The sequence below is a fragment of the Odocoileus virginianus genome, unplaced genomic scaffold, assembly GCF_023699985.2.
Source record: "Odocoileus virginianus isolate 20LAN1187 ecotype Illinois unplaced genomic scaffold, Ovbor_1.2 Unplaced_Contig_21, whole genome shotgun sequence".
Classification (NCBI taxonomy): Eukaryota; Metazoa; Chordata; class Mammalia; order Artiodactyla; family Cervidae; genus Odocoileus; species Odocoileus virginianus.
Window position 1 is genome coordinate 39,701 of NW_027224338.1, and position 60,948 is coordinate 100,648.

Here is a 60,948-nt window from a genome sequence, read left to right on the forward strand (position 1 = left end):
CAAGCAGACCTGGGTCCAAATCATGGTTCTGTCATTTATTTACCTGCTGTGTGACCTCGGACACATTACTTGCCCTCTCTGATCTTCAATTGGTTCATCTAAAATAGGAATAATAAAAGTAGTTACCAATAGGGTGTTTTTAGGATTAATGGAGAAATGAGGTGTCTCCACTTATTAGGGGTATATACCTAAAATAGTTTCATTTTATTTATTTCATATTTCCCAGTAAATATCCCTCAATTGCAGTGTGCTCCTGATACAGGCATAAGACCACATTCCACTGAGGTGTGAATCTCTTTCCCCCCATAACAAGGTAGTTTTTGGCAAGACCACAGGTCCCGATCTTATCTATCATTTTGGGACAATTCCTGGGCTTGCAGACAAATGCCATATATATCCTACTCCTCAAGATCAGGAAATTGAGGCTTTGGCCCCTTTTCTACCTGGCAGTGTCCTAGAGCTCCATCTCTCCTGATGTCCCTTCCTGTGTGGCCCAGCCGCATCAGGCAAAGTGCCAACATGGGACCTTTGCAGCTTTCAGAGGAAGGATAGACATCAGTCTCCATTTTAGTAAGATGGTGGGTTACTTCTGATGACTCTTGTTTTTATGAGCATATCTCTTAGAGTTTCCCATCTCTTGGCTTAGGGAATGGAAACATTTCACAGCCCCCAAGTAGACCTCTTCTATCAACTGGGCCCTGGGGCATCAAGTTGGTTTTCCCACAGTGATGTGGGCTGGTAGCAGGTGCTAGTAGTTGCTGGTCCTCTGAACTTAGAATGTGGGATATTGAGTGTCTTTTGCTTTAAGTTTTAGGTCCTTAGCTATGATTCCAAGAGAATAGGCAAGCTACAGAGACAGAAATCAGATTAGTGGTTGCCAGGGGCTCAGGGTAGGAGTTAGGGGATTGACTGTGAAGGGATTTGCAGAAACTCTGGGGAGTGATGGAGAGATTCCACATCTTATTCTGGTGGTGATTGTGTGATAAAATCCATTGAACTGTGCACCTCAAAAGGGTGAATTTTACTAACAGGGAACAGGAGAAAAATCCCTTTGGGCAACTAAGAGTGTCAAATCACACGGTAAGGGGCCTAGCGCCTGGCACAGAGTTCAGTACCATGTAGCCACTGTTCCTGGCAAGGGCCAGAGCTGTTCTGGAGCCCCACCAGCAGTGCTACAGTCACCAGGCTGAGTCCAATAACCCCTTCACTACCTCTCCTGGGCTATCCTATCATCTATGGCTGCTACTATGGCACCAGTAATACCCACACTGGTGAGGTTTCTATGTCTGTGGGCCTTGGGTGAAGGGAGAGCTTGCTTCAGCATTCCTGATCTGAGTCCCTGAAGGGGTAGAGCCTGAGTGGAGGCAGAGAATTCCTCAGAGGGGACCGAGTTCCTGAGCAGTAAGAAACCTTTCCAGGACCTCCCAGGAGACTGGCTGGGCTGGTCCTTTGGGCTTTCATCTCAGCACGGCCTTTCCTGATGGCCCTGCAGAGAGAGACCTCAACCTGCACCAGACTCACTGACTCTCCTTCCCAGGAGGCCTGCTCTGGGCCCAGAGGAGACTGTGATATTTTGCTGACTCAGGAGACCAAATGATAAGGCCTTACTTATGAAAGATGCCTCCCTGTTTCCATCAGCAACTTTAAAATATTTTATTTAAGCATTTCAAGCTCTTGAGGCTTGACAGTTTAAACAAGGAGGCCTTGCCCAGGCTTTCAAATAGCAATCATAGGGTAAATGAACGACCATCTGGGGCAGGCAGGGGGTGTCTGTGAAATCAGATGTCAACTGGGGTCACCCTGTCATTTGAGATTCCCATAGAATTAGCTTAAAGCCCATTCATAGGAGCCTCTGTATAAGTCTGCATATCTGGAGGAGAACCTGCTTTTTTTTTTAAATCACATACCTCTGACTGAGTTCTTGCTTGGGCTGAAGCAGCTCAGTAAACAGAGGTTCCCACCATCTCACCCCCACTGATGATGTTCCCCACGCTGGAGACTGGAGAGTGGGGAGTGTTGAAATGAATAGTCCAGCCCTGGCTGCAATTTGCATCACCTGGGGAGCTTTAAAACTCCCAGGGCCAAGGCTGCAACCCATGCCGATTACATCAGAATCTCTGGGGGTGGAACCCAGGCGTCAATCTTTTTAAAGCCTGTGTTGTGCAGCCAAAGTTGAGAAACAGTGCTTTGCAAGTTCAGTCAGACCTAGGTTTAGTCCTGGCCCTGCCACTTATGGGCTCGTGGACCTTGAATAAATTACCTAAGCTTTCTGAATCTCAACCTCAATTTCTTCATCTCTAAAAGGGGTATGAAGAGTCCATGAGTCAATCTCGATAAAGCCTGGTGCCTCGCAGAGACTAAGTACCTAATAAACAGAAGTTGTTGATGTATTTTTTTAATGACAATCTATTGCTATTATTCTGGAGAAGGAAAAGGCAATGCACTCCAGTATTCTTGCCTGGAGAATCCATGGACAGAGAAGCCTGGTGGGCTATAGTCCCATGAGGTCGCAAAGAGTCAGACACAACTGAGCAACTAACACACACATTGCTGTTATTAATGGTGGATAAGAGCAATTTAACACCCTTAAAACCTCTAGCTTGTGCTCTGAATAGAGGAATAAGAGAAGATAAATTCTAGCCACAGATATTCATTGTGATTCTAACCCATGTTAAGCTTCTAGGGGATGAAGTGATGGTGTGATCTGTTTTTCAGAGACTCACAGATCTAGTTGTGGGGAGAATACATGTGTAGCCAAAGAAGGAGGAAGTTGACATTAACTTTACGTTAGATGATAAGTAAATTCAGACTCCATGCTGGAATAGCCAGCAGAGATTTCACTGAGAAGTATGTGGCTCTGAAATATGGGTAGGATTAGGGGGAGCATCTCTTGGAGAGGAAATGGCTGAGTGGTTGGAATAAAGATGGATGGACTGGTTTGAGAGAAGCAGATGGTTTGTTATGGAAAGCACTGGGGGATAAATTTGGAGAGGCAGATTTGAGAACTTGAAACCCAGGTGAAGGGCTGTGGACTTGATCCTGTAGTTTCTTAAGGAGTGTGTGTGGTATGATGGAATCCTCTGAACACTGAATGAAAAACTCTGTATGTGGTGGAGGAGGGGGTCAAGGATGGTAATGAATCACATCCCTCCCTTAATGGGATCTGAGCCAAAAGAAATATACATGTGAATCAGAATCAACATAGGAGTTTTGTTAATAATAAAGCTGTGTTGGAGAATGTAGCATGATCTTAAGGCAAAAATGGACTTCTTAATCCTTCCTCTAAAATCAGACAAAATTAGCCATTTAGTCATAAGCAGGAGAAGCCCTGACCTGGTTGCAGAAGTAGGAAGCACAGAGCATATCTGCCACTTGTACAGAGAAACGGAGCAAGAGGTCATGTCATTTATTTTCAGTACCTTGAACATATTAACCTCTGACCAGAATTGGAAAAAATGGAAATCAGGCCATCATAAAATGGAAAATTTATAATTGCAGGAAGTTTATTGACTCTCTAGGAGTACATGGACCCCAGAAAAAAAATCCCTGATGTAGGCAGTGCTAATTCACAGGGTTTTTTAGTAAAGAAATGAAGTAACATTTATTCATCATAGCCTTAAATTGGAAGAAACCAGAATGCCCATCAACTTTTAAATGGTTAAAAAAAAAAACATGGTACATCCATACCATCGTGGAATACTACTAAGCAGTAAGAAGGGATAAAAAATTGATATAGAACTATCTGAATGAATCTCCAGAGAATGAAGATGAGTGAGAAAAGACAATCTCAAAAGGTAACATTGTATGATTCTATTTACATAATATTTCTGAAATGACAAAACTATAGAGATGCAGAATAGAAGTGTGGTTGTCAAGGCTTAAGGGTGTTGGAGGAGGGAGGGAAATGGCTGTGGCTCTAAAAGGGTAGCACAAGGGATCTTTGTAATCTAACTGTTCTATATTTTGACTATGGTGGTCATCACATGCATCTATACATATGTGACAACTTTGCATAAAATTAAATACACACACACAACAGGAATGCATATAAAACTGTTGAAAACTGAATAATGTCAGTGGATTGTATCAATGTTAATTTCCTAGTTGTGACAGTATTCTGTAGGTAAGATGTGACCATTGGGAGAACTGGTAAAGGATGTATGGGATTCTCTGTTATATTTCTTAAAACATGTAAATCTACAATTAACTCAAAGTGACAGGTCTTTTTAAAAAACAAGTTTCACAGAGCATTGAGTGTAGTATACTCTGAAATCCTGCCCTCAAAAAGATACATATCTATATATTTGTGCTTACATATGCATAAAAGTTTTCTAGAAGGCCACACAGGATACAGTTAAGAGTAGTGGTTTTGTAGGCCCTTGGTTAATAAGGAGACCTAGTTTTCACTGTACATCCTTTTATACTCTAAGTTATTTTAATAATGTACATATTTTCTTTTTAATTTTAAAGGAAAATTTGTTGAAGTGAATAAATTTTTATAGTCACTGGAATCAGACATGCCACGTTATCATCAGTACTGGTATTTGATTTGTCTTCTTTTGCTGCACTTTGCAGAGTGACTCTGATCTTTGCATCATTGGATGAGACTTTGATGGCCTGTGGAATATTACAGAAGTTGGGACCCATCTCTGATGGATATTTTTACAGTAACCAATGCCCTTTATGGTTAACAGTAATAATTTTCCTCTTGTTTAAGTGGACCAAAAACTAGGTGACCCTATAGGGGATGATATTTTAAAAGATCAAAGTATATTTTTAATTGAAGAAAAAGTTACAGAACAACATTATTTTTAAAAGCATCTATATACACAAGTTGAGAGGATGACACAGGAATGAACACTTGCATATACATAAGTGTTTCTGGGAAAAAAAAAACTGTTCTCTGTGGCTACAATTAAGGAATAGTGTGCTAATGAAAATAATGTGCCCTCAAGGGTGTCCATGTCCTAATTTCCAGAACCTGTGGATATGTTTTGGCACATGGCAAAGGGTAATTAAGGTTGTAGATGGAATTATGGTTGCTAATCAGCTGACTGTAAGATGAGGGGGTATTATCCTGGATTATTCAGGCATGCCCAGTGTAATCACAGGAGTCCTTATAAGTGAAAGAGGGAGGCAAGAGAGTAAGGTGTCAGGGTCAGAAGGACATTTGAAGATCCTTCACTTCTAGCTTTGGAAACGGAAGGAGATGCATGAACCAAGGAATGTAAGTGGCTTGGAGCAGCAGCAAAGGCAAGTGAACAGATTCTCCCCTGGAGCTTCCAGAAGGAATTGTAGCCCTGCTCTCCTTGATTTTAGCCCAGTGCGATCCATTTTGGACTTCTGACCTACAAAACTATAAGATAATAAATCTGTGGAGATTTTTTTCTTTTTTGGTTGTGCCACATGGCATGTGGGATCTCACTTACTCGACCAGGGATTGAACCTGTGCCTCCTGCAGTGAAAGTGTGGAGTCATAATCACTGGATGGACTGCCAGGGAAGTCCCTAATTTTGTGTTGTTTGAAGCCATTAAGTTTGTGGCAATAACAGATAATGTAAATAGTTCTGTAAATAATGTAATTAGCTCTGAATTTAGTATATGCTGAAATATTTTTACTTTTCAATTGACACCTTTCTTTAGGGGAAAAAGAACAAAAATTCCTTGAGTTTAAGAGCTAAGAAGTGACCCTAGATAAATGGTTTTCATCAAAACTCTGGAACCAGAAGGAGAGAGAGGCTCTGAATGGATGGGGTCCACTCAATCCTGTTAGAGCTGAAGCTTTTTCACTTGTATCTGTTATTGTTATTGGACTTTGGTGGCTGTATTAGTCAGCATTCTCCATGGAAACAGAGAGAGGGAGAGGGAGAGGGAGAAAATGAATTTGAAAAAATCTACAGTTCTCCTCTTGTGTCTTTCTTGACTATGACATAGAACACTCAAAACACTCTGATCACTCTGATACCAGGTGTGTGGCTGGTTTTTCCCTGCCGAGCAATTCTCTGTGACACCAGCTGGGTGTCCTATACTTTAACTGAATTCTGGCACTGTCTACCTGGAGAGAGCATCAAGTCCCATTGGTTAAGGGCTCAGTCCCACAAGACTTTCCATTGGACTTCTGACAGATGGGCTATAAATCTGAGTTTCTCAGAGCTCTCTCCTCAGGTTTGATTAATATACTCAAGTAGCTCAAGGAACTCACAGCAACACTGACTTATGTTTGCCAATTTATAAAAGGATATGATAAAGGATGCAGATGAACAGCCTGGTGAACAGAGACACAGGGTAAAGTCTGAGAGGGTCCTGAGTGCAGGAGTTTCTACACCCATGGAGATGAAATGTGTCACCTTCCCAGAAGATGCAATCAGAAAAGTGGGAAACAGATTTATACATTTATAGCCAACTGGTTAGAATCACAAGTGATGCTGAACAGGGCCTTATAGGGCCTGCAGGCATGGAAGCCTTTTTGTCCCCCATTTCTTGTAAACAAGACTCTGGCTTCCATAACCGTCTCTGAGTTCCAAAGGGCAGAACAGTTGTTAATCAAGAGAAGAGCAGTCACAAAACCACCTGAAGCAAGATTAAAGGTCCCAGAGTCCTCATAGCTCAGTTGGTAAAGAATCTGCCTGCAATAGCAGGAGACCCCAGTTCGATTCCTGGATCAGGAAGACCCACTGGAGAAGGGATAGGCTACCCACTCCAGTATTCTTGGGCTTCCCTGGTGGCTCAGCTGGTAAAGAATCCGCCTGCAATGTGGGAGACCTGGGTTTGATCCCTGGGTTGGGAAGATCCCCTGGAGGAGGGAACAGCTACCCACTCCAGTATTCTTGCCTGGAGAATTCCCATGGACAGAGGAGCCTGGCGGGCTACAGTCCACGGGGTTGAAAAGAGTTGAACACGACTGAGTGACTTTCACTTTTACTTTTAGAGGCTCATTAGATTAGGATACTGAGCCACATAAGACCCTGTGCATGCTAAGTCGCTTTAGTTGTGCTTGACTCTTTGCAACCCCATGGGCTGTAGCCCACCAGGCTCTCTGTCCATGGGGATTCTCCAGGCAACAATACTGAAGTGGGTTGCCATGCCCTCCTCCGGAAATCTTCCCGACCCAGGGATCGAACCTGTGTCTCTTCATGTCTCCTGCATTTGCAGGCAGGTTCTTTACCTCTGGCGCCACCTGGGAAGCCCACCTGACTATATAACCTCTCCCTATTCATCAAAGAGAAGTAAATAGCATCACCAACATGAATTTAAGCAAACTCCGGGAGATAGTGGAGGACAGAGAAGCCTGGCATGCTGCAGTCTATAGGGTCACGAAGAGTCGGACATGACTTTGCAACTGAGCAACAACAAAACCCATCAGAGAGAGAGGTGCTGTTCTTGAGGTGCTAGCCTACTGTGTTCCCCCTTTGCCTGGCAAAGTAATAAAGCCACTCTTTCTTTCTCCTCCATAACTCTGTCTCCATATTTCTGTTTGGCATTGGTGCACAGAGAGCCAAGATTTTGGCAACACAAGTGACAACCTGGACTTGGGCTTGGCACCTAAAGTCAGGTAGCAAGAGTCTTGTGGGACTGAGCCCTTAACCTGTGTGAAGGGACATTTTCTTCAGGTAGTGTCAGAATTCAGGTAAGTGTAAGACACCCAGCTGGGGTTGCAGAATTGCTTGGTAGGGGAAAACCTCCACGCATCTGGTATCAGAGTGATCAGAGTGTTTTGAGTGTTCTGTGTGATAGTAAAGACCTCTCTCTGTCTCTTCCTCATTGTGATCTGTAATACTAAATATTGATTTGGTCTTCATCCCCAGTCTCTGACACAGGGCTCCTAAAATCCTCATAAATTTCTAAGTGATAGGAGCACTAGGAGCATCTTTTGTTCTAATGGGGGATTCTGCGAGAGGAGGCTCCTCGCTGGCTCCTGGATGGAGGGGGCTTGTCCCCAGAAAGAGCAAGCTATGATTAGAAGCTTAGAATTTTCAGCCCCGCCCTCTATTCTCCAGAGAAGAGAGAGGGGCTAGAAGTAGAGCTAATAATTAATCAAACCTACAGGTGTCAGGAAGATCCCCTGGAGAAGGGAATAGCTACCCACTCCAGTATTCTTGCCTGGAGAATTCCATGGACAAAGAAGCCTGGTGGGCTATAGTCCATGGATCACAGAGTCAGACAGGACTGAGCAACTAAGACTTCTTTCACTTCTTCACGTGACAAAACCTCCATAACATTCCAGTTGTAGGAGGTTCAGGCAACTTCCAGGTTGGTGAACGCATGAGAAAGTTCTTGAGTAAATAAAGGTAAAACTAGAAAGTACAATGAATGTGAAGTAGACAGCCCAAGAGCTAAATTAGATTCTCAGGGAGACAGAGGAAGCATGCACTAGATTTCATCTTTAATGTCTGTTGTAAAAGAGAAAAATATTTTCAATGGTTTCCACAGCTATTCAGAAAATCCTTGCTTTTGCATTGTGTTGATGGGCTCTTGCAGGCAGTCTTCAGGTCTATAACTTGTTTCCAGATTTGGTGCACAGAGATCACTATGAAAAACAGCATCCCTCAAATTTGGAAGATCTCTTTGAAATTTTTGTTCTTCATATTATAGGCAAAAATTAGACTTAGTAACTGATAACATAAAGATGCCCAATAAGAAATCACTTCTCAGTGCCTTTTGCATTTGACAAGTGGTGTCTTAACCTCACTGAAGTGGGCTCAACTTCTGGATCTGATGCTTGAGATCTATTAAGACTTTGGACAAGTGACCGGTTTGAACTGTTAGATATTCAAGAATTTATAACTGTTATTATTATTACTATTACTATAAATTCCCATTTAAAATGGGGATAAGTACCTACTTCATAGGATTGTTATGGTAATTAAATGAAATAATGCACTTGGACTTTGGCATATAATAATTGCTCAGCAAATGGTAGCAGCTATTAGTAGCAGTAGCAGTGTGACATCTAATGTGGAAGTGACATTATAAAGTCATGTCAAGTCAAAATCCCCTTAAAATTATTCCTGAAAAGCCCTAAAAAATCCTCAAGTACACTACCCATGCCTTTGCGTATATCCTGTATAGCTCATTTCCTTCTGTCTCAGACTCATCCTGTGGCATCTGCTCACTGAATGGAATGGCAAGTGGCTAGCTCTTTGTCTTTCTTTTATTTTCCTCTACGTAGTGGGGAGGGAGAGATAGCATACACACACAGTAGATGGGGCATCACTGGTTTATTAGTCCTAGGAAGCTGGCTCCCTTCAGTGCTATCTCCTGGAAGCCCTACCCTTTTCTACTTTCTTGCTCTCTGAGTCAAAAGACATTAAAAGTTTTTAAAAGGTTGGCCACAAGACTCCTTTCTATAGAAACTATAGACTTCTAGAGTTGGAAAGGATCTTCAAGGGGTTGACTGGTGTATTGGGTGGCAGAATGTGCCACCAGATGTGACTCTGCTACTTACAAGCCAGATGAGCCACTTAACCCCTCTGCCTTTCCATAAGCTCACAAGTGAAATGGTGGTCTCTGCTGCCCGCCTTCCAGGGTTGCAGACAAGACTCCACGAGATAGAATTTATCCCAATAAAGATATTAATATAACTAAAATTTACTGAAGGCCAAGTTAGCTCACTGAATTCCTACAATACCCTTGAATGAGGTTGTGCCCAAGATTATCCCCCACTGCCTCATGGAGAGCCTGAAACACCAGAAGTGTATCAAAACACATTGAAAATTCTGAAGTGTTCTGCAAGCATAGGGGATGATTGGCATGAGGATGCTGAGGGATAGAAATACAAATGTGACCTTAGCAAATCACATCCCCAAATGGGGTTGAGTTTTCTTATCTGTAAAATGAGAAGGTTAAACTCTTTCAAGGTATATCCAAAACTTTAAAAGTCTAAATACAAAAGCATGAAACAAGGTCCATTGTCCACACACTCAAAGTAAAGTAACTTATTTTAAGAACAAATTTTAATAAATTCACTTGTCATGCTCTCTATAGTAGCTCCTTTCAGTTCACATGTTGAAGCCTGCATGACATTTCACCCACTGCCAAATGGTCCCTTTCTTTTATGTTTATTTGACAAGCATGAATGCTTTGAAATGTTCTGCATATTTCCTCCTTAGAGCACAATTAAATGACCAAGGAACATTCCCAGTAAAGCCTGCTTAGCACTGGATTATAATTTAATAATACATTCGTGGCTCCTTTGGTGTGCCTTACTGAAATATCCCCTGGAGGAAGAAGTGGCAACCCACTCCAGTATTCTTGCCTGGGAAATCTCATGGACAGAGGAGCCTGGCAGGCTAAGAAAGAAAGAGGGAGAAGGAAGGAAGAAGGAAAGAAAAAAGGAAAGAAGGAAGAGAGGGAGAAGGGAGGAAAGGAGGGAGGGAGAAAATCTCTGGTTTAATCCAACCTCAATATTTTTCATTCCCAGATGCTTCTTTCAGTCCTTGTTCACCTGCTTCCAGATTTTTCCACAGTTCATCCATTCATTCCACAGGTATTTATTAGGCCATACCGTGTAGCAGTCACTCACTGATCTAGGGACTGAGTTTGCAACAAAGTCCCAGCACTGGTTGCAGGCCTTGTGTACATGCACTTTGTACCTTTATTTCCCCTCAGTTTTTTTTTTTTTTTTTGGCTTAACATTATATCTTAAACATTTTTCCATGTGTCTCCCCTGAAAGAATGAGGACAGAGAATAAAATCAGCTCTGTAGGTTAGAGGGAATTTAAGTTCATAAAAGGTTTGTGCAGTGCTGCTGGGGAGATTTGAAGAGATCTAGAAACACTCTCTAGATGATATTCATACATTACATCATTTACTTTCATCTTTATGACAACTCTATGGAGTTGGAAATATTATCTTCTTCCCATCTTAGGTATAAAAAAAACTGAGGCTCAGTGAGGTTTTTACTGACTCCAGATCACATAGCTTATAAATTGCAAAGCCAGAATTGGAGTCACAGTCTGCATCACCCCAAACATTTATTTCCCTTTACTTTTGGGATGGAATGGGGCTTTCCAGTTCTTCCTTAAAGAACTTTGATTTGCTTCTGTCTTTTTCTTTTTGAGGAAGGTAGGGAGTAGAGAATCATTCTGCACCACATGCTGCGGTAGAAAATAATTCTGCACCACTTGTGGCTCAATTTCATAACTACTTCCAGGTTTGTAAGAAAATAGAAGTAGAGAGAAAGGAAGTAACAGGCAACTTAGAGGAAGTGAATGAAAACAGGAGCTCTTCCTTTCTTTTTCTCTTTTCTTGCCTCTAGTCCTGTCACTGCATCATTTTTGTTTGGGGAAACAACCAAGAAAATAATATAAACAATCTACTAACAATGGCATAAAACACAAATGACTAAGATATAGTAGCTAGACTGAATAGTCAAGGAATGCCAAAGACACACAGCTTTGTTGCATACATGCACAAGTGGTTAAAGGGAGGCCAGTGTCACCTTGAACCTTTGAGCTGTCTCAAAGGTAATAACAGCAACAAAAACAAAATTCCAATAACAGGAATCCCAGGATGGTCATGCAGCTCTTTACAGTCTTCAACTGCCTATTCAGCACTTTGTCAAATATGAGCAATGTGTGAAGACTTTCTGTTGGAAAAAAATTCCTTCAGAACCTCAATGTTGATCCTTTATTATATTACTTGAATGTTGGCCAAAAAGTTTGGGTTTTTGTAAACTGTTATGGAAAAAGCCCAAATGATCTTTTTGGCCAACCCAATAGATGGTAGCATAAAATGAGACATAAACTTATAGTAGTTAAACTATGATAAAACTGGAATGATTTTGCATATTAAATGCAAACAAAACTACAAAATCAATAAAATTCAAATCATAAACATTAATTTAATATGATGGATGATGCTGCTTTTCTGAAACTAAATCACTTTCCTCAATGTGAATACTGGTATGTGCATTATTAAAACACTTCCTCTGAAGTAACTATGATATCTGCCTTTGTTTGGAACAAATACATCATTTATGCATTAGGTCCACCTCTGTTCTTTTCTCTTGGATCCAAAAGATGTAAAAGATGACTCTGTACTATTGTGATTGTAAATGAAATGCAAATTCCGATGCTGAAATTGCATGACAGGACTTGGTTATAAAGTGGTCATCCACTTAATACAATTCTGGGAGGCATCTCAGGACCACATCTTTGGAAACACTAGCGATTAAGAGCATAAGCTTTGGAGTCCAAAAAATCTGAGTTTCTTTCCTGGCTCTGGCTTTGCCAGTTTCTAGTTTGCAAGTTATTTAACCTCTCTATTCCTTGGGTTTCCTTCTCTATAAAATGGGGATAATAATAGTACTTTAATTTTGCCAGCAGAAGAAGCAGACACCATGACCCACTTTCTAGATGTGTGTGATGTTTAAGGCTGAAACTGTAGAGAAACTTTAGAGCTCTTCTGTAACTTATTTCAGAGTTCCTCTGTAACTCAAAAATAACATAGAGTTGGGCAAGTTGAAGGAAGAAACATTTCTCTGGCCTCCCACCCTATCCTCCCAATATCTGCATGTGCTGTCCTGGGTTCATGTTTTAGAGTGGAAATGGAAAATATGATTGAGTTAAAAAGCGAAACAACTGGCAATGCCAGTTAGACATTTGAGAATAAGTTGAACTAGTGCCATAGACAGCTGTTTTTATCTGAAGCCCACCAATAAGAACATGCTCTTTTGCTTCCTGGCCTGGCAAAAATCCTTTGATTCCTGAGGCCCCCAAGGTTGAAAATAGCCTAGCCACCTGCCAATGGTTGGGATATTTTTAGGACCAGCAGGATTGGAAACAGGGCTCTGTATGCCTGGAACTTGAGTCAGGCTGCTGGGTGGGTCTCTCACCTCCACTGGGCTGCTAGGTCCTGAATTGCTGGGTCAGATCCAGCAGCCAGTCATGGAAGAGGAGAGAGAGTTTTGAGAGGAGCAGGCTGTAATAGGAAAAGGGGATGGAGTTTCTTTGTTTTCGGGGAAAGAATGCAGGGATAATGAGATGAGCAGAAGTCTTAGCTAGTGGATATTTGAACAGAGGATACAGGAAATTGTGTTAATTCTAGGACACCATAATAAGCAGAAATCACAGCACTAGACCCTTTCTTAACTAAAGTAATGTGTATCAATTTAAAATTGACCTTATTGTTTCTTACCAATATCTCAAACAAAGCCTAATACACTTGAAGTTGCAACAAAAGTATGTATGCATCAAATTATAACAGACGCATCCAAAGATTTTGCTCTCTCCACCCTCCTTATCCCCATTCCACTCGAGAGAAAAGCTAATTCTTCTTGTCTCTCTGTGGATCTCGCTCTCTCTCCTGAGCAATTTATCAAAATCATTTTTCCAAACTAACAGAACATTCCTCCTAAGCAAATACACACTTACACAGAAAGAAATGAATAGACGAGAGAGCAGGAGGACCTAACTTATTTTGGAAGATGGAAAATACTTCCCTAAGAAAATAATAGGAATAAAGCTGACTGTATACAAATGCTCAGAGAAGCTTTATTTGTAATAGTTGCAAACTATATACAGCACAAATGTCCATCAGCTGCTGAACAGAGAAACAAACTGTGATACGTACAACGGAATGCTACTCAGTAATAAAAGGGAATGGATTACTGATACACATAACAATGCAGATGAATATCAAAATTATGCTGAGTTAAACAAAAGCCAGACTCAAATAAAAAGGACATAGCACATCTTTTCTGACCACAGTGCAGTAAGATTAGATCTCAATTACAAGGAAAAAATTATTAAAAATTCAAATATATGGAGGCTAAACAACACGCTTCTGAATAACCAACAAATCATAGAAGAAATCAAAAAAGAAATCAAAATATGCATAGAAATGAATGAAAATGAAAACACAACAACCCAAACCTATGGGACACTGTAAAAGCAGTGCTAAGGGGAAGATTCATAGCATTACAGGCCTACCTCAAGAAACAAGAAAAAAGTCAAATAAATAACCTAACTCTATACCTAAAGCAACTAGAGAAGGAAGAAATGAAGAACCCCAGGGTTAGTAGAAGGAAAGAAATCTTAAAAATTAGGGCAGAAATAAATTCAAAAGAAACTAAAGAGACCATAGCAAAAATCAACAAAGCTAAAAGCTGGTTTTTTGAAAAAATAAACAAAATTGACAAACCATTAGCAAGACTCATTAAGAAACAAAAGGAGAAGAACCAAATTAACAAAATTAGAAATGAAAATGGAGAGATCACAAAAGACAACACTGAAATACAAAGGATCATAAGAGACTACTACCAGCAGCTCTATGCCAATAAAATGGACAACTTGGAAGAAATGGACAAGTTCTTAGAAAAGTATAACTTTCCAAAACTGAACCAGGAAGAAATAGAAGATCTTAACAAACCCATCACAAGCAAGGAAATCGAAACTGTAATCAGAAATCTTCCAGCAAACAAAAGCCCAGGACCAGATGGCTTCACAGCTGAATTCTACCAAAAATTTAGAGAAGAGCTAACACCTATCTTACACAAACTCTTCCAGAAAATTGCAGAAGAAGGTAAACTTCCAAACTCATTCTATGAGGCCACCATCACCCTAATTCCAAAACCAGACAAAGATGCCACAAAAAAAGAAAACTACAGGCCAATATCACTGATGAACATAGATGCAAAAATCCTTAACAAAATTCTAGCAAACAGAATCCAACAACATATTAAAAAAAATCATACACCATGACCAAGTGGGCTTTATCCCAGGAATGCAAGGATTCTTTAATATCCACAAATCAATCAATGTAATACACCATATTAACAAATTGAAAGATAAAAACCATATGATTATCTCAATAGATGCAGAAAAAGCCTTTGACAAAATTCAACATCCATTTATGATTAAAACTCTCCAGAAAGCAGGAATAGAAGGAACATACCTCAACATAATAAAAGCTATATATGACAAACCCACAGCAAGCATCACCCTCAATGGTGAAAAATTGAAAGCATTTCCCCTGAAATCAGGAACAAGACAAGGGTGCCCACTCTCACCACTACTATTCAACATAGTTTTGGAAGTGTTGGCCACAGCAATCAGGGCAGAAAAAGAAGTAAAAGGAATCCAGACAGGAAAAGAAGAAGTGAAACTCTCTCTGTTTGCAGATGACATGATCCTCTACATAGAAAACCCTAAAGACTCTACCAGAAAATTACTAGAGCTAATCAATGAATACAGTCAAGTTGCAGGATATAAAATTAACACACAGAAATCTCTTGCATTCCTATACACTAACAATGAGAAAACAGAAAGAGAAATTAAGGAAACAATACCATTCACCATTGCAACAAAAAGAATAAAATACTTAGGAGTATATCTACCTAAAGAAACAAAAGACCTATACATAGAAAACTATAAAACACTGATGAAAGAAATCAAAGAGGACACAAACAGATGGAGAAATATACCGTGTTAATGGATTTGAAGAATCAATATTGTCAAAATGGCTATACTACCCAAAGCAATCTATAGATTCAATGCAATCCCTATCAAACTACCAATGGTATTTTTCACAGAACTAGAACAAATAATTTCACAATTTATATGGAAATACAAAAGACCTCGAATAGCCAAAGCAATCTTGAGAAAGAAGAATGGAACTGGAGGAATCAACCTGCCTGACTTCAGACTATACTACAAAGCTACAGTCATCAAGACAGTATGGTACTGGAACAAAAACAGAAATATAGATCAATGGAACAGAATAGAAAGCCCAGAGATAAATCCACGAACCTATGGTCACCTTATCTTCGACAAAGGAGGCAAGGATATACAATGGAAAAAAGACAACCTCTTTAACAAGTGGTGCTGGGAAAACTGGTCAACCACTTGTAAAAGAATGAAACTAGAACACTTTCTAACACCATACACAAAAATAAACTCAAAATGGATTAAAGAGCTAAATGTAAGACCAGAAACTATGAAACTCCTAGAGGAGAACATAGGCAAAACACTCTCTGACATAAATCACAGCAGGATCCTCTATGACCCACACCCCAGAATTTCAGAAATAAAAGCAAAAATAAACAAATGGGACCTAATGAAACTTAAAAGCTTTTGCACAACAAAGGAAACTATAAGCAAGGTGAAAAGACAGCCCTCAGATTGGGAGAAAATAATAGCAAACGAAGCAACAGACAAAGGATTAATCTCAAAAATATACAAGCAACTCCTCCAGCTCAACTCCAGAAAAATAAATGACCCAATCAAAAAATGGGCCAAAGAACTCAACAGACATTTCTCCAAGGAAGACATACAGATGGCAAAAAAATACATGAAAAGATGCTCAACATCACTCATTATCAGAGAAATGCAAATCAAAACCACAATGAGGTACCATTATACGCCAGTCAGGATGGCTGCTATCCAAAAGTCTACAAGCAATAAATGCTGGAGAGGGTGTGGAGAAAAGGGAACCCTCTTACACTGTTGGTAGGAATGCAAATTAGTATAGCCACTATGGAAAACAGTGTGGAGATTTCTTAAAAAGTTGGAAATAGAACTGCCATATGACCCAGCAATACCACTTCTAGGCATACACACCGAGGAAACCAGATATGAAAGAGACACGTGCACCCCAATATTCATCACAGCACTGTTTATAATAGCCAGGACATGGAAGCAACCTAGATGCCCATCAGCAGACGAATGGATGAGGAAGCTGTGGTACATATACACCATGGAATATTACTCAGCCATTAAAAAGAATTGATTTGAATCAGTTCTAATGAGATGGATGAAACTGGAGCCCATTATACAGAGTGAAGTAAGCCAGAAAGATAAAGACCATTACAGTATACTAACACATATATATGGAATTTAGAAAGATGGTAACGATAACCCTATATGCAAAACAGAAAAAGAGACTCAGATGTATAGAAAGACTTGTGGACTCTGGGAGAAGGCGAGGGTGGGATGTTTCAAGAGAACAGCATCGAAACATGTATATTATCTAGGGTGAAACAGATCACCAGCCCAGGTTGGGTGCATGAGACAAGTGCTCGGGCCTGGTGCACTGGGAAGACCCAGAGGGATCGGGTGGAGAGGGAGGTGGGAGAGGGGACCGGGATGGGGAATACATGTAAATCCATGGCTAATTCATTTCAATGTATGACAAAAACCACTGCAATATTGTAAAGTAATTAGCCTCCAACTAATGAAAATAAATGGGAAAAAAATAAATAAATAAATTAAAAGTTTTAAAAAAAAGGCCATAGTATAAGATTCCACTTATATAAAACTAAACGTACAAACTCTGGACATTAAATGTGTACAGTTTTTTGTATTTCAATCATAGCTCAATAAAGTGCAAAAATGCATTTCCCAATGACTAAAAGAAGATCAGTGGTTGACTTGAGAGGAGAATAAGGTGGGGAGCCAGGGAATAAACAGGGCTATGGGAAAACTTTTGGGGGTATAATGCATGATATATATCTATATATATCTATCCATATACCTATATGGGGCTTCCCAGGTGGCACTAGTGGTAAAGAATCCACCTGCCAATCCAGGAACACAGGAGACGTGGGTTTGATCTCTGGGTCAGGAGGATCCCCTGGAGAAGGAAACAGCAGCCCACTTCAGTATTCTTGCCTGGAGAATTCCATGGATGAGGGAGCCTGGTAGGCTACAGTCCATAGGGTTGGACATGACTGAGCAACTGAGTATGCATGCATGCATGTATCTATATATCTATACATCTATATATATATATATATATATATATATATATATATATATCTTGATTGTGATGATTTCATGGGTATATACATATGTTAAAACTTATCAAATTGCACAGTTTAAATATGTGTAATTTGTTGTATGCCCATTCTAGTTCAGTTAATGTATTTGAAAAATGGTTTTAAAAACTGAATTTGAGACCAGAAGAATGAATAGTGTGACGTTGCAGTGCTGACCTGGGGGGAGCAGTGGTGGGCTGGGGAAGTGAGAACTCCAGGGAGAGAGAACAGTGCAAAGTTTGAGGCGGAAGGGTATGGCATGCTGAGGAGTTCAGAAAAGTCCTGTTTGGAAGGAGTTGAGTCCTGTTTGGAAGGAGAGATCCAAGGGGAAAGGGGCAGGAGATGAGGTCAGAGAGGGCAGCAGAGGCCAGATCACATGGGGCCTCACATTCATCTATTCTTTCAGCAAATATTTGCTGAGTTCTTATCACATGTCAGGGACATCCCTGGTGGCTCAGACGGTAAAGCGTCTGCCTACAACGCAGGAGACCCAGGTTCAATCCCTGGGTAGGGAAGATCTCCTGGAGAAGGAAATAGCAACCCACTCCAGTATTCTTGCCTGGAAAATCCCATGGACGGAGGAGTCTGGTGGGCTACAGTTCATGGGGTCGCAAAGAGTCGGACACGACTGAGCGACTTCACTTTCACTTTACTTTCACTTATTACATGTCAGGAGTTGTTATAGGTGGTTGGACTTATTTAAATTCACTAGGGCTGTGATAGCAAAGTACCACAGCTTGGGGAGGGGGAGAGGCTTAAACAATAGAAATCTGTTTTCTCACAGTTCTAGGGGCTGGAAGCTAGAAGTCAGGGCATCATCAGTGTTGGTTTCTTCTGAGACCTCACTCCTTGGCTTTTAGATGGTGGTCTTCTCCCTGTATCTTCACATCATCTGCCCTCTATATGTGCCTGTGTCCTAGTTTCCTCTTCTTTGAGGGAACTAGTCATACTGGATTAGGGTCCACCCACCTGACTTTATTTTTCCTTAATGACCTCTTTAAAAGTCCTCCCTCCAAACAGCTATGGTCTGTGGTACTGGGGGTTAGCTTTCAGTGTTTGGAGTTTAGGGAGGACACAGTTCAGCCCATAACAGATAATAACTGTGCACAAAAAAGAGATGCAAATTCTCATGAAGGGGGTCTCCAGGAGGGAAGAGATAGAATAAACAGTCATAATAAGTAAAAAGGTGATAAGTGCTATTTAAAAAAAGGAGAAAGACAAGGGGACTGAGAATACAAATGGTGTGATAGAAGGCAGAGGTCAGGATGGAAGGAAAGAGGGAGTTACAAGTTCTGTTCTTTAGCCTGGGGACAGTGGAATGCTCTTGAAGGGTTTTAAACAGAACTGTGACAAGATACACGCTTTTGAAAAGGATCACTCTGTTTACTGAAGATAAAAGGGAGGGGGGAGGGAGGAAGGAGGGTTTGGCAACAGTCTGATACAAGGTCATACTGGCCTGAACTAGAGTGGTAAATAGGGGGTTGGAAGACTGAAGGTAGGCTAAGGAAATTGGATCAATAGGGGCTTCCCTTGTAGCTCAGACAGTAAAGAGTCTGCCTGCAATGCAGGAGACCCGGGTTCAGTCCCTGGGTTGGGAAGATTCCCTGGAGAAGGGAATGGTAATCCATTCCAGTATTCTTGCCTGGAGAATCCATGGACAGAGGAACCTGACAGGCTACAGTCCATGGGGTCCTAAAGAGTAACATACGACTGAGTGACTAACACTAAGGAAACTGGATCAATAGCATTTGATGACTGATTGAATGAGCAAAACACAGATGACTCCTAGGATTCTGTCTTGCATGACAAGATGGATGATGGATCAGTCAGTTCAGTTCAGTCCCTCAGTTGTGTCCGACTCTTTGCGACCCCATGGAGTGCCTCCTTGCCCATCACCAACTCCCAGAGCTTGCTTAAACTCATGTCCATCGAGTCAGTGATGCCATCCAACCATCTTATCCTCTGTTGTCCCCTTTTTTCATCCCCTCAATCTTTCCCAGCATCAGGGTCTTTTCCAATGAGTCAGTTCTTCGCATCAGGTGACCAAAGTATTGGAGCTTCAGCTTCAGCATCAGTCCTTCCAATGAATATTCAGGGCTGATTTCCTTTAGGATTGACTGGTTTGATCTCCTTGCAGTCCAGGGGACTCTCAAGAGTCTTCTCCAACACCACAGTTCAAAAGCATCAATTCTTTGGCACTCAGCTTTCTTTATGGTCCAACTCTCACATCCATACATGACTACTGGAAAAATCATAGCTTTGACTAGACAGACCTTTGTCAGCAAAATAATGTCTCTGCTTTTTAATATACTGTCTAGGTTGGTCATAGCTTTTCTTCCAAGGAGCAAGCATCTTTTAATTTCATGGCTGCAATCACCATCTGCAGTGATTTTGGAGCCCAAGAAAATAAAGTCTGTCATTGTTTCCACTGTTTCCCCATCTGTTTGCCATGAAGTGATGGGACCAGATGCCATGATCTTAGTTTTTTTAATGTTGAGTTTTAAGCCAGCTTTTTCACTCTCCTCTTTCACTTTCATCAAGAGGCTCTTTAGTTCCTCTTTGCTTTCTGCCATAAGTGTGGTGTCATCTGCATATCTGAGGTTATTGATATTTCTCCTGACAATCTTGATTCCAGTTTGTGCTTCATCCAGCCTGGCATTTCACATGATATACTCTGCATATACATTAAATAAGCAGGGTGACAATATACAGCCTTGACATACTCCTTTCCCAATTTTGAACCAGTCCATTGTTCCATGTCTGGTTCTAACTGTTGCTCCTTGACCTGCATACAGATTTCTCAGGAGGCAGGTAAGGTGGTTCTGGCAAAACATGGTCCATTGGAGAAGGGAATGGCAAACAACTTCAGTATTCTTGCCTTAGAGAACCCCATGAACAGTATGAAAAGGATGATGGATAAGGAACCCTAAAAGAGAACCCAGTTTGGGAGAGATCATGAGTGTGATTTTGGATGCAGTGAGTAACATGCCTGTGCGATACACAAGTGGAAGTTATCCAGTGGTCAATTAGATGCGTGGATCTGGAGGTTAGAAGTGACTTCCTTGGTGGCTCAGATGGTAAAGAATTTGCCTGCAGTTCAGGAGACCCCAGTTTGATCCCTGGGTTGGGAAGAGCCCCTGGAGAAGGGAATGGCTACCCACTGCAGTATTCTTGCCTGGAAAATCCTATGGACTGAGGAGCCTCATGGGTTATAGTCCATGGGGTCACAAAGAGTCAGACAAGACTGAGTGACTAACACAAGGACAGAAGGAGGTTAGAGGACATGCATGGACTGGAGATATAGATCTGGGAACCAGCAACATAGAAATGGTAGAAACAAGGGGTGTAGATGACATCAACAATGCCTGCAAGACTGTGTTGTTTCTCTGGTCTGCTCTCCCACTCTCTGAAATGACAATTTCACACTTTCTCCACCCTCCTCAAAACTTCTTTTATTCCTATTCAGCCAATACACAAACATACACCACCACCACCACCACCATCATCATCAACTGAGACCTAGATCCCAATCTCTTCTGAATCCTGCCCACTATTCCCCCTCCTCTTTCTTCATTCACTCCTCCTTTATTTCCTCCATTCCATCATCTCCTATACATGCTCAAGCCTTTCCCATCTTTAGAACAATTTTATTTGACCCCTCCACTCCCCTTTCAGCTATTTTATCTTTTCCCTCCTCATTGTTAAACTTCTCCCAAGAGTTGTCTGTTCTCACTGCCTCCATTTTTTTTTTTTTTTACTTCCCACTCACTTCTCAATTTGGGCTGCTCTGGTGGTTTATATGGTAAAGAATCCACCTGCCAATGCAGGAGACCTGGGTTCAGTCCCTGGGTCAAGAAGATCCCCTGGAGAAGGGAATGGCAACCCCACTCCAGTATTCTTGCCTGGAGAATCCCATGGACAGAGGAGACTGGAGGGCTATAGTCCATGGGAATCACAAAGAGTCAGACATGACTGAGCGACTAAGCAGGCACATCTCAATTTATCTCAATCTGTATCCCATCCTTACCATCCACTGAAATCTTTTGAGAAGGTTGGCAGGACATTCATGTTCCTAAACCTAAGGGGCATTTTTTGATTCTCATCTTCCCTGATATCTCAGGAGCATTTATTACAGTTGACTGCAGTTGAAAACAAAGGTTGTTCTCTTGAAGTCCCAGGCTCACTTCACTCAGTTATGGAAAAAAAAATAGATGCCAAATAATAAGTTTAAATAACCATAAATTGCCCATCATTCTTTCAAATAAAAATGGATTTCCATGAAAAAAGTAGATAGTATAGTTCATAACTCAACAGGGCAAATTAATTTTTTTTTGAGACGACTATCATACTTTTTTCTGCGGAAGTGCTTTATGCATACTTCCTATTTGTCACACAGGATATTAAAAAGTCCTGTACTAAGCCGCTATGGAAAACAGTGTGGAGATTTCTTAAAAAGCTGGAAATAGAACTGCCATATGACCCAGCAATACCACTTCTGGGCATACACACCGAGGAAACCAGATCTGAAAGAGACAGGTGCACCCCAATGTTCATCGCAGCACTGTTTATAATAGCCAGGACATGGAAGCAACCTAGATGCCCATCAGCAGACGAATGGATGAGGAAGCTGTGGTACATATACACCATGGAATATTACTCAGCCATTAAAAAGAATTGATTTGAATCAGTTCTAATGAGATGGATGAAACTGGAGCCCATTATACAGAGCGAAGTAAGCCAGAAAGATAAAGACCATTACAGTATACTAACACATATATATGGAATTTAGAAAGATGGTAATGATAACCCTATATGCAAAACAGAAAAAGAGACTCAGATGTATAGAACAGACTTGTGGACTCTGTGGGAGAAGGCGAGGGTGGTTGATGTTTCAAGAGAACAGCATCGAAACATGTATATTATCTAGGGTGAAACAGATCACCAGCCCAGGTTGGATGCATGAGACAAGTGCTCGGGCCTGGTGCACTGGGAAGACCCAGAGGGATCGGGTGGAGAGGGAGGTGGGAGGGGGAACCGGGATGGGGAATACATGTAAATCCATGGCTAATTCATTTCAATGTATGACAAAAACCACTGCAATGTTGTAAAGTAATTAGCCTCCAACTAATAAAAATAAATGGAAAAAAAAGAAATAAAAAGTCCTGTACTCAAGGGTTGAGATTGAATAACATTAATACCTCTTACTGATTCCTTAGGTAAAATAGAATTTTGCTTCCTTCAGGTGTGTACTGATGAAATGTACAAAGACTATTAGTACAGTCTAATATCACTGCTGTGATTTGTGCCAGTGCACTAGCAGTTTTACCCACCATTGCTTTTGCATCATCAGTGAAAATGTTCACATAGGAAAAAAACTGCCATAGCAGTTTTTCCTTGGCTATTGTCAGAGGCTCGCCTAGTGTTAGAGACAAAGAGGAGTACCACTGAACCCAAAACTCCTTGGTTCTTTGCCATCATGGGCTCTCCATTACTGCTAAGAATATAGTTATGCACGCTCCAATAGCCCAGCTTCAAAGTACCACCGGCCAATCAAAGTGTATTTTGATGACACAATCATTTGTAACTGATTTTATTGGTTAAGTATGGTTTTATTTGGGAAGAGGTTGCTTCAAACACTAGGAACTTGTTTGGGTGTGTGTAACCATATTAAACTAGAATTGGTTTCTTAAACATGGAGCTTGGGTGTTTTCAATGTTGAATTTCACTTTTTTAGTAAAGTTGCTGATTCTGAACATATATCTAGACTCTGATTTTATTCCAAATGTCAACATTAAAAATGCATTTTGTATAGTCATATTGAGAACCCCAACATTTATATAATCACTTCATTTCACAGATAAGAAAACTGAAACTACAAGAGACATACTTGCCCAAGGTCACACACAGCTGGTAAGTGTCAAAGATGAGGTTTTAACCCGGATCTAAATGCTTCTTATCCACACTCTTAAACCACTGCACTTTAGTACAGTATATCTGTCTTCTGTGTGGACATTTGGAAAATACTTAAAAGTGGATTATAGGGTTGATCACTTTTGAAGTACAAAATCACATGGGCTGATGTGAAGTATGATTATATACAAGCTACATCTTAAGTATGTGTTATTTCAGGATCTCCCTGCCATGGCTTACTCATACCAGTCACTGAAATTATCTATGCTTCTACGATGAAATATTCTCAGATGTGTTGTGGCATGCATACTTACCTCAACATTGTTTTCAGGTATATGAGTTCAGTCTGCTTTCCAAGTTTGCCCATGAAATGAGTAGATAAGTAGGTGAGTGTGACAAGTTATACATCTTGGATGATTGACGAAATTTTAGTGCTGCCCATGGGAAAGATTGAAGGCAAAAGGAGAAGGGGGTGGCAGAGGATGAGATGGTTAGATAGCATCACTGACTCAATGGACATGAATTTGAGCAAACTCCAGGAGATAGTGGAGGACAGAGGAGCCTGGTGTGCTACAGTCCATGGGGTTGCAAAGAGTCAGACACGACTTAGCGACTGAACAACAACATTGGCATAGTCCCTCAACAGGGTGTCCCAGAAGTTTTAATGCAGTTTTAAGCTTTAAATATAAATATATTTTCATTGAGCTCCTACAAGATTACTAGATACAAAATCTCAGCTCACTCTACCATTTATGAGACAAGCCTCAGAAGAGATAAGCATGAAGCGTAGAGTTGTGGGGAGTATAGGCTTTGGAATGGAACAGAGTGAAAGGGCAGAGATGAGAAAGCAGATAGCTACCCAGGACATGAGGTAGGACCTCCCTGACAATCTTGAACAATTTCAGTCTAAGTTACCAAATTTAGAAAATGCTGAATATCTGGATTTCTTGTGGGAAATGGCAAAACTTCTCTGGATTGGACACAGGACAACCAAAATGGCAGGCACAAGTATCCAAGAGCATAGAGGCATTGAAGTATGCAGATGTAAAAGCACAGAAATCCTCTGCAGAGTGGAGAGGCGTGGGATGGAACTGCGGGTACACCAAGCCCATATCTGGGTTATGCCATCATTAGATAGTATGGACTCCCTTTGAATCTGTGAAACAAAGTTGACTAGGCAGTGGCCTTTCTTTCTTTATCAGATCTCAGATTCTTCACAATGATAACTAATGTGTACTGATGCCTTCCTTCTATGTTCTAGGCTCTTTACATCCATGCATTATTTCCTCTGTTCAGGCCAACATCTGAAAAAAGGCTTTATAGCTGAAGGATCTGAGCTCAGAGAAGTTATTAATAAGCAACTTACCCCAGTTTCCATAGCTCATGACTCCATGCTTCTTCTATTAAAGTACACTGCCTCACACGTCTCATCCCACAGCTGTCTTCTATTTTCAAAAAGAATTACTGACTTTTGCTTCTTTCCCCTTAACACTTTGCCTAACATCATCTCCTTATCGTGGTCAATTTTTTTCTAGCATCGTGAATAGAGACCCGTGTCAACTGTTGTAACCCAACAGGTGCAAAGAATACAGGTACCCTAGTTGCCATGACAGAAGCTATGAACTATCCTTACCTCTGCCCCCAGACTCACTAAGTCATAGGTTCCTCTTGGTATCACTGAGGCCATCTCCAGCTTCTGGAGCATGGAAAATGCTCCTACTATTTAAAGAATAAAACGAAATCATTCATACATAGTATTGACATCTAGCAGGTAGTTTACTAAGTGGTCTTGTGTGCGTGTGTGTGCTTAGCTGCTTAGTCATGTCCAACTCTGTGTGACCCCAAGAATGGCAGCCCACAGACTCCTCAGTTCATGGGATTCTCCAGGCAAGAATACTGGAGTGGGTGGTCTTGACTAATAGGTAATTTAGTAAATTTTATTTTTATAATGTGGGTTGTGGGGTAGAGTGGAGGAGAAATATAGGACAATTTTTCTGTGGTTGATTCTGTAAGTTTATGTGGGGAATCAGGGCAGGAGAAGATCCATTTCCTGGGCTTTGAACAAAGATTTCTGGCCAGACCTGCCAGGCCTGCCACAGACTCGTCATAGTCCAGCAACCTTATTGTACAAATGGGTGAGTTTTGAGGCCCAGGCTGAAGGAAGGATTGGCCTGAGGTCATAGAGCTAGTTAGTGGGACAGTTCCTTCTTTTGCAAGCAGTGCTCTAGGCAATTAAAACTCTGTCTCTGCTCCACGACCAAATGCCTGCAATTATGATTCCTATTGCTTAATTTTTTCCCCAAAATGAGCTATGGCAAGAACAGGAGGGGAGCTCTGGGCAACGGCTTCCAAAATGGGATAGCAATACAACCTAGCTGAACATGGCTAGACAATCTAGGATAAACGGTATGGCCTTTAATACCTTTGTACGCCTGTATTTGACAGGTGTCTGGACTGTCAGTGAATGAGAATACTGCTGAAACCTTGTTAGTGTTCAGTCCTGTTTTAGCCACATCTTCCAGTCTCAGTGCTTGCCTCAAGGTGTTGGGAGAACTAGGCCATATTCCCCACTCCTTTCAAAAGGCCCTTCTCAGGGACTTCTCTGGTGGTCCAGTGGCTAAGACTCCATGCTCCCAATGTGGGGGGCACAGGTTCCATCCCTGGTCAGGGAACTAGAGCCCAAATGCCACAAGTAAGTGTTCACTGCATGCCGCAACTAAAAATCCCCTGTGCCGCAACTAAGACCTAGGGCAGTCAAATAAATATTTTTAAAATTATTTTGAAAAAGGCCCTTCTCAAGCTCAGTTCAGGTCAGAAGGAGCAAGTGTGCATCAAGGCTACATGCCCAAATCCTAATCCCAAGACTACCAGTGCCAGTACATTGCTGACAGCCTCTCTCCTGAAGTCACTCACGTAGGCTCTACCGAAAGGGAGACCATTTGCTCTTCAACAAACATTTGCTGACCCATGACTCTGTGCATGTCACAAGGCTAGGACATGAGGATACGGGGTTGAACTGTGGCTGCCCTCAGTCAGCTCCCAGTCAAGTAGGTGAAGCAGACACTAAACAATGCCGTCGGTCAGTGCAACAGAGGCCCCAACAATACATCAGACACAGGGGTGAGAAGGTGGATAAGACCCCGTCCAGCACTCACCACTTCACAGACACACAGGAAAACAGTAACAGCAATGGGTTTAACTGCTGGGAAAGAGACCTGCTTGGGGAGCTAGGGGAACTCCGAAGAGAGGGGTCTAAAGGGAGTGTTGGTCACAACGCACTGAGAAAGTCCTGGAAAATTACCAATTGGATGGAAGCAGTAAAGGTCCCTGTTCTGTGCTTCCACTGAGAAATCAGATTAGCTGCCAGCCACAGAGCCTCAGGCCAGTTTCTGGACACTTGGAGCAAGGACAAAGAAACTCAGGGAAAGCTTTTGCTTTTCTAGTTGCAGGCACAATTGTGGCGCAAACTAAAGTTTGTCTGCCCTTCCTGAGCCTCCTCCCAGGATCTGTTCCAGTTGCAATTTCTCCTTATCTGAAAGGCCATTTCCAGAAAGAAGCTTAGATAAATCCATTCTATGCGAACAACTGGTAAGAGCACTGCCTCCCAGATTGTCTGAGAGTAAAAATCACCTGGTGTCATTCCAAATTGTATTTTTGATCTTGTTTTTCTCGTGGTGTGATATTGTAACTTATAATAAGTATATATTTGGTCTTCCTCCCCATTTCTGGTTATTGTTGTTCAGTCACTAAGTCGTGTCCGACTCTTTGTGACCCCATGGACTGCAACATGCCAGGCTTCCCTGTCCTGCACTATCTCCCAGAGAGTTTGCTCAAACTCATGTCCATTGAGTCAGTGATGCCATCCAACCATCTCATCCTCTGTCACCCCCTTCTTCTCCTGCCCTCAATCTTTCCCAGCATCAGAGTCTTTTCCAGTGAGTCGGCTCTTTGCATCAGGTGGCCAAAGCATTGGAGGCTTCAGCTTCAGCATCAGTCCTTCCAATGAATATTCAGGGTTGATTTCCTTTAGGATTGACTGGTTTGATCTCCTTGCTGTCCAAGGGACTCTCAAGAGTCTTCTCCAGCACCACAGTTTGAAAGCATCAATTCTTTGGTGCTCAGCCTTCTTTATGGTCCAACTCTCACATTCATACATGACTACTGGAAAAACCATAGCTTTGACTATATGGACCTTTGTCAGCAAAGTGATGTCTCTGCTTTTTAATACATTGTCTAGGTTTGTCATAGCTTTTCTTCCAAGGAGCAAGTGTCTTTTAATTTTGTGGCTGCAGTCACTGTCTGCAGTGATTTTGGAGCTCAAGAAAATAAAATCTGTCACTGTTTCCACTTTTCCCCCTTCTATTTGCCATGAAGTGATGGGACCAGATGCCATGATCTTAGTTTTTTGAATGTTGAGTTTTAAGCCAGCTTTTCCACTCTCCTCTTTCACCTTCATCAAGAGGCTCTTTAGTTCCTCTTCACTTTCTGCCATTAGAGTGGTATCATCTGCATATCTGAGGTTATTGATATTTCTCCTGGCAATCTTGATTCCAGCTTGTGATTCATCCAGCCTGGCATTTCACATGATGTACTCTGCATACAAGTTAAATAAGCAGGGAGACAATGTAACAGCCTTAACGTATGCCTTTCCCAATTTGGAACCAGTCCATTGTTCCAGGTCTGGTTCTGTTGCTTCTTGTTGTGCATACAGGTTTCTCAGGAGACAGGCAAGGTGGTCTGGTATTCCCATCTCTTTAAGAATTTTCCACAGTTTGTTGTGGCCCACATAGTCAAAGGCTTTAGAGTAGTCAATGAAGCAAAAGTAGATGCTTTTCTGGAATTCCCTTGCTTTCTGTATAACTCAACAGATGTTGGCAATTTGATTTCAGAGTTCCTAAAACTCTTGAAATATCCTAAGTGATGAAAGCAATAAAACTGTCTGGATATTTATAACAACCCTCTTTCAACCCATCTGAGTTTATGTTAATGTGGTGACTTTTGGAAAACTCCTAAGGATGAGGACTTCCAGAGGGGAGAGGGGCTGGAGGTTGAGTCAGTCATGAGTGGCCAATAATTTAGTCTATCAGGATTATTTAATGAAACCTCTATAAAGACCCAAAAGGACAGGGTTCAGAGGACTCTCAGGTTGGTGAACCAGAACATTTCCATGTGCCACCATGCTAGGTCCCAAACTGTATGAGGACAGGAGCTCTTTTTTGTTCAGGACCTCGCCCTATGTATCTCTTCATCTGGCCATTGGTTTATATTTTCTAGTATCCTTTATAATAAATCTGTAATCTAGTGATTAAACTGATTTTCTGAGTTCTGTGAGCTGCTCTAGCAAATTAATTGAACCCAAAGGAGGGGTCGTTGGAACCTCTAATTTATAGTCAATTGGTGAGAAGTACAGGTGATAACCTGGACTTGTGATTGATATCTGAAGTGGAGTGTGGTCTTATGGGACTGATCTCTTAACCTATGGGATCTGACACGATCTCTGGGTAGGTGGTGTCAGAGTTGAGTTGAATTGTGGGTAGACAGTGTCAGAGTGGGATTGAATTATAGGACACCTAGCTGGTGTCAGGCAATTGGTCATTGGTGTGGAAAAGCCCACACCTGAGAATTTTTGGAGCAGAATCTTACCTGGAAATTCTTATTCAGTAAGTCTGCGTACATTCTGGAAGTCTGGTTTTGGGGTGGGTGTGTGTGTGTGCGTGTGTGTGTGTGTGTGTGTATTTTCCTAGAGATTTTTAAAATTTATTTTTAATTGAAGGATCTATTTGCAGGGCATCATTGGAGATGGAGATGCAGACATAGAGAACAGACTTATGGACATGGGGGTGGGGGGAGGAAGGAGAGGGTGGGACAAATGGAGAGAGTAGCATGGAAACATATACACTACCATATGTAAAATAGCCAATGGGGAATTTCTGTATGACTCTGCAATCCATTTTTTTTATCAAGGGCTCTGTGAACAAAGTAGAACAAAGAGCATTGCTCACCACTGAGTTTTACAAGGGTTAAATTATAACCCAGTGCATTTGCTGATGGACAGTGTACCCTGAGATGAAATCAGGATTAGAGCAGAATGAGGCACTCTCTGCTCTGGACAAGCAGACACTGTGGATATTTAGATGCATGTCTCATGAAGAATGTCAATGACCCAGATTCTTACATCTCTCATACATAAGAAAGCATACTTAAAATCATTAACTTGAGATAGCCATTCTTTGTGAATAACAATAATCTTTTACCAAGAATGTATGCTTGACTGCCCATGTCTCCTAGCTGAAAGTTGTGGATAAACTGGTTTCACCCCTACCACTTTGGAGCATTTTCCTCAGAGCTAAGTGAATGGCTGTCTCCCTGACTATAGTCCTCAGCAAGACAACAAATAAAACTTAAACTCTCAACTCTTATGTTGTATGTCTTTCTTTAAGTCAAGAGCTTCAGGTTTTAAAAAAAAAGAGTTTCAGGTAATTCTTTAGGCAAATTTGGGAAACCATGATTTAAAGCATTGTCTCCAGGAATTCACAATAAAGGCTTTGATTCCTAATGTGGAATATCAAACACACATACCTGAATGATAGAGTATAAAGGTTTTAAAACATAATAATAAAATAGACAGTACTCTGGAAGAGCATCCCATAATTACATTATCACATATACTATAAATATTAGCACATAAGAAACTTCTAGCATCCTGGTAAACTGGGTAGGCTAAGGATTCTTGTCCCAATTTTAAGGATGAGGAAACCACACCAGAGTGTAGCTTGTAATGTAATTGGAGAGAAAACAAACATGCATTAAATGATGCAAGGACAACACAAAGTAAGATGCCTGCTTTTGTAAAAGGATACTTTGTAACATGGTTTACAAGGTCTGAAGGGATGTGGATGGAACCCAACAGTAGACTGAAGCAGATAGGAGTCTGAAGCTTCCCCAGAGTAGGAGGTACAGATATCTGTATTTGGAAACTCAGTTATTTTCTATGGCACCATGAAGTTTTTCTACACTGCATTGTCATGTGAACTATACCAGTTACATTTTCCACAACTACATGTTGTACCACAAACCAGTCTGACCTGCAAGGGAAGTATAAGCTTTGGTCCTTTTGTAATGCTCTGCTGCCTAACCAGTTTGTGTTTGTGAAATGGCACGTGATCCAGTCAAGATGGAGATGTCCTAGTAAAGGGAGGGTGGTGGTTATATGAGGTTTTGCCTGGGATCCTTTCTAGGCCTACCTAGGGCTTCAGATGCAGTGAGGTTGAAGGATTTCATCCAATTGTATCATGTCTTTTCTGGATCAGGCATTCTGCTGCCAGCTATGGGTGGGTTTTGAGAAATTCTTAGTCTAGGCAGGAGAGAAAGGAAGACATATACATGACCAGTGATTACCTAAGTCAGGATGAATTCCAAAGCAGAATAAGTAACATTATATGGTGGTGGGGCAGGAGTTAATTGTGATCATGGTCAATCCTGGAGGGTTTGCTGGAGAAAGTGACATTTTCACTGGGTGTTGAAAGATAGATAGGTACTGCAAAGACAGAAGGGCATTGTAACTGTGGGAATCTGGGAGCAAAGGTATCTGAAGCCTGAGCCCAAGGGAAATCTACTGGCAGACCATTGCCTGGATAGGACAATTGGGAGAAATCCTTTGGGCCTTATACTTGTGGGGAGGGGACCCAGAGTGGCTGTACCTTATTCTCCTTAATGGACATCATTAAAATTTAATTTTGAAAATTCTCTCTTTAATGATACTCCAAGGGGATATGGTTGGATGGCATCACTGACTCAGTGGACATGAGTTTGAGCAAACTCCAGGAGATAGTAAAGGACAGGGAAGCCTGGTGTGCTGCAGTCCATGGGGTCGCAAAGGGTCAAACACAACTTAGCGACTGAACAATAACAAAAGGGGCCTATGAGCATTACTGACAGTGTGGCCTCTCAAGGGGGAGTATTTTGGGGAACTGGTGTTGATTGAGTTGTCCCAGGCCCTACTATCTTCCATGAATGGCAGTTGATGGGCTCAAGTATTGAGTTATCAGAAAAGGATTGCAGAGGACCTCATATAAAATGCTAAGGGGTTGTAGATACTGTTGAGACATTGAAAGGTTTTAAGCAGAGGAGTAATATGTTGCATATACATCTTAAATCTCTCTGGTTGCTTTCTGGGAGGTGGTTTAGACAAAGACAAGAGTGGAAGGAGAGAGTCTAATCAGGAGGCTACTGCAATGGTAAAATAAAAAAAAAAAAATCATGGGGCTGAAACAGAGCCTGTAGCACTGAGGATGGTGAGAAAGAGGTGGTTAATAAGACACCTCAGAGGTAGAATGAAATAGCCTCTGTCCTCAGTGTGTGTGTGTGTGTGTGTGTGTGTAGGGGAATAAGTCAAGGATCACTGCCTAACAAGTGCAAGGAGAGACTGTCTTCTACAAGAGTTCACATTCTCTTTAAGGGGCAGCAGGAAAGAGGAGGGGCAGGTCAGAGAGAGCAGGGAGAAACCCAGAGACCAGGTGGCAAGCAAGGAAGCCCCGCCCCTGGATCCGGTCCCGCCCCCGACTCCACCTCTTCTCCTTCTTCCTACCCACCCCGCAACTGCAGCTCATCCTCGAGGGCGGAGAGAGGTGGTATTTGAGTCCTCCGGTATCCCAGCAGGCAGTGCAGCCTAGAGATGCTGACAAAGGACCGGAGGGAGCAATCGCAGCTGCTTTCCGAGGAGCCGGTGTTGCCGAGGTGAGAGTCCCCCACCGTCCCGTCACCCACTTTCTCCGACTTCGGGAAGACGTGGAAGTTACGTTGCCGAGAGACCCCGCGGAAAGAATGAGCCATACCCAAACCCGGAGCTTAGCTCTGTGACTGACAGCCGGGCTCCGCGGCGCCGGGACGCGAGTGGGAGGTGGGGGGGGGGGGGGGGAGGCAGATGGAGTCCTTGCTGCCCCATCTCTGACTGTCAATTGCCTCGCCGATCGCGGATCTCCGCCCCAGAGTTGGGCCGGCTCGTGTGTGTTTCGCTTTTGCCCGGGCGGAGGCAGCTGGCTCGGGATCCTCCCGGTGCCCGCCAGGCAGAGTTCGGTTGCCCCGGGGATGCAACTCCAGGGACTACTCTTTAGCGGATGTTTCGAGGAGGGCTAGGGGAGGGAGGTCGACTCCTTCTTCGGGCTGTCATCGTCCTCGCCCTTCCTCCAGCCCAGCCCGTCCCCGCGGCGAGCAATTGGAAGGAAATCGGCTGGGCTGGAGCGAGGCGTCCCGGGATCGCTGGAGGGCGATGAAAGTGGGGCGGAGAGGCTGGGAGTGACAGGAAACGCCTTCTTGAAATATCAATAATGGGGGGGGGTGGTAAGGGGTACGTGGCCTGTATCTTTTCCTTTCCTGGACCTCCGCACGGATCCTGATGGTTGCACCAGCTGCTCGGCTGTAAACAGGCTCACATGACCGGTTTCACATGAAGCCGGCCGGTGTGGGGACGAGGGCTGGAAAGGCAGGGCCCCAACCTGGTGGAGCTGAAGTCCTAGGATGGACCGTTTGATCTCCCTGCTCAGCCTTCCAACCCTTCGTCAATGCTCTGTGGTGTCCCCCCTGGATAAAGTAGCTGACATCTCTCCTCTCTGGACTGAAGTAGCATTTCTGTCCCAGCAGAATCAAGGAGAGACCTAACTTGGGGGGGGGGGGGGGAAGTCCGGATTTTTTTTTTTAATCTTTGAGGGCGCTAAAGAGGACAGAAACCTGAAAAATTGGGTCCTTTGGATCTTGCCTAAAAAACAGTAGTGTACTTTCAGAATGCATTGTGTTAATGTGAATTCCAGACAGAAGGGGAAAATCTACTCCTTCAGGCAGGGCACACACGGGAATAATATATTCTTGATGATGAAATTCTTGTCCACTTGTTTCCTCTAAGTGCTGGAAAATCTCTGCAGAGAAAATATCATATACAGGATATTGAATAGGGGATGGACACCAGCTTTTAGATTACACATATATTTGCTTATAAAGCAGTGGGAAGTTTGGAAAACAGGAAACGGGGCCAAATGTTCCTTTCAAGTTGTTCACGTCTACCTATCCAAACAAGATTAAGCTAGTTTCTGAAGCATTTCTAGAACTCTCAGAATAAGACGTTTACTCACACACCAGGATCTTTGAAATTTTTGAATTCCTTTTATTTATAAAATATATCTAAATGTAATGGACAGTATTCAGTACAAAATTACCATGTTATAGGCAAAGATAGAAAATAGAACAAATAGCTTATAACATAATGCATGTTTCTCCCCTTAAATTGTTCTTGCACATTTTCTTCCTAAATTTTTTACTTTCAATTTTTTTTTCTCATGGATCTTTTACATTTAACTCCAATTTCTGAAAAGCAGAAAAGAAACTGCAAGAAAAGCTTCCCATGTCTCTAATAGCTCAATAAAATAATTAATTCTTTTTTCTAATTTTAAAAAGTTTAAAATGAAAGAGAAATTTTAAATCTTGTCTGAAACAGATTATTAGTGTTCTGAATCTTGTTTTGCCACTTTGTAGCATTCTGGAGAACCTTGCCCTACAATAAATAGATTAAGTGATTTACTCTTTGAGGCCCTCCATTTCTTCATCTGTAATGTGAAAGTTTTGTTTTAATCTCCAGAGCCCCTTATAGCTCTCAAATTCCACAAAATAGTGCAGTTTTTGATTGGGCACTATTCTTGGATAAAATAAGCTGGTTAAATAAGCCAAGATATTGGTATCAAGTAAAAGGAACATACAGTAAGTAACAAGAAGTACCTAGAGTCCTAATAGAAATAGGAATCACATTCTACAAAATTCTCATTAGGTAAATAGGTAAGTTAACCATGTAGGTTGATATGTACCTTTCTCTCCCTCCTCTCTGTCAGGAAATTGAAGATTGCTTCAGCTAAATCCTGCCTCCAAAATTAGAAATAACAGTTCCACCTGACTTTCTTGACCTTCAGGGCATAGTACAAAGTCTGATTCTTTCACTCATTCCAGCTTCTACCTGAATTAAATGGGCTATGTGATCAGTGATGAAATTAGAATAAAAAGGCTATAGCAGGCTTTCACCTTGGCAGTACCTTGATTAGATCATCAGAACACATATCAGGTTTTCAAAATTGCATTTTGCCAGCACATTCAAAAACTGTCAGTCAGTCTCAGGGATTGATTCATACTAACCAAACTCACAGAAGATTTCTATGTTAATATGAATACCAGTTTATTAACTTCAAGGGAGATGTAGAACCGCCAAGCAGATCAGAAGATTCATGTACATGCCAGGGCACCCTTTGCTCTTGACCCTGTGGGAACACATAGAAATTGCTCTTGACCTCCCCTTTTTTCTAGAGTCTGTGTGGCTCACTTCTTAAAACACTCAGTCATTGATACAGTCGACAAGATTATAGCTTGCTTTTTATATAAAAACCATTTTGGTCACACTTGTATGGATATATCCTAGTCACCTTATTCAACTTGCACCATCTGAAAAACATCACTAAAATCTTCTCCATTATCCCTACCTTAGTGTAGCCCCTCACCTCTCCGTGCCACATTCATTTAATATTTATTTATTTTTTATGGTGGCTACTTTGGAGTCAGGCCCTGTGTTTGAGTGGTGAGTGGCAACCGGTCTCCTACTTGTGATTATATCCAGTCAGTTCCCTGCTCTAAATCCTTCCAAGGCTCCCTTGGCCTGCAGCAGTGGTTCTCAAAGCATTGTGTGCATCAGAAGCATTTGAAGGGCTTATTAAAATCAGATAGCTGGACCCCAACCCCAGAATTTCTGATTCAATAGGTCTAAGGTGGAACCCAAGTATTTGCATTTCTAGCAAGTTCCCAGGTGAAGCTGCTACTGGTGGTCTGGTACCACATTTTGAGAAACGCTGGCATCCAGAATCAAGTCTAAACCTCTCAAACTTGGCTTAGAAGATTTTCACCATCTGCCTCCAGCTTACCTTTCCAGCCTTCTCTTTTGCTGCTCCCCCACACATGCTATTTTTTAACTATAAGCAATGCTAAAGCTCATTTTAAGAGTCCCTTTCATGCCTCCACAAATACTCTTCCTTGGAATTCACCCCCATCTCCCTCCACTCCTACTGCAAACCCCTATTTAAGGCAGACTGTCACCTTCTTTATGATCCCAGAGCATTTTGTATCTATCAGAATTTTAACTCTTCTCACATCTTATCCTAATTACTATGTATATCCATTTTTTCCTATTAGACTGAGTTTTTGGAGGGCTGAGACCATGATTTCATCTTTTCTCCATATTCTTTAGCACAGTGCCTGGTGTATAATAAGTGCTCAGTAAATGTTTGTTGAAATAATTTGTGATCCTCAAACTTCTGAGAGTACTCTACATAGCAACATTATGTATTTCATATAGTTAATTAATATGGACATATGGACTTTGAGAATTGTACATACATCTTGAAATAACTGAAGACATATTGGGATTTTGTAAAACAAAGGTTGCAAATAACTAGTTAGAAAGAAATGTTTTTAAAAAGACATTACTGGAGGGCATCCTTATTTCTTTTATTTATTAATTTATTGGCCATGCCATACAGCATGCAGGATCTTAGTTCCCTGACAAGGGATCAAACCTGTGCCCCCTGCACAGAGGCCTAGTCACTGGACCACCAGGGAATTCCCCATCCTTATTTCTTTTAAACCTTAAAACATACACTACTCAACTTTTACATCTTAAATATGTAATAGCCTAGCAATACATATCATTTATAGCAGTAAATCTTATATCAAATTATACAAAAAAACTAGAAAGTGTATAAAAACAAAATTGCCTAATATTGAGCAGTGAACCATCTAATATAGCGTGAACAGAAGCTCAGAGATGAGGAAAGCTGACTTTATGAAATGGGAAGGAAAGAGAAGTTTTAATACCAGTGAGAGTAAAGTAAAAGAACATATTGCTCTTCACTATATACTATTCAGTTGGCCATTGGGAGGGACTGTACCATGTATGGAAGAAAGAGATAGCCCCTATGCCCAGATAAAAGGGAACCAGCCTGAAGGTGGAGCTGGGTAAACACAAGATCCAGGGACAGGTAGTAAGTAGCTGGTGCATTGTAGCCACCGTAACACTGTAGCAGATGGGTCACTAGTTTCTGGGGCAGGCTGTACTTCGAATCATCCTTAACTGTTTCAAACTTTGAATCACTTTGATACAAGAATCCCCAGGAATTACTGTTTTCATTTTTCTTGCAGCCTCCTATCCCCCGCAAAAAGGGCAGGGGGTGGGGAGGGCAAACGTCCCTGTGTATCTCAGAGCCTTGTCTTCCCCTTCCTCTGGTCCATCCTAAGTGAGGAAGACAGAAAATGGTCACACTTTGGAGTACTGGTCTCCTCCCAGAACTGAGGGTAGAAAGTATAGGTGCTGATTTCAGTGTGTTGAGGCTTTCTTTTCTTTTTTTGTGAGGGAGAGTAGTTTGCAAACTGGTCACAAGGTGGTGTGCACACATAAGGTTTTCTTTCAAATTTCATTCATGTTTGCATTTCTGTGCTTTGGGTACAGAGGAAAAGGATGAGACAGTTTCCGGTACCAGGAGCTCCCAGTGGTATTGTCTTTCTGTAAGGTCAGGGGTATATCGGAGCCTCAGATTTCTAAACCCTGCTGGCCTAGTTGGGCAAGGAGGAAGGAGGCAGGGATGATGAGGAGAGGGAAGTGGGAGGGAGGGAGGAGGGGAGAGGCAGCTGAGAGTGCTGATGCTCTCCGTTCTTCTCTTACCCCAGCCCATGGCAAGTAGCCACCATAGGTTTACAGTTCCTCTAATTGGGATCGGTTACCTGTCTTTTGTGGATAAAGGGTGTTCAGCTATGGGGAAAGGGAGCTGATGGAGGGGCCAGTTATTAGTGGACACCTGTAGGTTAACTGCTGAGTTCAGTGTCTTCTAATGTCTAGCACTGATCTCTAGTCTTCAGATACAAAAAACAAAACAAACACAACCCCAGAGAAAAACAATATAGCATTATGCCTGAAATCTGGAGAGTCGTAATTACTCCACATAAAACAAATGTCAAATTTTTCACTCTATCCAGTAGGTACATTAAAAAATAATGTAATAAAATTACTGAGATCCTTGTAGATTAGAGCAGTAGATGAAGTCAACAAAGAGGGACATTTGAAGTAAGCTTTGAAGAATGTGTAAAATTTTGGTGTCCAGAGAGGAAGAATAAAGTAAAGTTTGGTTGTGCTGTGCTGTGCTTAGTCGCTCAGTCATGTCCGACTCTTTGTGACCCCGTGGACTGTAGCTCACCAGGCTTCTCTGTCCATGGGGATTCTCCAGGCAAGAATACTGGACTGGGTTGCCATGCCCTCCTCCAGGGGGTCTTCCCAATCCAGGGATTGAACCCAGGTCTCCCGCATTGCAGGCAGATTCTTTACCATCTGAGCCACAAAGGAAGCTCAAACTTTGGTTACTGACAGCCATAGCTCTGCTTTCACAATCAGGAAAAGAAAGTATGTGCAACTTAGTAAGTGAAATTGTCTCGCTGTTGTTTTTTTTTTTCCTTGATAAAACTGAAAAGGAAACATGCATCAAGACTTGAATTTTGGATCATCCTTTGAGAATTCTTCTTTTATGGAAAAGCAGGGGAATTTTCTAGAGATGAGGGCGTGAATGGCCATCAGCATCAGGGAAGCAGAATTTTTGAACTGAGACACAGAGGAAATGATTATTGTATAGGGAAGTGTGAGTCTGAAGACCAGAGTTCTGCCACCAATATCCTGTGCAACCTTGGGTAAGACCCTTAACCACTCTGGGCCTGCTTTTCTTATTGGTAAAATGAGAAGGGTTGACTTTCAGAAAGCAACCTTATTAACCAATTTGCCATGAGGTTTTACCAGCTTAATGTATAGTCTGCCCCCAGAATTTTTGCATTTTATCATTTTGCAATGTTGACTGGAGCAAAAAGAAAATGTTAGTCTCCAGAAAACCATTAATTAAAGGCAGGTGTCATGCTCCATCATGCTTGTTGGCAGAGTCTATAATATTGCACTGGTGACCTGGTGCTAATTCCCCCGTAATCTCCACTGGTTGGAGTTTGGGAGGCGATTTATATCTTAGCCAAGATAGGTGAAAAATGGCAACAGAAATCTGAAAAGAAAGAGTAAACTGCTGAAAATGGTGACCAGGAGACAGACAGCCTATTCACGATTCATGGGAAAATATTTAGCTCATAAAGAGAGTGCTTCAAAATTCAAAAATAAGAATTTCTACTAAGCCATCCTTTAAAGCTAATAATCTACTCTGACCTGTGCCAACTAACTTCTTGAGGTTAGAAACAGGAGTTTAGCACTTGTTCTCTGTGTTTAATTTTGACTTCTCAGTCAGATTTATAAACCGTCTCATACTCCTTTGTGACAAAGTTTTACATTTTCCTAGGTTTGCAAGTCATCTTAAATAAATCTTACTTTTTCTCATTGTATTGAGTTTCTGTTGCATATAAACTTATCTTAAATAATTAAAATCATTCTATTTAACACATAGGTTAAGGTTTTCAATGTTATTAAAAGATCATAAATTGAAAAGAGCAGTTAACAGATTTTTCACACATGGTTTCTAAATTCCTAATGTTTCAAAACTGGCACCTTTCTCAAATTAGCCTCTAGTAGAGTTGTTGTTTGATTCAACTTTTTTTTTTACTTTTAAATTAGGTCTTCATGTGGTTCAGAATTCAAAAGATATAAAAAAAATATTCAGAGAAAACTCCCTTTCACCCCTGTCCCCAGCCATTCGATTTGTCTTTCCAGGGGCAGCCCTAGCCATCCTTCCAAAGATATTTCACCCATATCCAAGAAAATAGGTTTACATGGTCTTTTATCTCCATTTTCCACACAAATAGTAGCATACCCTACAGTCTGCATTGCACCCTGCAAAAGAGCTTCCCCTTTATTCTTGATAGATAGCTGGTATCCCAACAAATGACTATATCGTGCTTAATTTAATGAATCTCTTATTAATGACCAGTTGGGCTGTTTCCAGTCTTTTGCTCTTGCAACAACTAGCCCTTCTTGCATGCCAAGCTTCATTCTATGTGCCTCACATAAATTATTTTATTAATACTTAGTGCTCCAAGAAAAAAAAAACCCTCCAAAAAAAAATCCCTCAAACCTTTCTCATACAGGATTTCACACAAGGAGAATATTTGGGAATATTTATGCCCAACACATTCCTAGAAGTAGAATCTCTAGATCTGAGGGTTATGTGCATTTAATTTTAACAGGTATAGTGGATGTGCCAATTTATATTTATATCCTTGCAAGCAATGTAAGAATATGCCTGATTGCTCCCACCATGTACTGTCAAAAATTTTTATTTTTGCCAATTTGACAGGTAAAACCATGTATTTCAGTATAGATTTAGCTTGTATTTCTCTTGTGAGTGAAGTTACACATACTTTTGCAACTTTAAAAACAATTTGTATGTCCTTTTCTATAAAATTTTACAGTATTTGCTCATTTTTGTATTGCATTATCTTTTTTTAATGATTTGTGGGTCCTCTATATTTAGTAGGGGAATTACACATTGCCTATGATATGAATTGAAAATATTCCTTCAGCTTTACTTATAAAATTTATTTGCCATGCAGAACTTTAAAAAATTTTGTATAGTTGAATTTATTAATTTTTGGTTTCTGGTTGTTAGCCTAAGATTATATAAAAACAGATTTCCCATGGTTTCTAGTGCTTTTATGTTTTTAAAAATACATTTAAAACTTTGTTCCATTTCAGATTTGTCACAATTAAATTTTGGAATTTTATAAGGAGTGAGGCATAAAATCAACTTTTTTTCTAGGTGGATACCTGATTTTATCAACATTTGACTGAATACGTTCCACGAATTAGAGATGCTACCTTTTATCATAAGCTAAATTCTCACCTTGAATTTTAGAGTAAGATGTTGAATATTATTTAGTGATGCCAAATGTGGTTGTTCTATTCCTGATAGCTAAGCTTATTAAGAAAATAACTGTAGGGCTTATCATTTTCTATTCAAAAAAATATCCCAAACTTCCAGGAGTACATTATCCAAATAGAAATGTGTATAGCTCTTAACAAAGGAATGAAATTCATGGCAAATAAAAACTCAGAAGTAAAATAATTTTATCAAATGCTTTTCAGAATAACTTTAGTTCTCTTTTATTGAAATGGACAGTTAGTTTGGTATAGTGGAAAGAATACTGGACAAAGAGAGGCTTTCTGGCATTTTTTATGTTTGGTCTTTTCCTAATTTAGTAATAGCAACAAATACTTAGAGTAGCACCTTGCCTATGGCAAGTGCTAAAGTCTTTACATGTGTCAATTAATTCAGTATATATAATTAATAAGAAGTTTGTAATCTGTTGTAAATTAAACAGATGTAAAATATTATTATTAATAAAAATGTCGAGTGCTTTGAGCTTGGTCAAAATGGTAACAACCTAACACATATGAGCTACAAGCATGCTGTAAAGTGTACAAATAGAAAGTGGGATCTGGGGCAGCCTGTGAATGCTGACCTTTCCAGGTTCTTCCTTACTTTCACATTCTTGTACCTTTGCTTATGTCGATCCCCAGGAATGAATGCCCTCCCTGCTTACTCCCCCCAACACAGAAGCCTTTCTTTTCTTTAAGGGCCACCCCAAATGTTATCTCCTGGCCTCTCTTCCAGGTAGAATTATCCAGGCAGTCTTCTAATTCCCTAGCACTTTATATACAGCAGTATGCATTATAATAAAGGTAGCTTAATTATTTGTTTTGTCTCTTCAGTTAGACTAGGGTCTCTGGAGAGCAAGGCCAGTGCATTATTCATTTTTGTATCTCTGTGCAGCTCTTGACATAGTTCCTCACCTAAAAGATTGAGGGCAGGAGGAGACAGGGGCGACAGAGGATGAGATGGTTGCATGGCATCACCAACTCAATGGACATGAATTTGAGCAAGCTCTGGGAGATGGTGAAGGACAGCCCATGGGGTCACAAAGAGTCAGACATGAATTAGCGACTGAACAACAACAATGTTCAGCTGGGAAAAAAGAATAAAAATGTGCATACATGATTATACAGTATCCTATTTTATAAAAGTGGACAAAGCCCTAGTCAGAAACACAGCCCTGATAGCTGGTAGAAACCAAACAATGTAATCATTTGTTAATATTTCTCTTTGAGTGTATGAGAACCTGAGTGCAAAGTATTAAATGGTTTGTGGCCTATTCTAAAGCTGTGATCTACAGGGTGAAACTCAGACATTTTCTGTGATTGTATATTTTTGCTTTCACATTTTATTTTACAAAGACATATTTGGGGCGCTAACTAAATAAGAATGTTGTTGATCAAAATTAGATTAGGAAATAAATGCAGAAACATTACTTATCAGACAGGCAGACTTCTGCCAGCTACAACTTTCTGGAACATATTCAACAGCCCCAGAAGGAATCCAAAAAGGTCTCTGAAGTTGGAAGAAAATAGCTCTCACAAAGCTTGTGTACTGATGTAGGAGGGGAGGCATGGTGCCACTTGCATGCCAAGGCTTGCTTACTGACTTGAATTTTCATAGAAAACTCAGCAAGTTTGGATATTCGGCTTCTTTTCAAGACATTTTTGTTTGTGGCTTTCAATAGAAAAAAGATTAAGAGAACTGTCCCACCCATGCTGCCAGAAGGCACTAACTAAAGCATTGTTGTAATGATGAATTTTTTTTTTTTTTGCCTTTTCATGCTGTTCCTGGGGTTCTTGAGGCAAGAATACTGGAGTGGCTTGCCATTCCCTTCTCCAGTGGACCACATTTTGTCAGAACTCTCCACCATGACCTGTCCATCTTGGGTGGCCCTGCATGGCATGGCTCATAGCTTCATTGAGTTACACAAGGCTGTGATCCATGTGATCATTTTGGTTAGCTTTCTGTGATTGTGGTTTTTGTTCTGGAGGCTGTGGGATTGTAGTTCTTGCTCTTCTGTCTGCCCTCTGATGGATGAGGATAAGAGGCTTGTGGAAGCTTCCTGATGGGAGGGACTGGCTATGGGGAAAACTGGGTCTTGCTCTGGTGGGCAAGGCCATGCTCAGTAAATCTTTAATCCAATTGTCTGCTGATGGGTGGGGCTGTGCTCCCTCCCTATTAGTTGTTTGACCTGAGGCAACCCAGTCCTGGAGTCTACAGGCTCTGTGGTAGGGCTACTGGTGACCTCCAAAAGGACTTATGCCAACACGTGCCTCCCAGGACTGCTGCTGCCAGTGCCCCTGTCTCCGCAATAGGCCACTGCCTACCCACTCCTCTGCAGGAGACCTTCAAACACTCACAGACACGTCTGGCTCAGTCTCTTGTAGGGTCAGTGCTCCTTTCCCCGCATCCTGGTGCGCACAAGGTTTGTTTGTGCCCTCCAAGAGTCTCTGTTTCCCCAGTCCTGTGGAAGTTCTGTAATCAAATCCTGCTGACCTTCAAAGTCAGATTCCCTGGGGATTTTCAGTCCCTTTGCTGGATCCCCAGGTCGGGAAATCTGATATGGGGCCTAGAACATCAGCAAAAATGCGAGAACTTCTTCAGTGTACTGTTCTCCAGTACGTGAACTGAGAACTTCCAGATGTACAAACTGGATTTAGAAAAGGTAGAGGAACCAGAGATCAAATTGCCATCTGTTGGATCATAGAAAAAACAAGAGAATTCCAGAAAAACATCTACTTCTGCTTCATTGACTACGCTAAAGCCTTGGATCACAACAAACTGTTCAAAATTCTTAAAGAGATGGGAATACCAGACCACCTTACCTGTCTCCTGAGAAACCTGTATGCAGGTCAAGAAGCAACAGTTAGAACCAGACATGGAACAATGGACTGGTTCAAAATTGGGAAAGGAGTACGTCAAGGCTGTATATTGTCACCCTGCTTATTTAACTTATATGCAGAGTACATCATGGGAAATGCTGGGCTGGATGAAGCACAAGCTGGAATCAAGATTGCCAGGAGAAATATCAATAGCCTCAGATATGCAAGATGACACCACCCTTATGGCAGAAAGGGAAGAGAAACTAAAGAGCCTCTTGATGAAGATGAAAGAGGAGAGTGAAAAAGCTGGCTTAAAACTCAACATTCAAAAAATTAAGATCATGGCATCCAGTCCCATCACTTCATGGCAAATAGATGGGGAAAAAGTGAAAGCAGTGGCAGATTTTATATTCTTGGGCTCCAAAATCACTGCAGACAGTGACTCTAGCCACGAAATTAAAAGAGCTTTCTCACTGGAAGAAAAACTATGAAAAACCTAGACAACGTATTAAAAAGCAGAGAAATCACTTTGCTGACAAAGGTCCATATAGTCAAAGCTATGGTTTTTCCAGTAGTCTTGTATGGATGTGAGAGTTGAACATAAAGAAGGCTGAGCACTGAAGAATTGATGCTTTCAAATTGTGGTGCTGGAGAAGACTCTTGAGAGTCCCTTGGACAGCAAGGAGATCAAACCAATCAATCCTAAAGGAAATCAACCCTGAATATTCATTGGAAGGACTGATGCTGAAGCTCCAATACTTTGGCCACCTGATGTGAAGAGCCGACTCACTGGAAAAGACCCTGATGCTGGGAAAGATTGAAGGCAAGAGGAGAAGAGGGTGACAGAGGATGAGATGGTTGGATGGCATCACTGACTCAATGGACATGAATTTGAGCAAACTCCAGGAGATAGTGACAGGGAAGCCTTGCGTTCATGGGGTCACCAAGATTCGAACATGACTTAGCAACTGAATAATGAGTGTTTAAAAAGTGAGTCTTGTGTTTTTCCCTTGTAAATCATGGAAGCTTACTTTATTTTTTTTTTCTTCTTTAAGAATTCTGATTGGCTTACATAAAATATGTTGTAACAGAATGTATTCTTTTTTTTTTTTAATCTGAGGTTTTAAAATACTGACAACCCTTTGGTCTCACCTCTTTGAGGGTGATTAAATAGGAAGCCTTCTTTATTCCTGTATTCAAGTTTGTAAGTAACTTATCGTAGGTTGATATCCTGAATGTGAAAGGAGCATGTGTAAGTTTCTTTGCAGAGTTTAGTAGAACCTGTATAAGTAAGCCAAGAGGAAAAGTCAAAAGGCATGTTTAAATGATTTGGGGACTGTTTTTAATGTATGCTAACCATGCTAGTCACAGCTAGCTCATGAAAAACAGTTATCACTCAGCTTGCTTTCTCTCTTCTCTTTCCAGATTGCCAAAATGCTTTGGAGTTTTTAACTGATTTTTAAGAAAAACCCCAAATAGATTTGAGACTGTAAAAACCGACGCCTCAGCGAGGGGGATTTAGTGCCAATGCATCAACAAAAAAGACAGCCAGAGTTAGTGGAAGGAAATCTTCCTGTCTTTGTGTTTCCCACAGAGCTAATATTTTATGCAGATGACCAGTCAACACATAAGCAAGTGTTGACACTTTATAATCCCTATGAGTTTGCCTTGAAGTTCAAAGGTGAGTCTCCTAGGTCTATTGTATGGATTTGAACTACTCCCTACTAATTTTTTACTTGTAAAAAATAATTTTTTTAAAATCACTAATGACCATTGTGACTTTTTCTTTCAGTTTTGTGTACTACTCCAAATAAGTATGTTGTCGTTGACGCTGCAGGTGCAGTAAAGCCTCAATGTTGTATGGATATGTAAGTCAAAATCACTTCCTGGTAACATGTTTTCAGTGTGTTGATATTTATGTGTTTAACTTGCAAAAAATTCTTTTCTTAAAGCTGCTCCACCTTGGCATTCATTACATTTTGATTTTTTGCTGAGAGTTTGTCTATCAACATTCTTTTTAAGAAGTTTCTCAGAAATTCTAAACAGGTTGGCCACATAATAATTCATTATGTTGGAGCCAAGGTGTGTTTTAATATTTCCATGAACATTTCCTCATGGTTGTGCTTTTAGTCATAGCAGAGAGATTTATGGAATTAAAGTTCTAACTTAATCCTGTACATTTCTCTAGCTATAATAGGGAATTTAGCCTTCTTTGGGATATCTTGCTATTATAGTGACATTTGAGGGACTAATAATGCTACATCTGAGAACAATAGTAATATAAATTAATCTGAAATGATTCAGTAATAAAACTGAAAGTCTATGCAAACAGGAAGCAAGTGTATAACTACTCATCTGGAAAAGGTTAGCTGAGCTCTTCCAGATAATTTGGTCTTAAAGTGTCAGATAAATGTTTGTTCAAGCTGTTCATATTTAACTTTCACTTTAAAACTAGTGGTGACCAGATGGATCTAATGACCAGCCCTTAATTTAAGCTACCAAGTTAACTGTATTGCTTTAAGTCTTCCATGAGAATAAAAAGCAGAAGTCCTTTCTCCTGCATATATTTTCATCATCTCAGAGCCATAAAATGATGTATCTTTGATGATATGTTTTTTTGCATATTTCCTTGATTTTCATTGTGTACATGATAAGCAAGGAGTATTACAAAGAAATATAGTACCTTGCCCCATAAATGTGTTACCTTTGACCTAATTGTTTTGTGTTCTCTATGAAGAATAAAAATGAATGGCACTGAAGATAACTTTCATAAAAAATTACGCTGCTTTATATTTATACTCTTTTCAGAGAAATACAGAAATGTATTGTTAGCCTTCTGTTGCATTGGTCTTACTGGATTACCTACTTATTCGATTGCTTATTTTTGCCTTTGTGCATGGACTTGAAGTCTAGGGTGAGGTTTGTTTTTTTGTTATTTGAACAATAAATAAGTGGCAATAGGAATTTTTGAGACTTTTGTGGGGAAGAAACAATTTCATATATCCTCTTTAGTGAATATTGCTACACAGAGATATCCAGGAAAAAATGTCATTGTGAAAAGGAATTTACTTTACCTATCCTTTTATTTTAGACTCTTATTCATCAAATATTTAAGAACTACCCATTTCTTTTGGGGTTATACTGTGGTTTTTTTTTTTTAAATCATTAACAAGTTTCTGAATTTGAGTATTTGGTTACACTCAGTTAATATGTATGAAATCTCTTGCTGAATTCTGTTTGAAACCTAAACTGCATTTGTTCTTTTTCAATGTTTCAGTGTAATTCGCCATAGAGACGTCCGATCCTGTCACTATGGTGTAATAGACAAATTCCGTCTCCAAGTTTCCGAGCAAAGCCAGAGGAAGGCTTTAGGAAGGAAAGAGGTTGTGGCTACTCTTCTCCCGTCTGCAAAAGAACAACAAAAGGAAGAGGAGGAAAAAAGAATAAAAGAACATTTAACTGAAAGTTTATTTTTTGAGCAGTCGTTTCAACCAGGTACTTTGCGTTGTGTTGGTTTTTCTTTTTCTTTTTCTTTTTTTTTAATTTGGGTTTTTTTTAAGTCCTTTTGAGGTCTTACATGTTTCTTACTTTAAATGAATCAGGGAGCAAAGAATAATTACTAGAACAATAACCTGCCACTCTAAACCTAGTTGACTACTTCGAAAGTGAAGGTAGAGTTCAGGTACCTAGAATTGAACAAGAGGCCTCAAGCTGGCCTTTTAGGGGAGAAAATAACTCCACTAGACGGGGCTGTAAGGCAGGGGCAGTCATTGCCAAAGCTTTTCGGTCTATAAAACCTGAGACTGCAGGCACTGTGCTTTACAATGCTAGCACAATTTGGCAATTCTGTACTTTTGTTTCTATGACTTTCCTATATCCTTTCTCATTGAATTAATTCGAAAAAGGAGAGAAATTGTGCTTGGCAGTAGGCCAAGCTTGGTGCACTTTTCATATTATTTTGAAAAAAAAAAACTCATTAAAGTTGAAGTTAATTAAACTAAGTAGATTATAATATCCCCTTCCCCTGTGGGCTGTTAATTGAATCCCTCTCCATTCCTCATTTCCTTCCAGCTTAGATATTCAGGAGTGTTATGATATATTCTTTCATCATCGACACTATCCTCATATTCAACTCTTTGGACATCATTCCCCCATCCTTTGATCTTCTCATTATCTCCCTTCAACCCTATTTTATCTCCCTTCAACCCTATTATAAAGGGAAGAAGGGAAAATTTTCCATAGAAAAGAATGGTGACTTTTTGATCGTGATATATGAATGTGATAGCACCTGTTCTTGAAATCGCAACATTATATATGAGGGAATAAAAACCATCTACTTGTCATTACATTAATTCATAAATCCCTATCAGTTTGTTCATCTTAGAATGTTTATTTTGACAAGACAGGCATTCGCTGGAGGCAAATGTCTTCTCATTCCATGCAGGGAGTGCCCAGGTTCGCTGATGATACCAAGATTAGGAATTAGGTAGTAGTTAGTAGATTGTTTTCTTCTCAGCAACTGTTATTAACTGACAGGACTAGTTTTTCATGTTTTGAAGCTGAAAGAGAATCTCTGTCAAATGTCACTTTGATGTCCAATCAATACTGTGAAGTTGACTTATAAATAGATGTGAAATGCAAGATTCCTCTTTTAAAATGCCTTCTATAGAAGAAGAAAGGCCATCTGAGTGTTTGGTTTTAGGTGTTAATTTTGTAATTTAAAGTAAAGTGGTCATTGGAGATCACTTTTGTATTTAACAGACTGGTGTGATGCCCAAGAGGGTTTAGTGTTTTACATATATTTTTTCTTTTATTTTTAAATTTGTTAGAATTCAAGTGAAAATCATCCTAAAATACAAATGTGTATTAATTGAACATTTTATTCTTATTTTATGTTTATAATGAACCTTTGTATCTCAGGTACATTAGAGAATTGTTCTAAATGTAAAATTGGAATAAGTAGATGAATAGAATAGGTGATATTGGCGTAGTACATGGTAGTCTCTGTTTTTGGGGGGGGGGGGAAACACCTCTCTAAGCCATCCTTGTCAGGAAGCTCAAGAAGGCAGGCACCTTATTTGTCTGGTTCATCATTATGTCCTTGGCACCTAGCACAGTGCCCGGCACAGAGTAGTTATATAGGAAATATGTGCATGGGACTCAGTAGAAAGGCTGGGCTTCTCACCTGGTAGCCTGTTAAGTTGTTTTTCTTTATCTTACAAAGTTCCCAAGGCTCCTGCTACTTTGTAGAGCAAGGGCAATAGCACAGTAGAGATCCCCACGATCTCGGCCAGCAAGTCCCATTTGTGGGTAGTTACCCCAATGCTTCTAATAATATGGCAGGAAATTGAGTAAAGTAATAGAGTATAACAATAACTTATTCAATCTAGGCTCACAATGTGATATTTTTAGCTTCTCTTGTTTATTAAATTAATAGTAAATCATGTGTGGTTTCCAGTATATAGAAGTCTAGGTTTTTCATTATGTTTCTCTGAATCAAAATGTTGAAACAAATTGCGATTGTTCTATGGGAGTCATTATTTTTGCATGTCTTTAGCTGTAGAAAATGTTTATTAGGTATGTTATAGGCACAACAATATTGTGAGGTTCTCTCTTTGAGTTTTGCTGGAAAAATGGCTAGAGGCTATATCTCAAGATATTTGGATCTTAAAATGTAGTGAAAGGCAGTAAAAATGATTCTTCTCAAGTTTATGTGTTATATAAAAGACATCTTAGTAACAAATTAAAGGAAGGAAACAATACCTATAATCCCACACACTTAACAAATCTGCCTTTATGTGTTCTGTGATACTTTCTAGACCTTGTCTATGAGCATATAATTATGTGTGTGTGTGTGTGTGTGTGTGTGTGTGTGTGTGTGTATTTCATTTAACAGAAATTGAAGAGAAACCCACAAAGCATACTTTCACAAAATACCAAAGCCCAGGTCATTAAAAAGGTGTTTTAAGAGGATTCACCTGAATCTTAGTGGGTTTATCTTAATTATATTACTAAAAAACTGCTATGTCTGATGCCAGGTTTGAGCTAGTGCTCTTTGGCTTAAGAAAACTACTTTCTTTATTACTGATTATAATAATAAAGAATTGAAAATGACCTAAAAGTCTATAAATTGGGGATTGATTAAATTACAAATATTCAAAAGATGGAATGTCATGCAGACATTTACAAGGATTTAATAGAATTGGCTTCCCTGGTGGCTCAGTGTGGGGAAGATCCTGTGGAAAAGGAAATGGCAATCCACTCCAATATTCTTGCCTGGGAAATCCCATGGACAGAGGAGCTGGCAGGCTACAGTCCATGGGGTTGCAAAGAATTGGACACAACTTAGTGACTAAACAACAATGCAATAGAATGATAGGTGGTCCTATATTGACATAAAAAGAGATTCAAATATTTTTCCAAGTGAGAGGAAAAAGTTAAGAACAGTATGTATAATATGGTCTCATTTAAGTAAAAAATCATTTTACGTGTTTATATGGGCATTTATAAAATCTGCAAGGATCTATATACCAAGCTATTAACAATGTTATCTCTAAGAGGATGGGATTACAGAAGAACCCTTATTTTTTTTCTGTATCTGTAAAATTTTTACAACCCTGTAGTATCAGAAAAATTTTCCACTTTGAAAAATGTCAAGCATTTATGTGAATGTTTTTGAGATTTCTCTAAACAGTAAAAATTCCTTGAAATTATCTTTACTCTGAGTTTGCATTGAGCAGTGTAGTTGTCAGAAACATTTGCCTTGAAAACTTACCTTTGCAACAAGTACAAAAAGTACTATATTCATTAGCCAAAGACAGACTTGTTTTTAGGCATTTATGCTATTGCTTCATCTCAAGCAATAATCACTGTAAACTTTGAATTTGTTTTCAGCTGTCTGGCTTTGGTGAGGCTCAATTAAGCTTCACACAACAGCTAAGGTATTAATAATTTAGAAAAGCTGCATCTAATAATAAAATGAACAGTTTTTCATTAATAAAACACAAAGATTGTGTTGCTGTTGGCTATTTCTTTTAATGAAAAGAAGGGTAGTAGGAAAAGCTGTAAGACAGAAAATGCTGGTGGGCCTCTTAAAAATATGGGTATGAATACTGTATAGTTTTGTACAGCCAGATCTGTAGAAGAGCAGACCTGATAATAAATGTTCTTAAATTTTATATTATTATAGTAAGAACACAACATGATATTTACTCTTTTAACTAATTTTTTGTGTACAGTATAGTATTGTGGACTGTAGACAGCAGATCTCTAGAACTTCCTCATCCTGCAGAACTGAGATTTTTATGCTCATTGATTAGCAACCTGGCCCCTGGCAGCCAACATTCTACTCTCTGATTCTATGAGTTTGTCTATTTTAGATTTCTCATATAAGTGGAATCATGTAGTATTTGTCCTTTTGTGACTGAGTTATTTCATTTAGCAGAATAGTTGGCAGATGTTGTCTCTGCTGTTTTCTTCTATACTATAAATGCAGGTAGAGTGGAGGGCAAGAATTTTCACAGGAAGTTTTAATAACATTAAAGCTGAACCTTTTCTGCTGCCTTAACATTTTCCAAAATGGTAGCAGGATGCTGTAGTTATTAGGACCAAACCTGTCTCAAGGTCTACCAAAGATACTCCCAGAAGGTAGTGTAGCTCTACTGCAGTGGGCTCCAAGGTGGAGTACACACAAGCCGTGCATGAGGCATATGGGAAGACAATGCTAGAACTTCAATTTCTATCTGTTTTTAGCCCATTCTATTAAAATTCTTTTTGCATATTTTATATTAAATATAATAGTACAGTACTTATGCCTGTAATTTGTAAACATACACAGATGATACATGCTCGAACACTTTCTACAAATTCCAGTGGGGTGATGGGGAAAGGATGATGGCCACTAGAACATTCCATCCTGTAATGGGCTTCCAGATAAGTCCAACAGATAAGGTCCCATGGGATGGGAATGATGGAGAAAGTATCAGAGAAGTTAGACAAAATCAGAATCCTGGTGAGTGGTGGCCAGTCTATATGAATAAACTTTTATCTTAAGTTGTTTTTAGAAGAAATCTCAGGGATTCTTGTCTTTTTGCAGAAAACAGAACTGCCTCCTCAGGACCTAGTTTACTGACTGTCTTCCTGGGAGCGGTGTGTGTTGCAGCTCTGATGCTTCCCACGCTGGGGGATGTGGAATCGCTGGTGCCTCTCTACCTCCACTTAAGTGTGAATCAAAAATTAGTGGCTGCTTATATCTTAGGTAAGTGTTTTAAAGATGCATCGGGGCATAGCATAGGCAGTTTTTTTTTTCCTTGAAAAGAACAATACATTATTCCTTTATTTATCCCATTATTTCTTTAAAAAATCTATTTTGGACTAAGTTGTATCCTAAACACTTAAAGTATACATTGTAAAAGCATGAAAGTTATAGAAACACTAATATTAAACCTAAACCAAGCATTCCTAACATGAATCAAGGCCCAGAATCTTTAAATGACTCGCCTAAGTTCTATTGATTATAATTGATTCTTTTTAATTTTTTAAAATTTTAATACAATTTTAAAGATTACTTTCCATTTACAGTTATTACAAATATTGGCTACATTCCCTGTGTTATACATTACATCCTTGAGCCTCATACCCAACAGTTTGTACTTCCTAGTCCTCTACCCCTATGTTGCCCCTCCCTATGTAGGCAATTTGTATGGCCTGGAGGTGGTAGTGGTGGTTTTTGTGTATATGGGGTGATGGTGGTGGCTTGATTTTTTTTTTTAAAGAAAAACAAAAAGAAATTGCTTCAGAAGCATGTTGAGGTAAAGTGTATTTTAAGATTTAATTGTTTGCTTACATTTGGTTCTTTTGAACTTATTTATCTAGTACCAAATACTATATTTATTCCATTATTGTCCTTTTGCTCATTTACAACTGTATGGGATTCCCAGGTGGCGCTAGTGGTAAAGAACCCGCCTGCCATGCAGGAGACACAGGAGACACAGGTTCGATCCCTGGGTCTGGAAAATCCCCTGGAGAAGGAAATGGCCACCCACTCCAGTATTCTTGCCTGGGAAATCCCATGAACAGAGGAGCCTGGCGAGCTACAGTCCATGGGGTCACAAAAAGTCAGCTACAACTGAAGTGACTTAGCATGCATGCAAAACATGTATAAAATGTAAACTGCATACATTCCATTATACAGCATTTCCACTTCTAGAAATTGACCTTAGGGAAACACACAAAGCACCTACAGTGATAAAGATGAACAAGGCAGCCTTGTTTAATATTGTGATCCTTTCTCTTTAAACTAATTCCCTTGTCTGCTATTGAATCATTTCTTTCGGTCATCCTGGCTTGAAATCTTTTAATTAATTAGTTCAACTGAACAAACATTTATTCAATACCTACCATGTGTCAAGGATTAGGATTCTGGTGATGCATGACTCTTTCCTCATTGTCTCCCCTCACCTCTTTTGAAATGCCAACTCTTTTCAGTTCCTTGGTGTGCTTTCTTTGTTTAAACTTCAAAATTGTCTTCTGAGTTGTCTCCCTGACTTCTGTGTCCCTTCTCTTCCTATTCCTTCCCCTTTTATCCCCATTATTTCCCCCTCAACCAAAATCACCCATCACATTACTGTCAGGTTGATTTCAATTCTGTGTTGGTTTTACCACCACCACCCCCTACTCAGCAACCTTCAATGATTCACCATAATCCATAGAATGAAGTATAACTCCATAGTTTGACACTGAAGACTCTCCATGCTCTGAGTCCTCTCTGAGTTAATCTTGTCTAGCTGCTTCCCTATATACATCCTTGGTTAGAGCCCATTAGGTTATTTATTGATCCCCCAAAGCTCATCTGGAGCCCCAGTCCTACCTCCATGCCCTTGTTCTTGCCATTCACTCACCTGAAATGCCTGCCCATCTTACTGTTTTCTTCTGTCTTTCCTGTTCATCTTTGAGGCTTACTTCAGCTTAACCTTTTGGGGCATCTTTGCCCCAAGTCCTATGTGATTATTTTCCTTCTCTGTACTTTATCACTCACTTTTTAAGAATGATTTAGGACTTAGTATATTCTTATATTATTAAAATTCTTATGTATGGAGTCTCTCCAAAAGAAACAAGCTAAGCGGAAATACTATGCTTTTGTCTCTTTGTGGCTCTAGGACACTGGAATACAAATAGTCTTACATTGTTTTTGTTGATAAAGTTGGCTGCGTTTACTGACACTTTAAACTGCCATGTCTGCTATTATTACAGCTGATGTGACTGGAAAATGTGAGAGATATATTTAATGGTTAAAAAATTAGCTATGGCCAGACATTAGTGATTTAATTAAATCTATCCAATGACTGCCAATTACTATATATTGGATATTTTCTATTATAGTATCTGTATAGTATCAAAATTCAAATTTATTTTGAGTTCTTGGTAGAGTGCCTGGCTTTGTGCTGAAGATTTTGTAAAATGCATGTCTTTAACTGTGCTCCAATTTTTTCTTTCAGGTCTTATCACAATGGCTATATTTAGAACATGAACAAGGAGTTCAGTTGACTTCTGAAGTACATTTATCTTGAAAATATGAATGTGGACTGCCTTTTATCTCTATTTCACCCCATTAACATGCTACAAACTGTTGAATGATTTACAATCATTTCAAATGTATAATATATATTTTAAATTACTCTATAATTTTATTCCAAGGACTCCAGCACATTATGTTACAGATAGCAAGGAGGCTTCTGAGTGACACTTAGGAAATTATTGGAAGAAATTCTTTTTATATCTAAGCCAGCCATGCAAAAGACTTTAATTAAGATATTTGTTATTTTCTCATCCTTTTTCTAATTCACTTTGATTGTTGCAGTCATGTGTCCTTCAAAGTTAAAGGCCTAAAAGATCAAACTGACCAGCCTAAAAGTAAAGTACATTTACTTCCTAGGTACGAACATCAATGTTCCTTTGTAAACTATGCCTTGTCCTCTATCATTATAAACAGTTGCCATGGTGTTTCTAAACTACAAATTTTACAGTTAATATGTAGAGAGTAATAAAAAGCATAAAGTACTGAGGGATCATGCTTATCTTAGTCTCTCACAGAAGATATATTTAATTCATTTGATGAACTGCAGAATAAGTTGTGGTCCAGCCACCAAGAAGTAGGGTGACCATTCTATTTGGTCTAAGAATTCTAAAGGAAGGTAGACATTTGTTTAGTTACTTGGTACACCCTAGCTTTACCTCTGGATAATGCTTTATGTTAATAGGAGGAAAAATCACTTATCTTTTCTCCATAGCCCTCTGCCTGACTGTAAGGTACTAGCCCAGATTGGGGCTACCAATGCCAGGTGGTTTATGTGGAGATGATTTTTCACCTTTAAACTCTAAGCCAAGTATCAATATAAAAAATCCTTGATATCTGTCTATTTTATACCAGTCACTGAGACATTTTTAAGTTGTATTTATAAGTTTGTATTTATTATTAAAACAACTTAACCAAAAAAGTCCCCTGAAGCACAACTATTTACATTTCTTTATAGCCTCTTCTGATCTCTAACATATATATGCAGTTTTAACTGTTAGTGTTGTAGTAATTGATCTTTTGACTTAGGATTTTTATCTGAGAGCACAATGCATTGAGTCTCTTGAAAATCATGTTCCAGATCTTTTTACAGAATGAATTTCTGCACTACTACTGTAGTATTCTCAAGGATAAACACAAGATATATGCCTGATGTTGGTTTTTGCAGGAAACAGTACTTTGCTTCTAAAGTCAAAGCTTTTATGTATACTCTTTCATAGAAAATATTCATTGTTTAACCATTTGGGGAGCATAAATCATTAAATGGATCATGTCTGTACATTGTGTAATGACTAAAAAGCACATAAATGTAATCTATTTTGAACTTTGTAAAAAAAAAAATAATTACCCTTGTGTTTGAAGTGAAGTCACTCAGTTGTGTCCGACTCTTTGCAACCCCATGGACTGTAACCTGCCAGGCTCCTCTGTCCGTGGGATTTCCCAGGCAAGAATACTGGAGTGGGTTGTCATTTCCCTTCTCCAGGGGATCTTCCCGATCCAGGGATCAAACCTGGGTCTCCCGCATTGTAGGCAGATACTTTACCATCTGAGCCACCAGGGAAGTCTGTGTTCAAAGGTTATCCTTCTTGTTTCTCTGTCCATCTCAAATCGTGTGTATGTGTGCGAGTGCAGGCGCACATGCGCGCCTGTGTGCGTGTGATCACACATTGTAAAGAACAGAAATTACTTTAAAAAATAAAAGAAAATGGAGACCTGAAGTTTCACATTGATTTACACATTTTGTTTGGGTATGTCTCTGAGGAACTCAAAATTTTTGTCTCCGTGTTCAATTCTTTGCAACTCTATGGACTGTAACCTGCCAGGCTTGTCTGTCCATGGGATTCTCCAGGCAAGAATACTGGAATGGGTAGCCATTTCCTTCTCCAGGGGATTTTCCCAACCCAGGGATCAAACCCAGGTCTCCTGTGTCTCCTGCATTGGCAGGCAGATTTTTTTACTGCTTGAGCTATCAGGGAAGCCCTGTATCCTAAAGCTGTCTCCTGTTTCTGTGAGTTAAACAAGCAAAAATGAGAAGTGAAATACATGAGCTAAAATGTCTTAAGTTTTTAATTTACCAAGGGAGTTAATTTGTTATTAGAATTTTTTGAATAGGTAACAGTTACATGCTTCAAAAATAAAAAACTAAAAAGGTATACAGTGAAAACTCTGCTCACCATCCCTGCCCACCCCATTGCCAATCCACTCAGCCCTGTACAAGTGACCACTTTTATTAGTTTAAATATACTTTGTTTCTCCAAATACAGATTCTTATTTTAGTGCTTTATATATAAATGGTAACACGGTCTATATATTGGATTGGCCAAAAAGGTTGTTCAGGTTTTCCATAAGCTGTTACAGAAAAACCCAAATAAACTTTTTGGCCAACACAATACTATACTGCACCCAGCTATTTTTCCACTTAACGCTATATCTCGGAAGAACTTTCTATATCAGTAGTTAAAGAGTATCCTCATTCTTAGTAATGTTTATTAACTTAAATGTGAGGTTGACCATCTTTTCATAGAGCTATTTATTTACATTTTTGGTTCGCCATCCTCTGCTTTCTGGTGAGTGGGTGGTTTTTTCCTTATTGGCTTGTAGGAGCTCTTTGTGATATAAGTTGCAAATATTTCCTTTCAGTTTATCATTTTTCTTTGACTTTGCTTATGGTGTATTTACCATGCAAAACTTATTCTGGGGTAGTTGCATTTATGAATCTGTTATGACTTCTGGATTTTGAATCATAGAAAACACTACCCAACTCCAAGGTAACAAATTGTAGATACACATATGCATACAAGCACCAGTTAAAATATATAATGAAGAGTCCATTTACAATAGCAAAAAATTTAAAAACTCCAGGTTTTAGAGGGGTGGGAGGGAGGTTCAAGAGGGAAGGGACATATGTATACCTGTGGCTGATTCATGTTGATGTATGGCAGAAACCAACACAATATTGTAAAGCAATAATGCTTCAATTAAGAAAAAAAGTATATCAGGGAAAAAACCGCTAGGTTTAAACTTAAAGTCCCAAAACCTTTATAAGGGAAAATAAAACAATCCAGGGAAACAGAAAACTAGACCTGAACAAATGGAAATTGTAGTGTTAACATCATAAACATTTCCTATCTTTCTAAGTTATATAAATTTAATGTGATCCCAAAAAGAATACCACAAAGTGTTGATTTTTTTTTCCACCTAGATGGGTTCATTCTAGAGTTCATATGAAGAAATGCTCATAACTAGGAAATCTTGAAGAGTAAAGGGAGAAATTTTTCCAGAAATTAAAACTTTTATATAACTCCAATAATTGCAATAATGTGCCATAGGTCCTTGAACAGACCAAATGAAAAGAACTGAAAGTACAGAAATACACCCAAATATACCCAGGAATTTAGGTAAAGGTGTCATCTCCAAACAGTGGAGAAAAAAATACACTGGCCAATAAATGGCATGAAAACTGGATAGCCATGAAGAAAAAATAATGAAATTGGATTGATGCATTCCAACAGGATAAACTCCAAATGAATCAAAAATTTAAATGTAAAAAGATGAAACCATCAAGGTGCTAGGCAACAGTATGGGAGAATTAATTTCTTTATAATCTTGGAAGGGGTTAATTCTTTATTATTATTATTTTTTAAACTTTTTATTTTGTATTGGAGTATAGCCGATTAACAATGTGACAGTTTCAGGTGGACAGCAGAGGGACTCAGACATACATATACATGTATCCATTCTCCCCAAACTCAGAATCGGTTAATTCTTGATGATTCAGTAACAATATTTCATATCAAAGACTAAATTGGTAATCAATGTCACCCCTTGACCGTAGTCATCCTCCCCTCTTCCCAGTTTTGTACAAGCATCTCCCCCCAAATTAGTTTTTAAAGTTAGATCCCCAGAATCATAAAAATACCTGGATTTTTCCCTTTTAGAGATTACTTGATTCAACTCACTTAAGTTCTCCCTTTTAATTCAAATCTGCTGCATTTTGACAGGCTGTAATTAACAAAAACTGGGTGACTGGCAAGTGATCATACTTGCGTGTCTGTACTGTCTGGATTTACAGTCCATATTTGAGTGTGTGGTGGCATGGGAGGAAGGGCAGAAAAGAAAATGCACCTCAAAATAGCCTTTGATCCAATTCGGTGCTGAAATGCATGGCATACCCGACAAATGCGGCCTGAACTGACCTTAAATGATGGGCTTGATTCATACACAGAGAGGACTTGGGTTCACAAAGAAAGGTAAGGATGAGTGTGCCATGAGGTGAGGCGAGTTGTTTTGAAACAATTTCCGGGGAGATATTTGAGACTGTGATGTGTGTGTCATTACTTCCTGTCTACTATGAAGAAAACTTTTTCTCTGCTGTGATTAAAGAGGCCGAACACAGACTAGAGAGGAAAGACCCAAGTTTGCCAAGGGGCCACTGGCATTACAAATTTTAATCAGGAACAAGGTAAAGAAGTTGTCATCATGAAAATGAGTATGATTCATCGTGTAGGCAGTTAGCAAACAGGAAATGCACAGCAAGAGGCATGACAATAGTTGTAATTATCTGTCACCGTAGGTGTTTTGCCACCTTGAAATGGTTAGGCCGTCACAATTCTGCCACCTGAATTCACTTCAGAAGGAGTTAAACAAAGTCAGCATGAAAAGCTTCAGGTTTCAAGAAGGGATTCTGGAAACGAGCATCTCCTTGATATTTTCATTCAACGAACAGTTAAGTTAAAAAGACTACATAACAGCTGCCAAGGAGACACCTACAGGGTTTTGACAAGAACATGGAAACAACTCTGAGGTTTCAAAGTTTTGCTATTATGAAGGATATAGAAAATTTCAAGTAGTACCTAAAACCCTGACATTTGAGAGAACAGGCCTAAAAGGAACAATTTAAAATAGACCTAAAGGAAATTGGAGATGAGGGCAGGCTTGAGACCATGCACATGGATTCTCTAGGCGAGAATACTGGAGTGGGTTGCCATTTCCTTCTCCAGGGGGATCTTCATGACCTTGGGATCAAACCATGTCATTTATGTCTCCTGCACTGGCAGGTGGGTTCTTTACTACTAGCGCCACCTGGGAAGCTCGTAGCTATACTTGCATGCATGCAGAAGATTCAAATGGAGGGAAACTCACCGTATTGTCCCAGCACCAGAATGTCAAATTAGTGATTATTTCATTAGGAAAATATTTGCTACACCTATAATCTTGAAGTGATAAACAACATTCCAGAGCAGAACATTACTCTCCAGGATTAAATACCAAACAAAATAACAAAGAGCTGACCCAGCTTCAGGCCATTGGGATGACACCTTGTCCAGTTACCACATCAAAGACCCTTTAAGTAAGCCATAGGCAGAAAAAAAAGATTCAATTAGGACACTGGTTTGGAGAGGCTTCATGTGACCAAGAGGACAAAGAAATGCAAATAGACTAAACTCAAGCTGGCTGGTTCCTTTATTTTGTTCATTTAGTTTCTAATTTGCCCCTGTCACCAGGTTATCAAAATATGTCTAAAAATCTAAAGTGGCACCTACCCTGAGCTAAGTCAGCTCAGTACCTAATAAAAATTGGGCCCAGGTCAAGGAAGATGATGATGGGGAATGTCCAGCTCACTAAATGCATCTTACAATTATCGGGGAGGTTGCTTTGTGAATCACTGACTTAATGAACACACAAGCTGGGCAGGTGGGGAAAAGCCCTGATTCAATAAAGTGAAAAGAATAAATAAAATTATTTCCTGAGGATATAGTCAGATTTGGGGGCTTCCTAGGTGGCTCAGTGGTGAAGAAACTGCCTGTCAATGCAGGAAACTCAGGAGGCTCAGGAGACGTGGGTTTGATCCCTGGGTTGGGAAGATTCCCTAGAAGAGGAAATGGCAACCCACTCCAGTATTCTTGCCTGGAAAATCCCATGGACAGAGAGCCTGGTGGGCTACAGTCCATAGGGTTGCAAAGAGTAGGACACAACTTAGAGACTGACCATGCATGCATCAGTCAGTTCAGTTCAGTTCAGTAGCTCAGTCGTGTCCAACTCTTTGCAACCCCATGGACTGCAGCATGCCAGGCCTCCCTGTCCATCACCAACTCCCAGAGTTTACTCAAACTCATGTTCATTGAGTCAGTGATGCCATCCATGCATAGACAGATTTTAGTCCACCAAGGTAGAGAGAAACAATTCAAAATCCATCTTGACAAAATAAAGTGTAAACTGTGATAATATTAAGGGGAAGAAAACATATTAAACCCTGAGATGGATGGGTTAATCACTTTTGCAAAATCCTAAGTCATAGCAGGCCAGGTTAGGAATGGGTTTATATGGGGGAATTGAAACAAAATCTCCCTCTCTCCCCTAGTAAACATGTTTTTTTAGCTACTGACTGTACTTTTACACCTGTATCTTCTACTGTTCACAGGTTGTTAGAAAACAGGTGTTCTTGTTTGTGGGATTTTCTTAATAGACTTTATTATTTAGAGCAATTTTGAGTTCACAGCAAAATGGAACAAAAAGTACAGACTTCTCGTATATCCCTGTCCTAACCCCCAACACATGCATAGCCTCCCCCACCATCCACATCCCACAGAGGTGCATTTGTTATAATGGATCAATCTACACTGATAAATCATTATCAACCAAAGTTCATAGTTTGCAATAGGATTCACTCTTGTCCATTCTATGAATAAATTCATGCCATGTACCCACCATTATATCATATATATTTAGTATCATATAGAATGATATCACTACCCTAAAAATCTCTTTTCATTTAAAAAGTCTTATTATTGAAAATGTTAAACATGTACAGAAGCAGAGAGAATAGTATAATGAACCTCTCCCATTTACCCATTATCTGCTTTCAGAAATTACCAACCATGGCCAATCCCAATGAGGCACTTTTGCAAAGGCTATGAGAATGGAGCTATAGGCAGACTGGTATTACCTCTGTGGGAAAAT

At 40.0% G+C, this 60,948-nt stretch overlaps 1 protein-coding gene and 1 non-coding gene across 2 annotated transcripts; both read left to right on the plus strand.

The window, feature by feature from the left end:
• Positions 1-18,198: 18,198 nt before the first annotated feature.
• TRNAC-ACA (transfer RNA cysteine (anticodon ACA)) lies at positions 18,199-18,270 on the plus strand. The gene has a single exon. It is a non-coding gene; the product is annotated as a tRNA-Cys (tRNA).
• Positions 18,271-32,257: 13,987 nt separating this feature from the next.
• MOSPD1 (motile sperm domain containing 1) lies at positions 32,258-55,706 on the plus strand. The gene is made up of 6 exons (XM_020896981.2): positions 32,258-32,401; positions 44,841-45,096; positions 45,208-45,283; positions 46,693-46,910; positions 51,511-51,672; positions 53,912-55,706. Exons 2-6 carry the CDS (start codon positions 44,943-44,945, stop codon positions 53,941-53,943), a joined length of 642 nt encoding a protein of 213 aa, XP_020752640.1. The 5' UTR covers positions 32,258-32,401; positions 44,841-44,942; the 3' UTR covers positions 53,944-55,706.
• Positions 55,707-60,948: the final 5,242 nt, after the last annotated feature.

Excerpts from the sequence above, each read along its gene's own strand:
- MOSPD1 (XM_020896981.2), top strand. The coding sequence starts at position 44,943 with ATGCATCAACAAAAAAGACAGCCAGAGTTAGTGGAAGGAAATCTTCCT. Across the intron at positions 46,911-51,510 it reads TGAGCAGTCGTTTCAACCAG|AAAACAGAACTGCCTCCTCA; the intron begins GTACTTTGCGTT and ends GTCTTTTTGCAG. Across the intron at positions 51,673-53,911 it reads AGTGGCTGCTTATATCTTAG|GTCTTATCACAATGGCTATA; the intron begins GTAAGTGTTTTA and ends TTTTTCTTTCAG.